The sequence below is a fragment of the Uloborus diversus genome, chromosome 7 (genome assembly GCF_026930045.1).
Source record: "Uloborus diversus isolate 005 chromosome 7, Udiv.v.3.1, whole genome shotgun sequence".
In the NCBI taxonomy this organism is placed as follows: Eukaryota; Metazoa; Arthropoda; class Arachnida; order Araneae; family Uloboridae; genus Uloborus; species Uloborus diversus.
This window is the reverse complement of record NC_072737.1, coordinates 85,452,463-85,524,551: the sequence shown is the minus strand read 5'-3', so window position 1 is coordinate 85,524,551 and position 72,089 is coordinate 85,452,463. Positions and strand designations below refer to the sequence as shown.

Below are 72,089 nucleotides of genomic sequence, written 5' to 3'. Positions count from 1 at the left end.
CCGTTTCCGGACTAATTTTTCCCATACAGCTTTGTGTACGTATATTTCGCGATTGGATAAAACATTGCTAAAATCACACTTCCCCCCAAAAAATTCACCTTATAAGGGCAACAAATTGTTCTTTTTTTGAAATTTGTTTTAATTTAAAACATGAATTCAATATGCAATACATCACTTTCTTGATATAAAATTTGCAGTATCATGCATTTTGCTATTTGATGTAAATATGTGTGTATCTTTCCAAACGAAAATAGAAATTTTATGAATTAAATAGGAATTCCTATTGTTCTTCGTTGTATTAAAAACCATTATGCTTAAAACAATTTAAGAGCAACCGAAACGGGGAAAAAAAATAAAAAGATTGTAATGAATCTCAGGCAGGACGTCAAGAGCGGATCCAAGGAAGTTCTCAAGGAGGGGGCGGTTGATTTTTTAACTGGCCTCTTGTTACGTATTGGATTTATACACGTTTGGAGAGGGGGGGGGGCTACCACATCATTTTTATCAAAAACAACAAAAATACAGAGATTTAATCAAGGAGGTTCCCGAAATCATTCCTTTCCTTTTCCGTTGAAAGAGACATTCGAAAATTGCGTTTTAGAACTTCAATTTCGTGATAATTAAGGGGAATATTTCGACCCCCCCCCCCCCACCCTCTCTCTCTAACACCATCGTCGTCTACACTTCAGTTAAAACTTCAGTTCCGAAAGATTACCAAAGCATATTTACTGTACCCCTTCTTTCCACTAACACTAACCAAGATGTACAATCTTTTTAGACTTAATGTTTTCTAAATGACCCGGGGAAGGCTTCTAAACTTCTAACATCGCCAAAGATCGTAAAAAATTACCTTTTCAAAACTTCAATTCCGAAAAGTTTCCGGAACTGAGATTAAAATTCTATTCCCTTTCTTAACATCATTGAAAAAAGGCCGATTTTAGGAATTCAATTCATAAAAATTGTCGGTACAGGGTCCCTCAAGGGAGGGGCGATCGTCCCTTCGCCCCTCCTTTGTATCCGTCTTTGCTGGACGTTATCCGCGGTCTAATATGAAAGTTATGGAGGACAATTCTTCAAACAAGCTTTTAATTAAATCTAAGAAACTTGGCTAAGAAATTTGCTAGTATCTATCTATTAAAAAAACACCCCCAAACAAATCGGACAATTTGGCAAACATTGTAATAGCAGGATAAAAACTACAAAGCTTGATCTTTCCTACTATAGATTCAATTCTAATCATTCAAAGTGAATATAAATTAATCTAACATAAATAAATCTTTCACAGGTAAAAACGACAATTCAGTTTGAACAATATTTAGCTCTAGATACTTTAAAAGAAATATTATTTACCTTTTGTGATTCCAAATAATCCGTCAGTTGTTCAGAAGCCTTGTCTTGCAGTTGGTAATTATCTTTGCTTTTTTTACTCTTCTCAGAATTATTTTTCTCCGTTCGAGAGTTCGAAAAACCTGCAAGAGTACCATTTGTTTCTCTATGTGAGGAGTCATTCGCCAACTGATGCGTGCTACCATTTGTTGACATGCTTGAGGTACACTGGACTCAAGTGAAAGAGAAATCTTCCAACTTTCAAAGAGTTCACTAATATAATCCACAAAAACAATTACTAAAATAATCCAGTCAATAGCTTTTGAAGTAATCAAATGGCTTCTTTTGATAAAAGTGCATCAAATAGGAAATCTGCAATCAGAAAAGTACACTGCAAGTACTCAGCGATAAGTTTCATTAAAATATTTTATCAATTTTACTGAAAGTATTAGAAAATATTCATGCATATAAGTGCTGGTTTACGAACTCCGAACAAATGATTCAGTTTGATATATATTTCACCGATTAAGAGTCAAACGAGTAACCTTCAGACATGCATAAAACCAGCAATCTTAACGCTTAATTAAGTATGAGGGTTAAGAAAAAAAGAAGTTCGCTAATCTTTCCGATTTCACCTTAGCTTTGGCTTTAATTGAAAGTCTCAAGCTGTCCCTTTGTAGAAAGAATGTATACTAGAACGATTCTTATCAGATTATTTTGTAATATTTCCTATGTAGGACTTTAAAAAAGCATTTTTAAGAACGTGACTCGATCGAAATTTTACATATTTCAAACGCGTAAAATCCGAAACTAGTATTTTAATGCGAAAGTGTGTTAGTTACACTTTCATACCCAGGAGCGCCCCGAACTAACATTTGGGGGGGGGGGGAGTTCTTAATTTTTTTAGTGAAATTTTAATTTTACCGAATGATAAAATACGAACATGCACACATAGCCTACATAATATGTAATGAGAAGGAACGTTAGGCATCATTAAAAAATAATTTTAAAAAGGAAAAAGAAAATCAATGTTGTGCAAAATGGGGTGGTTTCCTTCAGTCAAAAGTACTACTTTTAGTCATTGAAATGGATAGAATGAGCAAAAAAAAAAAAAAAAAAAAATTAAAAAAAATAACGTGAACCCAGAAAATATTTTCATTTTCCCAACAGTTTTTTTTAAATTAATTTTTTTAAATGTCCGATTTTTCAAACAAGGCGTGGCCTTGATGACGTCACAAATGATGCACTTTGCCGCATCTTTCTACTACATTTCCACGTTATGATAATCAAGCAACGAATTAAAATTGCGCTCTACGCTTCCTATCAATCATATCGTTGACAATACACGTGAGTAAAGTTGCGAATTAAATATTTTGCACTGTGAATGGCAGCACTGAATGACATTTCATCATTTGTGACGTCATCGGCAGAAGCCGTAAACAATGAACGCGCTCCGATTTAAGTAATTTTTTAAAAATATTAAACGTAAACAAATTGATCAAAAAATGGTCAAATCCTATGTTTTTAAGCATGCTCTTTCAGAAAAAAAATGCTTCAAAATTTTGGAAACGACCCCATTGTCCACAAATTAACAGAATCTCAACTGATCATCATGAAATTCGGCAAAGACGTTGGTCAGATATACAGAAAATGACATAAGGTACTTTTCATCTAGTAAAAAAGTAGAAGAGAGTGGTAATGTGTGGGGTTGTCTGCTGCCGTGGGCATTTAAATGGTAATATCTGCCGAAATGAGTTTTCGAGATGTTTGGAAAACCGCGTTTGGGATTCCGTACTAACAGTAGGGAAATATTGAAATTAGACCAGGGGTTCTCAAACTAGGTGCCGCGAAATGTCTGGGTTTTGTGGCAATTCCTTCCAGGGCTAGAAGACTTGTTAGAGAAACATATTTTACCAATATCAATGTAGTTAGAACGTTGACTTTACTGAAGAAAGAAACTGAAAAAGTTTTGCTTCCCAAATGTTCGAGACCTGAACCTTTCGTAAAGCGGCAGATATAAAGTCTGAAGCCTAATTCTCTGTCACTCGCTGTAACATGTCACGGTCGTTCATTTTCGAACCTGATGGGGTACCCCCCATTATCTGACAGACGTTCCCCATTTTCATAATAACAAACTTTCTAGTCGTTGAGTTTGATGAGGCTCTCATGACGACAATCGCCATTTTCTGTGGCCACCGTGCTCTCCGGACCTAATTCTAAGCTACTTTTTTATGGTGTTACATCAAAGATCACAAGTGCCCCACGAGCCACGGGATTTGCAAGGTTTACGCCAAAAGTTCACAACCGCATTTTCTAAGATTGATCGTGACACGTTACAGAGAGTGAAACAAGAAGTACTTGACTTTCGACGCAATACGAAAGGTCCATACATCGAATATTTTGGAAACAAAACTTGTACAATTTAATGCCCCAGTAAAGTCAGCGTTGTTGCTATATTGGCAATATATTTGTTTTAATAAGGCTTCCAAACACCGGGGGAATTTTGATATGTAGGGGTAAAGGGGGCACATGTGAACATGGTATGTTTTACTAGGATAACGTCAAGCAGAAAATCTTTAAAAATTCTTAAGTAATAGCGGCACCAGCCCTATATTTTAACCAAACTTTCAGAGCAAGGAGTTTGTTTATGCCCTGTGGTGACAGCTTCTTTCTTTTAGCAGATGCTGATGTACTTTTATCACTGTCTTCTTCGTGTAAAAACATATTTTAAACTAACTAACAAGCTAATTTTAATTATTGCAAACCATTATATGAACTTTCAAGTAAATTTATGGCAATATTTAAATTTTGCAATTAAATGAATAATTCTATATTTTTAAAATTAATTCTAAGGTAGATGACGGCGCACTTGTGAACACAACATGTAGGGGCACATGTGAACAGCTCCCATATCCTCTCCGCTTTATAAATATTAGTATAAGTTAACTAAAAGTGTTAAAAGAGATGTAAAGATTTATAATTATTATTTTGCTGCAATCAGTTTGTAAATTAATTGTTAATCACTATTAAATAATTATTAATTATTTATTTTATTATTATTTTATTTTTGAACTCTTTAATTACTAAATAGTTGGCCAAAAATTTAAAGGTGTATATTATTTGCAAGGAAAATAAAGACAAAATATTTTTCTAAAAACTGAAGTTTAGAATAATTTTAGAATTCATCATCATCATATTCTGTATGAAGCTTGTAAGAAATTATATGCTCCATGTGGTTACATTGCGTAACACTTGACAGGGATCCCAAGATTAATAACTGGGTTCTCCATAATTGCGCTATGGGGCTTTCCGCGATTGCCTACTGCGCAGATGCATGAGAGTGCCTGAGTTCATATGGCTATAGACAGTCGTGAAGGCATGACTGGAAAAAACCTCCTGACCGAATAGCGGGATAACTTTATGGCATTTCTTTTGACCGCGATTCGGGAAAAAGGGCAACTTGGCTGCCCATCATGTATATTGTGTCAGTGAGTAGAAAAATAAATTAGTTTGTGTGTGTTGTGAACATGGTCTCTTCAATTCTCTCCCTCTCCAAAAGTTGATTTACGGAAAATGTGAAAAAGGAGAAGAGGCGAAAGTCCTCTTCAAAGCTTAAACACACTATATAACAAGAATAAACTTTACGTAATAATTTTTTTTTTGTATTGCTTAGTCTTATAAGATTTTCTCTTGTAGATCCAGTGATAAGAACATGCTATGAAACATTAAAACTTGACAGTGAGCAGTGTTATATAATTCGAAAAAAATATTTTATTAATGATAGTTACTGTACAATTCAAACTGACACAGTATAAGCTACAAACCTTAAAATGTTTTTGAGATATACTCATATGCTTCATTATGACGTATTTTTTACTGAAATATGATGCCCGTCCTGCATTTTTCAATCGTGTTCACATGTGCCCCAAGCTTGTTCACTTGCACCCCCTATAGGGGCACATGGGAACAATTGAAGACATTTTTTTTTAATTCCGTGAAGTATAGAAATATGTTTTTAAAAAATCTGAAAAAATTCCATGGCACAAAGGAAAGACTATTCAATCATGGGGACCCTTTTTCTGTGAAAAATTGATAATATTTTCTGAGAAATTAAGAAACGAGAAAAAGTGTTCACATGTGCCCCCTTTTCCCCTATATGTATATAATAAATGGAGAGAGACTAGGGTGACATGAAAAAAAAAAAACTCTTAAGTCTTTAAAGGGTGCCGCTCAGAAAAGTTTGAGAATCCCTGAATTAGACCGTTTTTTTTTTTGAGCAATCACATTGCTTATTGTTCTCATTTGACTGTCCTTGACGTTACGCTGATTTAATTTTCCCCCCGCCTCCCTCTGCAGCACCACCGTCGCGTCGACCAGCCCTCACGATGCTGCTCCTGTAGCCAAAACCGTCTCCAGGTTGCGTCCATATCCTACGCACACACGCATGTATACACAACACCTACACACACGCACACATACAGACACCTACACACACATACACTCATGTATACACACAGACACCAACACACACATACACACTTACTCATGTCTGCACACAGACACCAACACACACATACACATACACGCTCATGCATGCACACAGACGCAAACACATACACGCAGACCCACTTACTCATGCCTGCACACAGATACCAACACACACACTCGTGATTGCGAAAAACATAATTTGAATTCAAGATGTCAAAATTCAAATTAATTGTTTATTTTATTTTATTTTATTTTATTTATTTATTTATTTATTTATTTATTTATTTTTTTTTTTTTTTTGCACTTTTTTTCTGCAGAAACCTAATAAGCAAGCTTGTATAATAAAGCTAACGTGCAATAGCTGACAAAAATGCAAATAAATGAAAAATTGCAGTTACTGCCTCACCTGCACTAATTTCTCTAAATTTACTTTGAAAATTTATTTTAGATGCCAATCGTTAGCAGTCGTTCGATTGGCACCTAAAGTTGAATCGTAGCAGTAGGGGCACGGAAGGTCACTGTGACCTCCCAAAAATGTCCATTTTCAGCAAATTTTATCTGACGATTCGGCAAAATTTAGAGTTACATTCGGCAAATTGAGAATTTTCGCTCTCCCAAGAATTTGAGTTCGGCGCACCCTTGTTATTAATTGACAAAGTTCTTGTTCTTCGGAGTTAAGCTATTTTTTTCTGTGAGTACAGTTCGCAAGAATATACTTGAAAAATAAGTTCTCACTTTCTTTCTAAACCAGGTACCAAATTAACAGTATTTATTAATCTTTAGTAACACTGAGTGTTATACATACTCGTAGTAAAACTATTTCTTTACACACTTTGAGATGCGTTTTAATACAATTTTTACACTATCCTTTGTCAATATAATAACGTTTTAAAAGCATTGTTGGAGTTAAATAGTACGTAACGCATGATAAATAAGCGGGCACGCTTCTCTTCCTTTTACACATGGAAATGTTAAAATTTCTTCTTTTTTTAGTTATGTATACTAATAATATAAAACTGAAGAGTTTGTTTGTTTGAACGTGCTAATCTCAGAAACTACTGGTTCGAATTGAAAAATTCTTTTTGTGTTGAATGGTTTATTTATTGAGGAAGGCAGTAAGCTATTTTTTGAAATAAGATTAAATGTTTGTCATAGTGAATTACGTGTTTAATTAATTGTTTAGTTCTATGAATTTTTAATAGATGGCGGGTAAGTTAACTCATCGATTGGGCTCTGGCCGACAGTGTTTGTAGCTGCGAGGAACCATGCCGCGCGGCTCAGACCCGTGGTCGGCTATGCTATTGTGGGACTGTTGTGGTCAGCGAACTGATTTTTGAATGCGTTTCTTTTTTTAGATATTCAAGTACATAATTTGATTTCGTAGGATTTTTCCATTGTTTTCCTTTTTAATTTCCTTAACGATTGTTTTTGTTATAGTTGAAGATAGTTACTTATCTAAGTAAATAATTTGATTTGTCGTATTATTCAATTGTGATTGTCCTTTATATATTGTACTCGCGTTTTTAATGTGGTTTATTTTCACATCATTGTATTATTTAGGCTATTTTAACTCGAGCAATGGATGATGACAAAAATCAGCCCCACCTGGAGCGATTGGTGCCAAAATTGAATCAGCACCTGTTTCTGTGTTAGTTCACATTTATCCAAATCGTAGCATTACTTCTTGAGATATAGTAGTTACAATGAACAAGAAAGAACGTTCGATTGCCTCACTTTCTTTGAGCTATTGGCGCCAAAATCGAATCAGATCTTGTAACTTCTAAGCTCTACCTGTGGACCAATATTCGCTTGATTCCATTCATTACTTCCTGAGATATTGAAGTCACAAATAACAAGAAAAACGTTCGATTGCACCACCCCTTTGGAGAAATTGGCGCCGAAAACTAATGGGCACCAATTCACAAGGTGATTCATGTGCATCAATTTTCTTTTCTTTTTTTTTTTAATGCAGTTGGTTTTGCTTTAGAGCGGCAAAAAAAAAAAAAAAAACTATCTCACACAGGCAGCCGTTTTCAAAAATGATCAAAATAGTCTGTGCACACCTTAAAAAACATACAAATTCGTTAAAATTCGCAAATTTTCAATAATCCAATGCTTTATTCTATCTATTAGATATAAGTTGAAAAATTTTATTTTCCCGTCCACATCTGAGCAAAATGGCAACAACGCAAATGTCAAAAAAAAAAAAAAAAAATTCAAAATTTCAAAATTATTTAAAATTATTTGAGTTCTGAAATTTTGAATTCAAATTATGTTTTCCGCAATCACGAGTTGCAACAGGACTCTACTCATTGGTTACTACCCCATTCGCTTGTTTCTAGAAACGGTTCCTGTCCCTGCTCTTGGGCGGTTACGTGTGTATAGTTTTGTATGTGTAGACTTGTGTGTGTGTGTGGATTTATGTGTATGCACGCTGGCGTGTGTGTATGTGTGTAAAGGCGCGTGTGTGCATGGTGTAAAGGGTCGTGTGTGTGTATGAGCGTGCGTGTGTGTAGGACATGGACGTCACCGATCAGGAGCAGCGGCTACCGGGAGGAGTCGCGCCTGCAGAGGACGCTGGGGTTGAAAAAGGAACCGGACATCAAAGACGGTCAAATAAAAACCATTAGCAATCGTGATTACTTTTAAAAAAAAGTTTTTTTCTTACCTAACATGTTAATAGCATTTTTCCTCGTTAATAAACCGCCTCTATTCTTTTTTACCGTAGGTAGAAAATATTCTAAAAATGTATTTTTTCCGTTCTTTCGAATAAAACCAAAATCAGAACAATACAATAGTTTTTTCAAGCATAAAATCTATTTTTGGGTCAAAAATTAAATTTCGAATTAAAAAAAAAGAACTATTCATCGATTTTATTTTTTCGAATTGGTCTGTAAACCTTCCCAATAGGTATTTAACCTAGACAAACTGAAAATTTCAACGAAATCGGACCAATAGAATCTGAGTTCATCCTGGGCGGTCATTTCAAGCTCGTCAGCTTGCGAGATCGAGATTTTCGCTCACGTGATCGGTTGTGACGTAGAAATGTTGCAAAGTAGTATTCTAATCTATTCGAAATCAGCTTGCGGCTAGGTTCGAGTAGATTAAAATGCTACTTTGCGACATTTCTACGTCACAACCGATCACGTGAGCGAAAATCTCAATCTCGCAAGCTGACGAGCTTGGAATGACCGCCCAGGACATACAAATTAGGAGTTAGTGTTTTAGTTATTTAAAGATGGAAGAAAGTAAAAATATTATCTTGATGTGTGTTTCTTACCAGTGTTTCTGACGCTTTTTAGCCTACTTTCCCAGTAAAAGTCAGAAAAAGAAGAAAAAAGCATGAAACAAGGCTTAATGCATCTTAAAAATATCGTGAAAAACAAAAAAAAGTCAAAAATAAATAAAATAATTAAATAAATATTGAAAAATTAAAAATTGGAAAGTAGGGTATTGAGATGGGGAAAAAATGTCTGTCGGTCTGTCTGTCGGTCGGTCTGTCTGTCTGTCTGTCTGTCCCCCCTAATAACTTTTGAATGAATAGTCCGATTCGAACAAACTTTTTTTTGTTCGAAAGATCTCGGCGAGGACACCTCATTCCCATATTTCACTTTTTGATTTGAACTATTTTTTGTTCAATTTTGAACAGTTCAAAAAAACTTAACATTAGCGCCTACGGGGAAATTCAAAGCAATTCCGAACTGTGAGGCGAATTTGCTTCAAACAAACTTTGTAGGAAAAAGCTTTTGATAAAAAACTTGTATATAAGATATCTTTTTGATTTGAACAATTTTCCGTTCAATTTTGAACAGTTCAAATCCCTTAACATTAGCGCATACGGGGAAACTGAAAGTCAATGTAGATTCCGTACTTGAAGGCGGATTTACTTCAAACAAACTTTGTTGGAAATAGCTCTTGACGACCTACTCCCGACTCCGACTCCGAGAATTTAGGGGGACCTGACACCGACTCTGACTCCTGTTCCCGACAATTAATCGGACTCCGACTCCCCGACTTCGACTCTGACTTCGTAGCTTTGGCAAACATTTATACACGGAGGACAAATGACTGACTCCGATTCTTGGATATTCGACTCCGACTCTTTTATCCCAAAATGAGATTGACTCCGACTCCGACTCCGCTGCTGTGGTTTTAACTGTGAAATAATTATTGTTGATATGATTTGTTTTTATTTTCACGCTAAAGTTTTAATTTAGGTATTCAGAACTCCAGCGCTCGAATACGCTACCTTGCGGTGATTTACAAAACTGCCGATGGAACTAAAACATTGCCACGTTTTAGTTCCATGTGTGTCTGTTGACGTAAACACAGGCAGTTTGTTCTGAGTATTTATTAACGCAATCGATGTGTCTTAGTTTGCTTTTAGCTACAGAAATTAATTCGTCCCCTAAGAGTATTCTCGAGCTTCTCAAAATAATGTTAGTTTTCCTTATTTCTTTCAAAAAAGTATTAAATGGTGGACGCGTAAACAAGAAAACTCTGGATTAACAAAATTGGATAACGTTATACCAGGTAAAATTTTTTATTGTATGAATTTGTAAGAATATGAGTTTTTTTTAATCTTAAATTAATTTAACTAATCATATTTTACAGCAGCATTTAGTTGGAATGGACAGTATGCAAAATATTTTCTTGGATTTATTATCGTAGAACAAAATGAAAAATGTTTAACCTAGAAAGAATTTACTTTATTCCTTTTATTCTCAGCTGAAAGGTTTCGCCAAATTTGTTTAGGGTTATAATTTTGGTATTGTGCGAGCAAAGTAGCCTTGGCGAGATTTCGCGTTTTTAGTTAAACCATTTTTAATTTTTATCATGAGTGGAATAAAATGGTAGTAAGATTACAGAATTCGATAAGTGAAAAGAAATAATGGTCAATCAACTGAAAAGAAAACTACCACCATATATCCGTGAGAATTTTGTTGATGATTTGCATAACATGACACAATTAAATCGTAACTCAGAAATTAGAAAAATCGAAACAGAAAATTTTTAAATGAACCGATTCGGGAATTCGAGAGAAATAACTCAGCTACAAATGGAAAAAAAATAAGCGCTAGCCAAGCAAGGCAAAGAAGTAACATCTTCTTTCGATAATAATTTGTAATGTCATATTGAATTTTCTAGCGTTAATTGTTGTTCTTGTCAGGCCACAATTATTATTTAGTTTTATCAAGAATTGATAAATATCGAATTCAACATCATGGAAATAGCTGCTTAGAACTACGAACTACGTAGTTTGCATTAATCTTTGACGTTTAGTAATGCTTCTTGAATTCTCATTTCTTTCTACGTGGGCCAGAATATCCACAAGACTTTGAAAATTAATTTAAAAAGAATAAAGCGAAAAAATCATACGTACGAACAAAAATCACAACACTTTTAGCATTTTCTTCGTTACCATGTGCGTTTGTTTTAGTTTTCAGTTCCGCCATTAGACAGTGACTTCAGTGCCCCCTACAGTTCGTTGGAGTTGCGAGTTTAGTTTTCGGTGAATAAACTCGAAAAATATGCGCAGACGATTTTTTTTTTTTTTTTTGACAATGAAAATTATTTCTTTAAGTTGACATTTTATTGTTTTTTTTTTTTATTTTGGTAAGCGCATTAATTCGTTTAAAAAATTATTTTCGGCAACAGGGGAAAAAGAAACGATTTTTTTTAATATGATGTATTTATTTTAATGAACTTATTATTATTTTTTCGTTTTGAAAGCTGTTAAAAAATTTTTTAATGGAAAGAAGTGTATTAGCTGCTTTGTTTAAAAGGTGCTGCTATTTTATTTGTTCGTTTTTTTGAAGAAAAGTAAGGAATATTTTATTCCTAGAAATCAGCTTAAAATATTAAAAAAAATATGTTTGAAAAAATTTGCGATTTTAACTATTTTTGAGAATATTGATCAGGTACTAGAAAGTAGTATGGGTATACGGGAAAGTAGGCTCGTCTAGTTCTAGACGGAACTTCTTGTTAGAACTATCACTCTCTTAAAAGAACTGAATTTCTTAATTCACTCTGGTTCTGATTTATATTTCGATAGTTTCTTCTTTTATCAATCGCACTTATGTTACTTATTACCTTGCTGTTTTTTATATCATTCTTCTTTTCCATTTTTAAAAATTGAACAAAAAATATATATGAAGCTGAAAAAGTAGGTATCTCACCCCAAAAAATGGTTAGACATCTCCCACATAATATATGGCCGCAAAAGTAGGTATCTCCCCGAAATAAATTTACACAAAGTCACAAAAACTTTTCCTGTTTTGCGTGAACCAGCGGTGCTAAAATTGTTTTCACCCAAGGCCGCACCTCATTGTAAGATGAATTGCGCGGGCCGAAATCCATATAAAATTAAAATACATTTCAATCTTTTTGTAGCTAACATGAGAAAACGCGAAAATGAAAGAAAATTACAAATCAAGAACTGTTGTTATCATTACTACATGTTTATTTTGTTGATACGAAGTTTCCATCTGTTTTGCAAAAACAAATTTCTAAGTATTTGGTTTCAAATTTACTACAATCATTCGTAATACCAAAAAAAAAAAGGCTACCTTTTGTTTGGAAGGTTCCAGAATACATTTTTCGATTCGTTACACTGAATGTTGCAACGGGTCACATCTGTCCCCCGATTCGTAAGTTGGGCACCACTGGTGTAAACCATTTAGGAGACCATTTTGGAACTCTCTGATTGTCTCAGGTTGTTGCTGTACCAAAGTATTTAAATGAAAAATATTGAAAAAAAATGCATTTGCGACCAAATTGAAAATGGAGATACCTACTTTTGTAGCTACACTATTCACATTTTACACAAATGAAATTTCTAGCATAACACATATCCATAAACAATTCTCTTATTACTGTCTAACTAGGAAAAATAAAAGACACAAAAATTTTCAAGAAATGATTTTATTTTTTATCCCCAATTCATTGCGATGAAGTATAATATTTGGTCAAGAACTTTCCTTTAATTGGTCTTCTTATACTTGCTGAAAAAAAAAATAAATAAAAAAAAATTTAAGCATTCTTAGTATACTGGAAAAACAATATTTAATGTTTGTAATAATTAATAAGTAGAATAACCAAAAAGAATACTATCATACAAGTCTGTTAAAATTGTATATGAAGAACATAAATAAATTCATTCTTAAAATAAAAGAAAAGAAATTCTTTGTTCATCACCAAATCTTTTCAGCTTTGGATATTTGGATGATGACATGTAAAAGCTGCTCAAAATTATACTTTTCGACTTTCAAATTAGTAAATTAGCAAAACGTTCGGCTTCAGGCTTCATATTACATCACATATTAAGAAGTGATCGCCTTGGCACGGGATGTCATATGGAATCAAGGACGGATCCAGCTTCTGATTTTGGAAAGCTCATTATCGGGGGGGGGTGTCATGATGACCCCCACGATAGCCCTCTGAATCAACGTCTGCATAAAATGAAGCAATGCAGTAAGGGACAAACTTTATGTTAGGCACAACGGCAAAGAAAAACGTTTTCGAATCTTACAGGAAGCCTGCTTCTTAGCAGTGATGTCACTACAAGGGGGGAGGCGGGGGGGACCGCTTCGGGTGTCAATCTTCTGGGGTGACCTCCAAAGTGGAGTTGCAAGTTTATGAAAATATAAAGCTGAAATGCATTTTTAAGACTACAAATTTGAAAATTTTCCGGAGGTGACCCCGGACCCCCTTACCCCATCCCACATCATAGAGCGAATATTATACTCAGGATTGTGTCCATATTGTCAAAACTATAAGCTAATAATGACTTTCTCTTAAAAAAACTGAAAACCATAATTTTCCCTATGTTTGAGATACGTTTCTAATAATTTAGAGGCCATCAATTTCATCTCGCAACGGCTCTGCACATATGCATCTAAGGCAAGTTGTATAGAAAACGTTCAATTTCTCTGGCCAGTAAGTTCCATTCAAACTCTTCGAATAATGTGCATGATCTAACTTAAAAAGGTGTTACAGACATTGAATCGGCTATTTCACTCGAATCTTTACTAATAATAAAGCTCAAAGTCTCTATGTCTGGAGGATGTCTGTAGCATGTTTGGATCTCTGTGACGCGTACAGCGCCTAGACCGGTCGGCCAATTTTCATGAAATTTGGCACAGAATTAGTTAATAGCATGGGGGTGTGCTGTGCACCTCGAAGCGATGTCTCGAAAATTCGATTTTTTTTCTTTTTCTATTCCACTTTTAAGAAATTTTTACCAAACAAATCACAACGTGAACAAATAAATTAAAAAATTATCATGACGTGGAACCGTAACATGAGCAAACAAATGAACATAGCTAATTGGTGAGAAACCCGTCATCCATTATTTGTAAATATACAGGCGAACCAAATGAAATTTTAATTTTCAACTACGGGCAAAGCCGTGCACCACTAGTTAACAAATAAAATACTTGTAATATATTTTTAATAGTACACGGCTTTTAAATATTCCCTCTTGATTCTACATTTGCGACTTAGTCGAGAATTTTTTAAATTTTTAATTTTAGTTGCTTATACTTGCGTGTCGGGGGCTAAAAATCAAGCTCTGTATGATTTCAACAAACGATTTTAATTCTCTTATTTTAAAGAGAAGGCACTCATGTATTGAATGAAACAGAATAGTTTCGAACTTGCGGATTTAGCGGATGATTAATTTCAACCTTCGTCGGATACGTTTCGTGTCAATGATTCTAAGAATGCTTTTAAACACTTAGCTGATACACTTATGTTAACAAAAGTCATTAGGCAAAAATCAATAGGTGTGTCGAAACATCAAATGTGCATTCCTTGTGATGCATATTAAAAGTTATAAATCAGAGTACGTACGTCTTCTAGAAGTCTTATTATGATATAATCCGGGGGCGGACCGAAAAAAGGAAATTTTTTAAGCAACTTCTAATACAAAAAAAAAAAAAAAGTTGTTTATTGTCATCCCATGGAAAGTAATAAAAGAAATTATATCTATGTCTTCAAATGACGCATTTGCTGCAAAATTTGAAAAAAAAAGAAAAGAAAAGAAAAGAAAAACGTAAAAAATGGTGATTTTTCAAACATTTTTATAAGAATACAAATGTTCAATGTTCAAAATTTTACTAGTTAGTTTTAATACTGTTCAACTACTTGCTTATACCACTCTTTTCTCGTATCATTAAAGATATTAACATATCTTTACTGTTTTTAGTATTTCCTTAAGCTGCAAAGTTCGTGAAATTAAGCAAAAATCGACGTTTTTATCATATTTTGTGCATTGCAGTATTTGTTTTAGATCCCAGTTATCTTTCTTTCTTTTTTACAATAAATGTGCACAAAACAACTCTTTTTTAGAAAAGCAATCATATTTTATTGTATTAACAACCCAGAACCCACCACAAGTAGGTGGTTGCGATTTGTGTTCCACCTTGTAATCTCCACGAAGAATAATTTTTTACAGGATTTATAAATAAGTTGCATTCACAACAACTATATTACTTTAAATAGGTTTCTACGTTTTGATCAAGGTCTGAAGTTAAACTTTTTCATATAAATCCATCTCTTGAGTCTAATACAATGTCTCAAATGAATTTCTGCAAATTCACTGACCTGTTCCACAATCTTTCCAACTAACCGAGTGTAATACGGGAATTTTAAGAATTCATACTTAAGCAAACGTATAGCTTCTCTTTCTAGAAATGATAAAATGTCCTTGTTTTTCACATGATTACTGAAATGGAAGAAATTCAGGACGTTGATCAATCCGTTAACTGTTACATTTCGAAGGTTCAGATCTCAATATTAGTGAAAGAAATACTCTTATAAGAGAAGACTTTCTTATAATAACTTATAAGAAGACTTAAGAAGAGAAGACTCTTATAACTATAAAAGTGTTTCTTGATGGGTAATCTTTTGAGTTGTATGCTCTACTCTGACTTGTAGATTTTGTAACTTGAAATAACTCTACAGGTTCACGGAAATTTCTTCTTTTCTTTAAATTGTAATTTTATGGACCTATATTGCAGTGGGCAGGTAAACGGCAGTATCTGCAGAAATGAGTTTTCGAGATATTTGAAGAAATGTGTGACGGATTTTATGCTAACAATAGCAAAATGCTGGAATTAGACCTTTTTTCGCGGTTTTTTTTTCCAGCGGAAACCAAATAAGCAAGCTTGTACAATAAAGCTATCGTACAACAAATGACAAAAATGAAAAAAAAAACGAAAAACTTGCAGTTACTGCTCTTTACCTGCCCACGGCAGCATAGAGGCGTAATTTTTAAAGACATAATTTACGAGTTTAGTAGCTTTGTTTACAAAATATACAGCTCCAGTACTCCGTCAGTACATATTAAGGAATTCTAATGACTGAAAGCTGTTGATTTTGAGAGGGCAAGATAAATATAGCATTTTCCTTTCTGTATTACATTGACAATATCTGAAGATTTACCCGTGGTTCAGTAAATGTTCCTCTTATACACTACGGCTGTTGAATGAGTTATTAAACTGGTTAATGAGTCAGTAGATTGGGTAGTTTGGGATGAGACAAGGTATGGATTAATGTGAAAAATTTTATGCTGTTGATCATCCATGTAAAAATTGAGTCACCAGTCCAAATTCAAACCTTGATCCAAACGTAGAAACTTGTTTAAAATAATACAGTTATTGTGAATGTAATTTTTTTAAACAAATATAGTATAAGTTCTGTAAATAACTAATCTTATGGGAACAGCAGGGTGGATCACAAAGTGCAAACACCTACGTGTGGTGGGTTCTGGGTTCCAATAAAATACAAGTGAACATTTCCAACAAAGAGTTGTATAGTGCACATTTATTGTAACAAAAATTGTAATTAGATTCTAAAAGAAGAAATACTGCAATGTGCAAAATGAGCTAAAAACGCTGATTTTTTGGTTAATTTAAATTGACTATTTTTACCCCTTTTTTTTTATAAAATTTTGCAGCCAATGCGCGATTTGAAGACATAAATATTGATTTTTCTTAATTATTTTCCCCATGTTTAGGATGGCAATACGCAATTTTTTTTTTTTTTTTTTTTTTTTTTTTTTTTTTTTGCTCTTAGAAGTTGCTTAGCAAAAAAAAAAAAATTTTTTTCGGCCCACCCTATTATGTGTGTAGAAAATTTGAAACTACGAATATGCAAAAATTTCGTTCGTTTAGTTTCTGTTAGCAAAATTAAAGTACTAGCGCAGTTTCGCATCGAATAGAGCCCAAATGCCTCCATCTGGGGAAACTGGGAGTCAAAATTCTCGTGGTAGTAATGTCATCCGCTGATGGTGATGCTACATGATAGAAATGATGCAAAATCGGGGGATCGCTCTATGTATGCAAAAGGAAGTGCCTCTAACGTAGCTCCATTAGAAAGGAAGAAAGAAAATAAGTTTCTGTTTGCCAACTTAGCGTCAACATATTTACACATTAAGCGAAATGCAAATACTATCGTCCGCACGTCACGTTCGCCACGTTAAGCGGACAGACGTACGTTTTCCGAAAGGGGAGAAGTATTCATTTATTTCGGTACGCACGTAAAGCACATGAGAGTACTCTTACCCAATAGAGAGAGCGCGCTCATCTTGTGGAAACCAATGAAACGCGCCTCCCAACTGGAGGGACGTCAAATATCTATCTTCTCGTCACGTTGACGGGTTCCGTACAATACGGCTTGCTGTCATTTCAACGACGACCGAAAACTAGTTTTAGGGAGAAAAATCATCACTAACGTGACGTGCGGACGTTTTGTGAATTACGCTTTAGACGCCAGTTGAACTTCGGAACTCCGTAGCTACGGAGCCCCACGCGACCGCTCAGTTCACTTACCGATAGATCCGGCACTAGTGGGGCCGCCAGTAATGCAACTCTAACTCTTTCTCCAAGCTCTGGATCTACTTGGTTGAAATTTCCAATCTGGCGCTCTTGGATGAATTTCTCAACATTCGCAATACTTAGGAAGATGTTTTGCACCAGGCGAAGTTTTTCGTCTTCGGGTAGCTGTAAAATAACATTTATTTGTTAGTTAACTTTTATGCGAAATGCTAAAGATTAGTTCTTGCATTATTTGAGGGTAAGTTTTTATTTATTGCGTATTTCCAAGCACTTGATTACGTTCACTGTCTAGGTATAAGCGTGATTCATTTCTATATTAATGATGCTGTTGCTGTTTTTTTACCACAAAGTATTCAATCAATACATGTATTAAAACTTAAGTACACAACATTTTAAATTAAACATACTTCTTTTATCCAAACTTCTCTAGTTAACCTTTATGAAAAGCTTATACATTTTCCTTTACTTCATTCAAATTATGGGGTGAATGTTTGAAGAGCTTTATTAGTATGAAAGAATAGAACATATTCAGAGTTATTTAAAAGTCTTTAATGAAAAAAACTAAAAACAGTGAAAAGGGTTTTTTTCCCCCTTTGCTTTAAGTATTTCTTTTTCGTGAATCCCCCTCACTTTCTTCGACTAATATTGTTCAGAAATTCTTCTAATACAAGGTTCTGCCACAAAAGACTTCCCTTACTTTATATACAGGATGATTCAAAAAGAATGGTGGTGTTTCCAACACGTACATTTCTATGGGTAAAAATGGGGTAATTTTTATCCCCACACTTAATAGTGTTGCGTCCATGCCCGTCAAAACTTCCCGGGGAATAGAGAGGCATGGGTATATTTTCAATGCATTTTATAGGAAAAAAGCACCAAAACACATGATGCATTATTAACAACAGCACCAAAACAATGCATTATTACAACATGTTTTTAAAATCTCGAGTGGCGGGGGTCAATTGACAGCCCCTCCCCTCTGATCATCCAAATGATTAGCCTACACTGTTAAAAATTCAGGACACTTTTATGGTAAAGAAAAAGGTAAAAGGGAGTATTTACAGCACAGAAAAAAATTACAGTAATTTGTACCGAAAAAAAGTAAAAGGTTGCAGCACCAACTGATGCACCACGTGACTTGCTGTGCAAAGCACATAACACCGTATTTTTCTCACTCCAATTCAGCCGACTGCTATGGTGGTCAGCAAAGCCGCCTGCCAATGCGACTGTCCCAAGTTCGAATCTGCTGCTCGCATTTTGCGTTGATTAACTCTCGTTTATTCTACCGCAAAGTTTTACAGTAAAAAAGGATTTTACGGTAAAACGTAGGCAACATGGGTGCCAGTAACTTCTACCGTAAAATTTCAAGATTTTTTTAACAGTGTAGGTGCGACATCGACGGCAAAACATCGATGTTAAGAATTTCAGCATCGATGATATTAATACATCTACTGTTAACCGTAAAATGGTACAACTTTGTGCCTAGGTGGCAACAATGGATCATTGTTGATATGGTGATAATTTCGCTCTCTAGTGGCATCTTGGGGCACGTGGGCCACGCTTGGGGCCTCGGTAGCGCAGTTGGTTGGCGTGTCATTGTAGTAATCCCGAGCTAGTGGGTTCGATTCCCACCCGTTGTCCCTGGTTGTAACTTCCCTCTCTGTGCTGTTAATCTGTCCTACACTATGTGCCTGTATTGTGCTATCTGTCATATTGGACGTGAGTTCATAAACGGGTCCTGTGTGACCAAGTACACGAACTCGAAATGTATGTTGTCAATAAATAAATAAATAAAATAAAACTTAAGTGGCATCTTTTTCAAACCTTACGAGTTCGAAAAAAATTCATCAAGTAGAATAACCATTTAGGTAATTAAAGACACCTTATTAGAGATTGCCATTGTTGTTGTACACCTTAGTCGTTCTTAGTGCGTGATTCGAATCACTCGTGCAAGTACCAGAAGTCTCCTTTGTGCAGACCGCTTACACTGTTTTTCAAGATCTGGTAAGTTCAGATTTGCTTGACTATTTTCTCAGTTATTAAACAAACCACTTTTTGATTTAAAATGTTTCATAGTTTACACAAGTTCTCAGCATTTATTGAAAATGGGAATGTTGAGGTACAACAATAGGCCACCTATTTTTCATGGTTTTTTTGTGGCTTGGAGTTTCAGTTTATTTTCTTTAGGATGATTTCGTCATGTTTTGTACTATTTGTTGTAGATAATGTCAGAAAAGACAGAAGATTAATGGTTGAGCCTTAGACATAGGTAGCCTAAGTTGGCGGCCTTGTATTATTTTATGTGCCTTAAAATGTGATTAATAAAAAAAAACTCCTTAAATGTGATAATTTTTGAGATTTTTTTTTTTTTTTGATGGAATGTGAAATGTGATTTCACATTTCATTTTTTAAAATTTTATTGATCTCGTTTAAAACTTGTCAGACCTACGTAGTTCCTCAGACCTAAGTATAGGTACCTAGTCTTTTGTGATATTTATATAGTTTTCAAATGTTTCTATGTCAAAACCTAGGCAGATAATGTAAAGAACGTGACCTACAATTAAACTGTTGAACTTTATTAATCACTCAAGACGTCAAATGATGATTAAACCTTGAAAAATTGTTTAAAAAAAGGTAAAAGATGGACTAAAAAATTTTTTTATACAGCTTCAAGCAGAAGGCAACTTGTAGCCTCAGGCAACAATAGGCCAGATCAAATTTTCAATGTGTTTTCTAGATTAAAATGTGGTGATCCAAAGATTTAACCCATAGGGGCACAACTATTGGCCACGGGGGGGGGGGGGAGAATTCCCCTTCCTCTTCTATACAACTTTTCTTTCTTTTTTTTAACATTTCATTTGAAAGACGAGATGCACAGTTACCATTGCTATGTCATCAAATTTCTAAATCCATGATGTACGTGGATTTTTCATTGAAAACTTCGAAACATGGCCCATAGTTGGCACCTTTTACAGTAGTTGTTCAGACAATATTGAGTTTTGTAATGTCTTACTAAACCACTCATGTAATTCGACTGATTCCAGTTTAGTTGGTGTAATTGATAGCAGTAAAATACTCGTTCCATTCTGCAGTGGAAGACATTAATCACAGTTTTAATAAATGCTTCAATCTTACCGCCTCATTAAACAAATCAAAATTAGTGCAAATTAGGGAAAATACCAATTTTTTATCTGGTCTGACGGTCTGAGCTTATATGATAAAACGATCTGGATAGTTTGAATTGGTTTAACTCCATTGGCGCGAAATCTTCGAGACCAGAAATCAGATTTAGAGGCTTATTCAGCTCTAACAGAATTCCATCGAATCGAATACAATGAATTGCATCTACCAATCGTGCAGTCAAAAATTTTCTTTCCCCCACCCAGAAAAGAAATTCCTCGCTACGCTACTGGTAGATCGAATTCGGTCGAATTGAACAAATCGAGTTGAATTAGCATTTAAACTGTGGTTCAAAAAGTTTTTGATTAGTTTAGTACAAAGATGCTCAAAAACTGCACTACCATTGCCTGATTCAATGACTCTTCAATGAAAAATCAATTTCTTACAAGGAGAATCACTGCAAACTTGTTATACAGTAGACCCTCGATTTACGCGGGTTTATTTTATGCGGATCACGGGGCGGTTTAAGATTTGACACCTTCATTTTATTTTACATGCACGAGTTTTGATTTTACGCCGATATCGCAATGCAAATGGACAAAATTTTCAATTTTTTCAAAATCCAAACTTCTAAAACTGCAAATAAAACGTAATAAACTGCATCTTGAAGCGCTAATAATCGAGTTTAGGCCATTAGGGCCATTTATTGCGATTGGTTCTTGAGCTCTTTCCAGAAGTAAAGTTATTAAACACACACAATTTAGAGCTCACTGGAAGAAGAGCTCTTAGAAGTGAAAAAGGAGAACGAAACCAACGAGGATACTGACATTGATGACTTAAAATCAAAGCTTTCTCTTTGAAAATTTTGAGTCATTCCTTGACAATGACAAGTGATCTTTCAGATTTGTTGGCGAAGGAAGATCCCGTCACGGAAATGACGCGAGTTATCATGAAAGCGTTAGTACCCCACAAAGGACTACAGAGAAAAATAATTATTGACTACCAAAAGAATATTATAACCAGCTTTTTTTTATATAAACACTAAGTTAATTCATGTTTTCTTTATACACGTTGGGCAAATGTATTGAAAAAAGTACGCATTAAACTTATTATATATATTTATCTATTACTAAAATGAAATTTTCCTTTTTGAGGAACCTATTCCCATTTTTTAACACTAATACATGTGAAGACTTAATTTACACGGTTTTGATTTACGCGGCGTTTCCGTGGAACGTAGCCCCCGCGTAAAATGAGGGTCTACTGTACTTAGTGTACATCGTTTCCCGCTAAGCATCTTCATATGTATAATAGCCAATGATCGAGTAACGCTGACGTCACCAACAATGAAACTCTCTCCATAGCATGCAGGACGGCATTACTTCATTGTTGAAGCACCAAAAATCCAGTAAGCTATTTATAATTTGATTAAAAAAATTTGCCAATGTTTGACATCCATGGAAATGGTTTGACAAAGCTGAACTGGATCCGGTAGTTTAACTGTTTTACTGGTAAGACTGTCATTTCAGGGGAATGCAGAAACGAAAGAGCGGTCAACTATGAACGCTTTCTGCTGGAGTTTAGGGTTAATCCACTGCAGTAAGGGTTAAAATTTCAGCTATCAAAACATCAGCAAACAAGCAACTGCTTCATTCAAAGGTAGAAACAATTTTCACCCGTCATACCTTGACAAGCGATTTACATTAATCTTTAATAATAATAAAGTTCAAAGTGTCTCTGTCTTGATGTCTGTAGGATGTCTGGATCTCTAAGACGCGCATAGCGCCTAGACCGTTCGGCCGATTTTCACGAAATTTGGCACAAAGTTAGTTTGTAGCATGAGGGTGTGCACCTCGAAGCGATTTTTGGAAAATTCGATTTTGTTCTTTTTCTATTTCAATTTTAAGAACATTTTCCAGAGCAAAATTATCATAAGATGGACGAGTAAATTACGAAATTATCATGACGTGGAATGGGAGAGCGAATGAACATAGCCAATTGGCGAGAAATTCGTCATCCATTATATGTAAATATACAGGAGAACCGAATGACCTTTTAATTTTCAACGACGGGCAAAGCCGTGCGGGTACCACTAGTTAAAAGAATAAAATCCAATTACCTGTCTGTAAAATTCACGTGCTTGAGAAAAGTTATCGTCATCAGAAAAGTCATATCGAGCAACTTCTCCGTGGACATCGAAAATGCTTTCTTCTGCTTTCGGGTCTCCCTCGGGGCCTCCAAAGCTGTTAGGATAGTAATTTGGAGCACCATCTGATAAATGAATAAAGAAATAACATAAGTAAATGAGTAAAGCCGCATAAGTAACAAAATCGTTTGAGACAAACGCGTACAAAATTCAAATCCTCGATGAGCTATAAGATAAAGTGCATCAAACGTGCAGGAGGCATTACCGTATCCAGGCAGGGCCGTATCCAGGGGGGCGGGGCGACGGGCCCGCCCCCTCTCCGAAACCCGAAATGTTTTGTAACATAGAACAGGAAGGTTTTTTTACTTTCTATTGTCAGAAAAGGAAAAAAAAAACTTTTTTTATTCTTAATTTCGTAACTATTAAACGAGTGAAAATTTGAAGAAATACAGAAAAAGCAATTCTAGTTCTCCTTTGCTGCAAAACATACTTGAAATTAGGACACTTAGTAGGACTTCCTGCTCTCTTTCCCAATTCAATTCAGGTCCATCCAGGGCCAAGGCAGGCCCCTTGTGAGCTTAGTAGACTTGCCCTCCAACCCCCAAAACTCTTATAAAACGTACACTACACCGATTTCAAGCCGGAGACTCCCCAAGGGTCGGGCCCTTAGTTTCCGATTGGACTACTACCTGGTTACCAAGATGTGCCAAATTCAGCTTCTTAAATGATACATCCTGTGTAAAAAAGGCGAAAATCATTATTCTTGCGTTTTTAACAAGTATTTCTCAAGAAAAATTTTTGTGACTCATATGTTTCATGACCAAAATTGCCAGAATATTACTCTGAAATTATTTTACTATAGGGCACTTGATGGGATGGGGAAAGGGGAATGTTGGTGAAATAATCAAGAACAAACTGCACTAAAAGCCGATTGACGCGCTGTGAGCAAGAAAAGTGAGCAAGTGACGATATGCTTTTCTTTTCTCCTCCCCCATTTTTCCTTTCCGTCGATTAAATGTCAACGATTTGTCGAACAAGCTATTTGTATTTTGATTGATCTTGACTTGCAAATTATGCATGACTTTTAAAAGGGTTTTTTTTTGCCAATTTTTCTTTATATTTTTTAGTCTCAATTACCAAAATATAAGGCCTCAAAATACAGATTTTCATATCTGTTTTTCAAACATTTTCCCGGAGGAAAAACCTCCGGACCCCCTGAAAATATAGATATTCTACATTCCACTTAAAGGACCACTCTGCTGTTATCCTTCCCACTACAAAGTGGATAAAAAAATAAAATTAAAGTAAAAATAGCGGGAGCATTAAAACACACAAGACAAAAACATGAGAACTGTATCAGTTAGAAACGACACATATGGAGGAAAATTGTCTGTTTCACCTGCGCCAAACATGTCCGGACCGCAAAAAGGAAAAATGTACCAGCAATAGCTCAGTCCCCCGTTCTAAATTCGGCTCTGTGAGTTTAAAACTTTTAATACGTGTATGTGTGCCTATATATACATTCGAGCCCGCTTAATGGAATATCGGATAATAGAATATCCCGCTTAATGTAATAAAACTCCAGTGTACTACACCGTTGATGAGTGTTATGTTTTTCCCGGATAATGGAATATCCCGTTTATTAGAATAATTTTTCCTGGCCAATTGCCTATTCCATTAAGCGGGCTCGACTGTATATATATATGTGTGTGTGTGTGTGTGCGTGTGTGTTAGGGCAATTAGCGAAACCTTGCACCTCCCGGAAAAAAATTCTGGATACGGCCTTGCCGGGGAACATTGTCCCAAGTTTGGGTATAGAGACAGAAAAAATGTCTACGAGGAATTGTATTAAAAAAATATGAATCCCGTGGCATAGTTACCGCGGATAAGCAAAAGGATAAGCAAAAACCGCGGATAATCCGAATAATAGGTAAAAAACGATAGTGTATACAATAGCTAAAAGATATTAACAACACTCTCACATGCAATTTAAAATATAACTAAAAACATTGCTACATTGCATTTAGTAATATTGAACATGAAAACTATATATGTATAATCTAAAGACGAACAATAACACAATCATAGGTTAAAAAAAATAAATAAAATTGTAAAAAGACCCGCGGATAATCCGACCGCCGATAACCGGGAGTTTACCGTGCTTACAAATCCGAATGTCGTGCTCAAGTCAAGTACTATGGCTTTTCCTTAAACTAGAATAATTTGTTCAAGTGTAAAACATGCAATGCAACTAAAGGTAAAACTTCAAAACTGTCTCAAGTATGGGCAATTGGCTGTATTTAAAATAACGTTTGAAACAGAAACATTGCGAGCTACAAAATACTAACAAAAAATAAACCAAGGACGTATTCAAAAACTGTAAAATAGCGGCAACGTATATCAAACCCGGGGCTGAAATGTTATAGGCCCTTCAGACTTGAATAATAATAAATCCCAAATGATTTAAAGGTGACTTCAGAATTAGCAGATTATACAATACTTAAGAGCTGTACAAACTAGACTAGTGAGTTGTGTACATAGTTTATTTTGCGAAGTAAAAAGTAGAAAACTAATACTATAGCCATAGAGTAACAATAAACCTAGATCACGTGCTAGGGTTCTTTTTTGGCCATTCGAACAAAAGCGGTTTCGGTCCCTAACGTTTGGTCAACGGAACGGTCAAACTTTCAGCAAATCGCGCAAACTAAACAAGTAATTTAACTTCACCATAATGTGGCGAGAAAGGTTCCAGGGGTATCCCCCCCCCCTCCCTTGCTTCCTTAATTTACCACTACTTTCTTCTCACGTTGGCAGCCACTATTTCAGCTTTGCGGATAAAGGCGCACGAACTCTAGTGTTTATATCAACTCTGTGTATCTCCACTATATATAGCCCCCTCTGTCCATAGTCAAAATGTATTTGTTTGGTTTAACTCAATTACTTCCATTTGGTGCTGATTTTTAGTTTTATATCATTTATCAAACAGCTTTATAATTGTAATCATCCTACACATTTAATCTATTGTATTGTACTTCTTATTGTATATTTTGTAACATTCAAAATTTTAAACAAAACTCTCTTCGGGGACACATAAAACCGTTTTAAGTCCAAACCGTGACAGGTAACGGGGGTCTTTGGGGTATATGTATGTATTAACTCTATGACTGTAACTTTGTCAGCAGAGTGCAACTTCGAGTTTTCTATGGTCTCTTTTGAAGTCAAACATGCTAAAAGGAAATATGAGGTGGTGCAAATTTAACCCACGTAACTCAAATTTAACATTAAATGACTGTGTATGCAACTTCTAAAGACAGAGTAAATATTGACTACGTGGAGATGGCGGATGTACTTACTCATGGGCGCCCAAATGCAAAATTGTAAGGGGGGGTTCAGATATTTTAACCATGGTTTAGCATGATATTTTCCCCGTGAAAACTTATTTCATTACAGATTAGAATCATTAAAATTTGACATTTTTAATAACTTATTCATTAATGGCTGGAGAAAGAATATTTTTACATTTTTGCGAAGCAAAAAGTACTAAAAGCAAGGAAGCTCCAATTTCTAAGGGGAGCTCAAGTCCCTCTCCCTTTGCCCCCGTATATGGGTGCCCTTGGATGCACTGGAAGCGAAAACGGGCCGCTTAATTTTGTAATAGGTAGTATGAGCGAGAACGCGGAAGTAGTAAAATCGTGCGTTCTCGCTGATTCTACCTATCACAAACTGAAGTGTTCCGTTTCCGCTGCCAGTTCTGCTATCCCTCCGTAATCAAGCTTTAGAAGCATGGTACCTTGATTATCCGTGACAGTGGCCATTCCATCTCGTTGATAGTTCCTCGGACGGGATCTGAAAGGACAGTTGACTGGAAGTTGTTCGAAGTTGGTACCGAGCCTGTACCGTTGTGTGTCCGCGTAGGCGAAAAGACGTCCCTAGAATTCGTTGGACGAAATGTTCGAGTGATTAGGGCCTATACCGGACAGTTCTTGCGAGCATCAAAATATTAACAATGTAACTGCAAAAATGTGTTTCTTTCTATTCATTCAAAAACTAAAATATTTTTTTACCTGCAGAATTTTGTCAGGGCTTGCTTCGATGCCTGGAACGAAATTTCCTGGATTGAATGCCAACTGTTCGACTTCGGCGAAATAATTAGAGGGGTTTTTGTTGAGAACCAGTTTTCCAACTTTTATCTTTGGATACTGACTTTCAGGCCAAAGCTAAAATGACAAAAAATATCTTAAATAACTCCCAAAACGGCATCTATTTCAGCAATAACGGTTGGTGATTCCGTGAGCTCTAGGCTTACCGAACCACCACTCCTTTTTTTTAATATTCAATAGACCTTTCGGGGCTCATGCAACACGCGTGCGGCACGTTGGTGTACACTGTCGAAGGCGGTGTGATTTTACAGCCTTGTTTTTTTTTTTTTTTTTGAAATTCCGAAGGAAGTGAATCTCTTTCAGGGGTATTTATCCTTGAGCTTTCGAATGAGACTGAAATCAGGACAATCGGATAATTATTTTGGGTAGAAAAGCCATTTCATGCCATTTTCGGATCCTGAAGTGAAAATTCAAACGGTTCGGTTCTTTACATCTTCTTTTAAAAGCTCTGTACAATCTCTGTGTCTTAAGAACAACTATAATAGCCCGTTTAGAAGATGGTGGTAAGAATATTTTGAGTGTTTTATTACCAGTAAGTAACATTACCAGTAAGTTGGGAAATTCTCTCTAAATTATTTGACCCTCGATGTCTATCCTAAAACCAAGAATCTTTGTTAAAAAAATTACACGTGGATGTGCGAGAGGGATATAGTTTTTTCCAACAATGCTGTGCATCATCCACATGAATTCCTTTATTGTCTTAACTCCTCAAGCCTTCCCTTATTGCTTTCAAAATTGAAATTAAAAGCAATATTCCAATAATTTTGTTGTGCCACTTTAATTTGCCTAATCTATGCAATGCAGTTGGACCCAAATTTTAATCACTGCGGAATGATATGACTTAGAGCATTGTTCTTGCAGCAGCAGTTCAGTTGGCTCGTATTCCTTGCATTCCCGTGGTGTCCCTGCATATTTCTTTTTCCAATTTAAGTGATTACAATTTCCAATGAAAATTTCTTATACCGTCATCAAATCAGAAGTTCAAACGTACAACTATAAGTAGTAAAACGTTACATAGGGGAAGATGGTATTGTTCAGTGGAATTTATATGTTGGTCTCTCTTGAAAAAAAAAAAATGTTTCAAAACCTCATAAAAATTGAACAAAAATTGTTACTGAACATTGAAGTTTAAATTAAAAAGTACCTTTAGTATCTTTATTTAAGATAGATAAGATGAAAACGTTTATCCACCCTGCCAGTTAAGGGTTAGGTCAATTTTGTTTGGAATTTCTAAGAGCAGTACGAGTATAATGTTTCATCTTTGTATTTGACCTAAGCAAGATTGCACTGCTGTTGTTCCACTCAATTTTGAATAAAACAAAGCCTATGGTAGGACTCACCTTAGTAGGATCGAATGGATTAAAGCTGTTATTTTTTGCTTCTTCAGGTGTCATCACTTGAATATAGAAAGTCCAGGAGGGAAACTTCCCGTTCTCAATTGCATTGTACAAATCTTTGCCATGGTTATCTGGCATTACGGCTCCTGTCAGAACAGCTTTCTCCGTGAACATATTCTTCTTGCCTTGGTCAGTCTGCATGTAAATTTCGAATAGAATTAATATACAAATGGATGGTCAAGTACAGTGAGAAACAAAGGTAGGTATGTAGGCTTTTTTAAAGTTTTTAGTAAAATCCGTTTAAAGTTCAGACCCTAAATAAGGTAAGGTCACCAGTAACAGACAAAGGTCCAGTAACAGACAATGATCCATTAACAGACAGTCATAAGTTTGGATTTAAACTATAAGCCTTTTAAGCGGGTAAAACGGATGTTGCTGTGGCCCATGAATACGGTGCGGACATCTAGTGTTGTCAGAATGAATTTTATGAGCCAGTTGGTATTCAAAAGGCAGTGGTGGAAAGTTATGAACAGCTACCACAAGGTCAGCTGGTGTTTTATCTTCATTTGAATTTAATGACGCTTTAGTTCTAAAAATAAAGAACTTTCGCACATTTTGAAGAGAAAAAGGGAATTTTGTCCATTACTCGTCCTTTCCTCATCCTGTCTGTTGTTGGGTATCATCAGATTTTTCGGTGTCTGTTACTGAGGGGTCGGAACTTTTTTTGTAATTGAGAAAGATTCAGAGGATCCAGAAGTAGCCAAACGTTAGATGAGATGTAGTTGCATGAGAGAAAAATAGTTTTAAAAGTCTAAATACATTAAAAGGCTCAGAAAATTTAGTTAACCTGAAAGCGATGTCGGAAGCATATCTGTGACTTGTGCTATTACCCTAGACTGCCATTGTTTTTTTTTTTCCTTTAATTATGCTGTATACCTACAAGACTGCTAGAACTAACTCTTGCCCTAAAACAGAGGAGAGGTTCTCCTAACATTTGCACTAATCATCGCGAAATTTTTAGTTTTGGCACTTACATCTCTTTGCTTCTCACTGCCTCAATTGTTGATTGAAACGGGATGGAACTTACCAAATAAGAAAATTTGCAGTAAAAAATTTTTCCTGATTCGTTGACTAACTTGAAGGTATTGACGCCAAAGCCATCCATGTTCCTATATGACTCGGGGATCCCTTGATCAGAAAAGAAATACATTAACAAATTCAAACCTTCAGGCTGCAATGAGAAAATGTCCCAAGCCATATTTAAATCCTAGGAAAAAAATAAATATAAATTACTTTTTTACAGATAAAATGATGTATTAAATGATAAAATGATAATAGTTTTCAAATGATTTACTTAGTACAGAGTCGGACCTGTGCTTTTTCCGAGCCAGGACAAAGTTTCAACTGTCACCTTTACTCATCTTCCTTCAAAGTTTAATATCAAGTTTCAAAAAAAAAAAAAAAGTTCACAGAAATAACATGAATTTGCTAACTCCAGAAGTTGCTACCCGGGGCAAGGGCCCCGAGTAAATAAAGGAAAATGGTTTTTCGTTACTTAAAATGACTTTAACTTTTCCCTCATTAATTAATCACTTACTTTTTCCGGAGGTGGAAAATGTTCTAAATCCCCCCCCCCCCCCGCCCTCTACTCTTTCGAATGAAACCAAAATCTTTCCGATATGGGGATTATTTCCCGCAGAAAGATGTTTTGGTTCAAAACGTAAATTTCAAATTTAAAAAAAAGAACTAGTCATCGATTTTTTTTTTTTTGAAATGGTCTATAAACTTTCCCAGCACTAACCTAGACAAATTAAAAATTTCAATGATATCGGTCAGATAGTTTCCGAGTTTACCCCGGAATTGGACTGGAGTTTGCTTTATATACAGGGAACGATTGAAAAGTAACCGAACTTTTGCTGGAACAACAATTTTATTGAACTTTTTGACAAATGCATTTAATAATCTTCGAAATACATCCCTTGGGCTTAGATACACCGGCGGTGGCGGTCCTTCCACTGTTCAAAGCATTTTTTAAACGCGTCTTCCTGGATGGCATTTAGATTGTTGGTTACACTTTTTGAATGTCCGATATCGACTAGACACGCCTTCCCTACAAGTTTCTTTTGATGAGTGGGAACAAAAAGAAGTCCGGGAGAGACATGTCTGGGATTCCAGCACTTTACGACCCTTTTGCACACGTGTTTCCTTTTGCTCGGAGGTCAAAACCTTGAGAACCAGTTTCGTGCACACCTTCGTATGCTCAATTTTTCAGTCACAATTTTTTGAACGCCGTAGTAAGTTCGATTTAACTCGTCACTCATATCCCGTATTCTTGCCCGACGGTCGATGTTGAAGAATTCAATAAAGCCTGTCGACTTTTTCGCCAGTTTTCGAAGTCGAAGGCTTCACTGCGCGTTGTTCGTCTTCGGCGTCCTCCCGCCGTCTTTGAACACCGTCATTCATAAATTTGTGTCCGGGACAGAACATTATTTCCGACGGCTTCCATAAACAGGTAATGGGTCTGGATCAGTGGCGTAGTTAGGGTGTGGCGGAGGGGCGGGCGGCACTTTTTGGGGGGTGAGGGCAATTTCACTTTTGATGCGAAAAAATTCAATGCATTTTCCCAAGAAGGAAACCATGCTTTTAAACAGGAGGCAAAAGAAAAAAAAAAGTCTTCGAATTGTGAGTTTTTGGTTAGATTATGATAATAAAATTACTCTAATACAAAACATGTGGGGGTTTTTTTTTTTTTTTTTTTTTTTTTTTTTTTTTTTTTTGTGGACATCACAGCACCATAGTTTTTTTTTCTCTCTTCCTTCGTCTGAAGCTACAAATTGAGAGAGGTGGTTGTGTAATGTCAAGGGAGCAAGTTTATTATTTTTTTTTTTCTGTTAAGTTTAACTATTACGGAGGAAATAATACATTTCATTCCTTTTCGTAAAATGATGAATACCACTTGATTTTAAGAAAATTCCTTGGAAACCACCTTATTTTCAAAAAAAAAATTTTTTTAAAGGAAAGTGACAACAAGAGTAGAGTAAGAAGAGAGTGGTTTGAAATGGAGGGCGATTTCTTGCTCGTTTTCAAGATAGAATTATCTGTTTCAACAACTGCTTTGATTGGTCATAACTTTAAATTAAGAGAATTTCCCCGACTTTTGCGCTCCTTCCTACTGTCACAAATATTAAAATGCATTTTCAGGACTTTAATTTTAAAAAAGTTCCAGAGGACAGCCACTTACCATCCCTTTTTCCATTAACTTGGCTTAACATAGCCTTAAAACAGCGTTTTTAGGGCCTCTATTTTCAACCCCCCCCCCCCCCTTCGCTGTCTAACGTTGCTTCAAGATGTGTTTTGAGGCCGGAAAATTCCGACCCCACCGATAACAGCTTAAAATTGCTTTGTTTAACCCTCAGTAATATCACATTTTTCGTGAAGAGCAAACGAACTTTCCTATCCCTTAACGTCACCAAACAGCCTAAAAGTGCAGTTTTAGACCTTGAGTCTCGAAACATTTCCAAGGAATAACGCCGACCCCATCCCTTCACATCTCATCTTTTAGCCCAATATTGAGTTTTTGAAACCTGAAGGCAGTCAAGTCTTGACCCTCCCTGTAACATAATTAAACATAGTCTAAAATGTGTATTTAGGACATGAACTTCGAACCTTATAAACCCCGTGTCATGCAATGTCTAAAGAAAACAGTGTATTAATCTACGCAGATGGTTCCTTTAACATTGACGGTAATAGAGGAGACGGAGGCATCTCCATCATTTATCCCTCAAGAAATAACGTCAAGCTTAAAATACCCGATGGCCAAATCGCCTTAAACTTTACTAGCGAACTAATTGCTATTAAAAAGGATGACCCTTGTCAATCAGTTGAGAAAACGAATTCATTGCTTAAAATAGCTGGAGAAGGAAGAAAGAATGCGTGCCATATTTTAAAGTTTAGCCACATTTTGGCGATATGAAAAAAAAATGTTCCCCTAATATATTTTCGCTATGTGAATATTTAGACCTGAAAGGTTTAAATTGCATCAATAACTGCAGTGATTGGGCAAAAAAGAAACTTTTCACTCTTTATTGCAACCCTACTCTTGGCAATTTTCAGTTCAAATTAATTATAAGAGGCGTTGTTGGCTCTAACCAATGGCTGCTGACAGAAGTAAAACCAAGGTCCACCCACGAACTTGGAATATGATCTGTTCAGTGAAACATCTGCCTTGATAGTACAAAATTGAAATGTTGTGCCTCTTTGGCTGATTTCTTAAATTACAAGGTGACGTTTCAAGCTCTAGAACCAATGCCATATTGCAAATTCCGTTAGTTAATTTTCCTCTGCGTATATCCCCTTCATGAAGATGGACGCTTCTGAAATTAGGCGGAGTCAAGGGCCAACTCTTGGCATCCTAGCTATATCGTTACTTAACCACAGTCTCCTCTTTCAACTTAAAAACTGGTTTCAACCTTGCATAAAATAAAGGATGCACTCTATATCTTTAGTTATTTCAGGTCAAAACACATAATTGTAGAGAGAGAAAAATTGACATGTTTTTCAAATGACACATTCAACTTTAAACTTAAAGTATTTTCGTATGTATGTTACCTGAAAATTGGTCACCGGATTTCTTTTCAGGGAATGAGCAAAGCTTGGGAAGGCAATTGGATCTCGGATGGGAAAAACTGGGACATGTATTCCGACCAAATCCCAGTTTCCTTCTTCTGTGTAGAACTTGATGGCGAAGCCACGGAGGTCTCTATCTGTATCAGGCCCTCCCCTGTCTTGAGCTATTGAAAATAAAAGCTTCGATGAGACAAAAAATAGCTCATTGTTACAGTTTGAGTCAGTATATTATGTCATGAATATTAAAAAAAAAAGAACTTTTATTATATTGATCAACTGATTGGCAATCGGCACAGCTGATTTATCGATCAACTACATCAGTACAGTCCCAATTAAATATAGACATGTTTACAAAATTTTACAAACATAATTTTGAGACTTTTCCTTAACATTCCTTTCTTCGCACACGCAAGGGTAATGGGGGGGGGGGTCGCACATGCAATGTATCTACAGTTGAACTCTCTTAATACGATCACGTTTAGTACGAAATCACTGCTAAAACAAGCATTTTGTTCGTTAAGTTTGGTTCGCTATCTAATTACATTAAAAATTTCACGTATAATACGCTCATTAAATTGAAAATCTCGGCTAAGACGAACAAAAACTTCTGATCTCTTTACTTCAAATGTTCGTGTATGATTACTGTAATTTTCTTTTTAAGAAATTATTCATTATTTTGTTAGGTAGCAGACTTTCTATTTTGTATCGAGGAGAAAATATTAAATATTTTGCATAGAAAATAAAGCCCGAACATTTGTTTACCCGTGGACATTTCAATTTACTCGGAGATGAAACTGTTCATCTTCCATTGTGGATTACAACCTGTCCCGCAATGGCGATTACCATTTTCCTTTTTCAATATTTTCCAAAAACATTCATTTATAAGAAATAAGTGATTTTTTTTTCTGAATGTGCTAATAGTTAGATTACAATGTGCGCATATATTTTTTAAATATAGGTAAGCATTCCTTCGTTTTTTCACAGTATCACTCATTCACGGTTATTACAAATAAGGTTTAATGCGAACAAATTCGTGGATTTTTGACATTTCGCATTAACAGAGTTCAACTGTACTTAGAAAGTAAATTAGTTTGAATCGTAACACAATATTTCTTATTCTTTTTCATAGACGAATTTCAAACTTCGTTTAATAAATGACCGGAAATAAAAATAATGCATGTTCTTTCAGCAAGTATAATGCGTTGACGTAGCTCATCGTACGTTGTTTTTGCTAATGAATCAACCCTAAATTGTGTTTTACGTAGTGTTTAAAATTATACACACGTGAAAAAAAATCATCCTATTCTTTTTTTACTGTGAATTGTATTTTGTGCTTTTGCCTATAGTTTTGAGATGAATGTGCAAATATGTGAAGAATTTCTGACGTATGTTCTTTCATGTTGTGGCGATACATTCATGACTGTCAAATTAACCACGGAGCCACACAAATAATGAAATATGACAACTTTTCGTTCTAACAATCAAAAAGTAATCGAAAGAGCATATTGAGACATTTTTTTGTCGAAAACACTATTTGCTCTCATGTCCCCGGTATCGAGATAAAAGGTCTTAAAGTCTGCCAAAATTTAAAAAAAAAAACGCCAAATTTTAAGACTCGGTGAGAAATTAAAGTTACCAGATTTCACCGTCAGCATGTGGCAGGACATCTATCTGCGAAGCGCAAGAAAGCTATATTCCATTACTCATCAAAACTCGTTAAACTTGGCGGCTTTTCTAAAAATTTAATTCAGACTTTTGTTTCCGAACGTTTGTGGTTATTTATAGTTCAGCGGCAGACGACACTCCAGTCAAAGACAGCGTAAAAACGCAAGCATTTACACGCTGGTTGGTGACGCAAAAGAACAGTTGTTTGAGCTACCGCTAGCGTTTACGAACGCTTGAAGTGGCACTGGTGCGACCGTTTCTGGTTTCCGAACGTACCCTACATGCATAGTTACTGAACTCCTGAAATATTTCTAAAAATGTTTTGCGCTAATATTATACATTCGAGTGAAATAGCCGATTCAATGGCTGCAACACCTTTTTAAGTTAGATCATGCACATTATTCGAAGAGTTTGAATGGAACTTACCGGCTAGAGAAAATCGAACAGCAATCGGGGTTCGCTTCCCAACTTCAGAAAATAACTTTGCTTTGGTGTACTGCGTAACATCGTCTGTGACTTCGAAGTATCCGAAGGCCCCGTTTCCTTTGACATGAACAACCCTCTCTGGGATTCTTTCTCTGAAGTAAACAATAAAGAAGACAGCATAAGTAAAAATACCGCTTATTTGTTCAGAACAAAATATTATTCATTTAAAATAACAATTATTCGTTAGAAACACTCTATTGAACGTACTCTAGGGGAATATGGGGCAAAGTGAAATGGTAAAACATTTAATCTGCTTTTAGCGCCACCTATCTGGTAATATCTTAACTATATAGTAGTATATGTGATCTATTCCAGTCAGGAAAAAAATACCACCGAAGATTAAAGCAAATGATAATCACAGGTCAAGAAAAAAAAACTTTTTTTTTCTGTGTTTCTGTTTTAACGCATGAATTCTGATACTATCCATCGAAAAACACTAAAATATTCCTCCATAACTTTTAAAGTTTGTTTTTGTCTGTTTTACGTCTGAAAATACGTTTTGGAGTTTTAACTGATTAGCATAAGAAAGAAAATTAATTGATTTTTGAATCTGCTTCTTGCAAATTTATCATCTGCTCAGGGACGTAACTAGACCATTTCCAAACAGGGGCACTACCTCGTTTTGGCGCTCCCTCCTGCTCTTCAAATAAAAGAAAATATTCTTGGAGAAATGTAATAGCGTCGACACTAGGAACCTACTCATCAGCTCGATAGAGTTCAATGATTTAGGACCTTAACCTGCCCAAGAATAAAGCAGACTCTGGGTTACCAATTAAAACAGTGGAACTTGCTTGAAAATGATGTGAAAATAACTGATCAAAGAGATTGTCATAAATTCTTTTTGTGTTTTTTCACAAAAGAAGATGAATTTTGTTACTGTAGTAACGTGACGGGTTTGTTCGAGAACATTGGAATGCCATGCATATATTCTGACTGGTGACTTTTCATCGATAGCTCTGCAAAAGCTTAAAAGCAGTCCTTCTTCAAAACGGAAACCAATTACCCAGTCTTCCCTTAACACAATCTGTGATGTGCTAGGAAATTTACGATAAGGTTAAAATGGTACTGGAGAGGTTAAAATATACAGAACACGATTGGCCATTTATAGGAGACTTCAAGATGGTTGGTTTTCTGGTGAAAATCCAAGGCGAGTATACTAAGTATCCCTTGTCACCTTTGCTTATGGGATAGCAGAGCAAATTCAGTACATTACCAACAGCGTATATGGCCTGATCGAGTCGAATTTCAGATAGAGAAACATACTGTCCAATTGGGACCAAGTGTAAACCCTAAGAATATATTGAAGCCACCATTGCATATAAAATCAGGCATAATGAAGCAATTTGTAGAAACTCTGGATCAAAATTCTAAAGCTTTTGAATATCTAAAGTAATTCTTTCCCAAATTACCTGAAGCCAAAGTTAAATTGAATATTTTCGTTGGACCACAAATAATAAAATAATAATAACCAGTGATGATTCACACAATTACTCAATCCCAATGGAAAACAAGCTTGTAGGAATCTTAAAGCAGTAGTGAATGGTTTTCTCGTTAACAACGGAGATAACAACTATCAAGAATTGATGGAAAACATGCTTTAAAATTAGGGGCTGTAGAGTGTCTCAAAAAATAAATGCTACACGCTCACCAAAACCTGCCTACTCAAAGGAGCCAGGAGAGCGTTTTCACCAAGATGTTATGGACTTTGAAAAACGTCACCAAGGGCAGAATAATGAGAATATGATGGGAGATTATATTTAGGGTTTAATACAAGACAGTTCATAAAAACATAACAAAATCACCAAAGCAATTAATTTTTGAGCTTGAATTTTATTATTTTACGTTTATGTGCTATTATTTATTATATTTATTTTTAAATTAGAAGCATTAATGTTCAGCAAAAAAAATTTCTACTGAGTCTTTAAAAAACATCCTGTATTTCACTTGAGAATCCGAAAATTTCCTCTAGTTTCTACAAAAACAAACTTTGATCAAAATAATTATTTTTCCCTTTGTTATAAACATAAAACAAACCACAATTTAATACTCAGAAGCCAGAAACAAAAATCATGTTGACCTGTGACAGGCAATTTTCAAAAATTGATATGTTCTCATATTGTAATATTTTGTTGTAAGTCAGAAATTATTTTTGTTATTTTAAAATGATACAGTTTTTGTTATTAATGTTTTAAATTTAATAAGACCTTCTAATACTGGGTGAAATATTTAGTTAATATTATAAAAAAATAGGTTAATTGCACCAGTAACAGACATAACACATCGCTCTTAGGTTTTGTCAATTTTCTGAGTCTTTTAATGTATTTAGATTTTTAAACGATTTTCTTCTCCAGCAACAACATCTCATCTAACGGTTTGTCTGCTTATGGATCCTCTGAATTGGTTAATTTAATTCTATATTTATTTGCTCAATTTCGTCCGACTCCCAGTAATAGACAACGAAAAACCTGATGATACCCAGTAATAGCTGGAATGAGGAAAGAATGAGCAATGAGCATTATTCCCTTTTTATCTTCAAAACGTGCAAAAATTCTTTATTTTTAGAACTAAAGCCTTATTAAAATCAAATGAACATGAAACACTAGCTGACCGTGGAGGCTGTTCATAACCTTCCACCACTGCCTTGTAAATACCAACTGGCTCATAAAATTCACTCTGATAACACTAGATGGTTGCACCGTATTCATGGGCCACAGCAAAATCAAATTTACCCGCCTAAAAGGCTTATTATTTAAATCCAAACTTATGACTGTCTGTTAATGGATCCTTGTCTGTTACTGGTGCTCTTATACCTTACTACATTTTTTTTTTTTCAACTACTGAACCAATTTGCAAAGCTGATTATATAGCTCAAATATGCGAGAATAGATTGCTTGAGAAAAAACGTGCTTAACCCTGCTACTAACGAATTCTCTAAATATCTAAACTGAAAAATCTTTTTTAAATCAAACTAGTTTAATAAAATACCTATGGAATGATGATCCGCCGAAGATTTTGATTACATAGCTCAAATATGCGAGAATAGATTGATTGAAAAAAAAAAAAAAAAACATGCTTAACCCTGCTACTAACGAATTCTCTAAACATCTAAACTGAACCCCGAATCATGAAAAATCTCTTTTAAATCAAACTATTTTAATAAAATACCTATCGAATGATGATCCACCGAAGATTTTACCTGTTGAAATGTGAAAGTTCTTCGATGTACACCGTGTCTTGAAGGAGCATTGGTCCACGTGGTCCGGCAGTAAGGGACCTCAGACTACCAAGAGGTCTCCCAGAAGCGGACTTCAATATTTTCCGTCCAGCCTAAAACAGGAAAATTTGAATGTTTAATTGAAACAGCAACTGACTAGAAAGCACAAAAATTCATATTTTGAGGTTTTGGTGCACATTAAAAACTAAACTTTTGCGAAATTTTCAGTAATAGGTCTCGTTTACAATGGAAGAATGCTCAAATTTGAGTGATTTTTTTTTCTTTTTATAAATTGATACTACCTCACAATGCTAAGTCTCCTGCTATATATGAGGCAGTGAGAAGCAGTGAGAGGCAGTGGCAAAATTTAAAAAAATGGAGATAACCAGCACCAGCAGCATGGAAACTTCTCCTCTGTCTTAGGGCAAGGGATGTTACTAGTAGCCCTGCTAGATGCTGCTGCACAGCATGATTTAGAAAAAAAAAACTGAATGAAAGCCTACCTAGGACGTTATTTTTATATGCGTTTTACTCAAAACTTGAAAATGTCCACTTGCATCTCTTTGCTTCTCACTACCTCATATATATTCGGGCAATTCGTGCATAAGAGTTTGTTTTCAGATTTTTAGACATAAAAAAATTCATTATTTTCATAACTAAACTTTAAACATTATGGGACTAGAAATGAGATTTATGCATTTGTTTTAATGATTCAACTATCAACAAAGTTGTTTTTAGAAAAAACTTGCAAATTTAACTTTTAACCATCTCTTATCTCTCTTTTCAAAAAATACTTTATGTCGTTTTCGAACCTCTCCTGAAAAAGGGTGATTTTTTTTTTTTTTTTTTTTTGTAACATAAGTGGTGAGGTTGGCTCTGTAATAGAGGCCTCCACTTCGTACGCCGGTGGTCGTGGTTCGGTTCCCTCTAGTCTCTTGGTTGGATGTCCTCTTTTTGTTTTGTAAATATTTCGTGTGTGTTGTCTTACCAGTAAAACGAAAATTTGGGAAAATCTGTCGTAGTTATTACAATATGTAATAGAGGTAGACGAGAACGGACAATGAATTTTTTTGTACATAAGCAGCACCCCTTCACGAAAAAAAATGTTTCACCAACGATTGCTTGTAGTAACCCATGCTTTTCGTGTCGTCAACCGGTTTTGGTTTAAACTCGTCCAACGTTGAGAACCAACAATCTTGAGTGCACTATAATAATGGTGGTCGAATGTTCGTGAACGGCATGTACAAAAAAGGAGCGGAAGAAGTGAAAAGATCGTAGCAAAAGTCTAATATTAGACCAAGAGCTGACCCCCCAAAACACGATTTATCTCTTTTATGGCTTGTGGCCGGTTAAAATAATAAAAAAATGCAATTTAAAACTTTGGCTCGAATCCCCCCCACTAATTTTGGGTCAAACGGCTGCGTGGGTGGGTGAAAGGTCAAAAAAATGAAAAATATCAAAGTGATGAGTTAAATGGCTAAAAACTATATAATAGCATTAAATTAATAAGAAAAAACCCGTAGCGAATTTCCCCCCCAGCTATGTTGGGGCGAACGTGGTGCCCCCCAGGGGTAAAGTATCGATTATTAAACTTAAAAAAAAATGATCACTTTCGTGGGGGGGAATTTTACAGGGTATTAGTTTCATTATTTTGATTGCCGAAAAAAATTCCCCCCCAGTAACTATGGGTCAATTTGTCAAAAAAAAATTTTTTTTGTTCCTCTTTATTTGGTTCAAGTCGAGTATTATTCGAACTTACGCATGACTGTTTAAGTTGCAAAAAAAAAAAAAAAACCAAAGTTTGAACGTTTTTTCATTAAAAAAAACTCGTAGCAATCCCCCCCACACCTATGGAGGGGGTTGCTACGCGGTGCGCAGTTTTACAACGTGGTGCCCCCCCCCCCAGGGGTGAATTGTCGATTGATTAAATTAAAAATAAATGATCACTTTCGTGGAGGGAATTTTAGAGTATACATTTAATTGCAAAACAAAATATCTCCTCCCCAGCAATTATGAGTCTACTAGCTGCATTGCCAGGCGTTGCACGGTCTACCTCAAAAATGTACGTGTATTCGGCGTTCCAAGCATTTTATACAATTATATAATTTTTCTCGCTTTCATTACATTACTTATTGCTGCTCCACTCCTATTAGTCAAAGCGCAATGTTATATAGCCTATAGCCTTCTCAATAAATGGACTATTCAACACAAAATGAATTTTTCAGTTCGAACCCGTCGTCCCTGTAGACCAAGAGCTGAGCCCCCAAAACACGGTTTATCTGTTTTATGGCGGGTGGCCGGTTAAAATAATAAAAAAAATGTGATTAAAAATTTTGGCTCTAATCCCCCCCCTCCGCCCACTATTTGGGCGGCTGCATGCCACGCTGCATGGGTGGATGAAAGGTCAAAATAAAAGAAAAATATTAACATAAGTGAAATGGCTAAAAAGTATATAATAACATTAAATTAATTAAAAAAAACCACGTAGCAAATCTCCCCTCCAGCTATGTTGGGGCGAATGTGGGAGCCCCCCCCCCCAGAAGTGAATATCGATTGTTAAAATTAAAAAAAAAATCACTTTCGTGGGGTTGGGGATGGGGAACTTTACAGGGTATTTGTTTCATTATTTTGATTTCCAAAAAATCTCCCCGCCCCCAGTAACTATGGGTAAATTTGTCAAAAAAAAAAGTTTTTTGTTTCTCTTTATTTGGTCCGAGTCCAGTACTATTCGAACTTTCCCATGACCTCTTAAATTGTAAAAAACAATTGCAATTATTTATTCTGTAAAAAAAACACATAGAAAATCCCCTCCCCCAGCTATGTTAGGGCGAACTTGTTGCCCCCCAGGAGTGAATTATCGATTGATTAAATAAAAAAAAAAGATTACTTTCGTAGAGAGGAGGGATTTTCTCAGAGTTTACATTTGATTGTAGCAGGAAAAAAAATCCCCCTCCCCCCCAAAAAAATTTTTTTTTTAAATTTAAATTAGAAATTTTGAAATATTTTTCAAAATGAAAGGAAGCAATTCAGCGTCCGTACATCTGCTTCTACCATTGTGTGCTCAGCATGAAAAGAATGAAGGGGAAAGTATACGCCTGTGATGATTTCTTCTTGCTGTTTCGAGGGCAGTTTCGTCAGTGATCAACTGTAGCCAACACAGTGAAGTCGTTATAGCTGTTGGTTTTTCTTTTCGGAGCACGCTGTACCGCATCCTTAAACTGAAAACGTAAAAAAATCCTTTTTTCAAAAATATATTTTGCTGTTTTTATATTATAAGTGTTTTAAAGGGTAATTTTAAGTGTAGCCAGCCACCAGATAAAAGATAATTTAGTATATTATCTCTAGAGTATACATTTAATTGTTTTAATTGCAAAAAAAAAAAAAAAATCTCCCCCTACCCCAGTAATTATGAGTTTATTTCACAAACAAAAGTGATTTTATGTTAAAATTGCAATATTGACTTTTTTACTTGTAAATGTTAATGCGTTAATCCGATGCGTTAAATGAATTTTTAAAATAATAATTTGGAAATTCATATAGATTTATTTACCTTCAGCATATTGGTTGTGATAGTGTCTATCTAGTTTGATAAAAATGTTCCTGCAATCTCGATGATATAAATCTGCTTCTGTTAAGAACTCGGAAAAATCTAAATCACGGAATTTCAGTTTTCAGTGTTTTCGAATCTTTGAAACTTTTATTCCTTCAAATAAAGTTTCTGTCAAAACATTATCTTTTATCTGGTGGCTGGCTACACTTAAAATTACCCTTTAAAACACTCATAATATAAAAACAGCAAAATATATTTTTGAAAAAAGGATTTTTTTACGTTTTCAGTTTAAGGATGCGGTACAGCGTGCTCCGAAAAGAAAAATCAACAGCTATAACGACTTCACTGTGTTGGCTACAGTTGATCACTGACGAAACTGCCCTCGAAACAGCAAGAAGAAATCATCACAGGCGTATACTTTCCCCTTCATTCTTTTCATGCTGAGCACACAATGGTAGAAGCAGATGTACGGACGCTGAATTGCTTCCTTTCATTTTGAAAAATATTTCAAAATTTCTAATTTAAATTTAAAAAAAAAAATTTTTTTGGGGGGGAGGGGGATTTTTTTTCCTGCTACAATCAAATGTAAACTCTGAGAAAATCCCTCCTCTCTACGAAAGTAATCTTTTTTTTTTTATTTAATCAATCGATAATTCACTCCTGGGGGGCAACAAGTTCGCCCTAACATAGCTGGGGGAGGGGATTTTCTATGTGTTTTTTTTACAGAATAAATAATTGCAATTGTTTTTTACAATTTAAGAGGTCATGGGAAAGTTCGAATAGTACTGAACTCGGACCAAATAAAGAGAAGCAAAAAACTTTTTTTTTGACAAATTTACCCATAGTTACTGGGGGGGGGGGAATTTTTTGGAAATCAAAATAATGAAACAAATACCCTGTAAAGTTCCCCACCCCCAGCCCCACGAAAGTGATTTTTTTTTTAATTTTAACAATCGATATTCATTTCTGGGGGGGGGGGACTCCCACATTCGCCCCAACATAGCTGGAGGGGAGATTTGCTACGTGGTTTTTTTTAATTAATTTAATGTTATTATATACTTTTTAGCCATTTCACTTATGTTAATATTTTTCTTTTATTTTGACCTTTCATCCACCCATGCAGCGTGTGACCCGAAAATAGTGGGCGGAGGGGGGGGGGATTAGAGCCAAAATTTTTAATCAAATTTTTTTATTATTTTAACCGGCCACCCGCCATAAAACAGATAAACCGTGTTTTGGGGGCTCAGCTCTTGGTCTACAGGGACGACGGGTTCGAACTGAAAAATTCATTTTGTGTTGAATAGTCCATTTATTGAGAAGGCTATAGGCTATATAACATTGCGCTTTGACTAATAGGAGTGGAGCAGCAATAAGTAATGTAATGAAAGCGAGAAAAATTATATAATTGTATAAAATGCTTGGAACGCCGAATACACGTACATTTTTGAGGTAGACCGTGCAACGCCTGGCAATGCAGCTAGTAGACTCATAATTGCTGGGGAGGAGATATTTTGTTTTGCAATTAAATGTATACTCTGTAAAATTCCCTCCACGAAAGTGATCATTTATTTTTAATTTAATCAATCGACAATTCACCCCTGGGGGGGGGCACCACGTTGTAAAACTGCGCACCGCGTAGCAACCCCCTCCATAGGTGTGGGGGGAATTGCTACGAGTTTTTTTTAATGAAAAAACGTTCAAACTTTGGTTTTTTTTTTTTTTTTTTTGCAACTTAAACAGTCATGCGTAAGTTCGAATAATACTCGACTTGAACCAAATAAAGAGGAACAAAAAAAAATTTTTTTTGACAAATTGACCCATAGTTACTGGGGGGGAATTTTTTTCGGCAATCAAAATAATGAAACTAATACCCTGTAAAATTCCCCCCCACGAAAGTGATCATTTTTTTTTAAGTTTAATAATCGATACTTTACCCCTGGGGGGCACCACGTTCGCCCCAACATAGCTGGGGGGGAAATTCGCTACGGGTTTTTTCTTATTAATTTAATGCTATTATATAGTTTTTAGCCATTTAACTCATCACTTTGATATTTTTCATTTTTTTGACCTTTCACCCACCCACGCAGCCGTTTGACCCAAAATTAGTGGGGGGGGATTCGAGCCAAAGTTTTAAATTGCATTTTTTTATTATTTTAACCGGCCACAAGCCATAAAAGAGATAAATCGTGTTTTGGGGGGTCAGCTCTTGGTCTATATGGAAGGCACGCACTTTTTTCTTTTAAGTACATACAAACAATTACTGAGAATAATTCTTGATTAATCATTTGCATGCCACGCCGGCCATGTAAAGAGGTAAAGCCTACGCAATACAGTTTTTGAAAAGTGAAAATTATGATAATGAAAAATGAAGCTTGATTTTAATGCAATACTTCATCATTATGGTTTTTTAAAATAAATTCTATGTCTTATTTTATTCGTACGCACTGAATGAAAAAATATCTTTTGTGCAAATTTATTGTCTTGGCTTAAAAAGCTTTTGCGCTCCATGCAAATCAAAAGCTCAATTTCTTTAAGGATGGATTGTATTTTACAATTGTAAACAATTTTTATCCGAAAATAACTTATCAAAAATTAAAAAGAAATGTCTCAATAGCTTGACTCTGGTAACCTCTGGTAACCTCCTATGCCTTACTTCTCCTTCCAAGCAAAACCGACCCCCTTCAAGATCAAGCGTCTTGTCATCAAAGCCACACTAGACATTTTGCCTCTCCAGCTATTTTATGAATACCAAATAAGGTAATAAACACAGATATCTGAATTAGGTAGATTTAAAACCAAAGAGCGTTAGCTCTCCTCTTCACACGAGGCAACTTTAGTTGAATCGGCTTTCGAACGGGCGGAACGGTTATTAGGAAGCGTAAACAGGTAGAAAAGTGAAGGAATCGCCTGGCATCCTTCACACGACAGTTAACTGTTCCTGGTGTGCCCGACACAGCATGCACATGTGCCGCTACCATTCTCATCAAACAGGTAGAAAAGAGTAGGAGTCGCCTGGTATCCTTCACCCGACAGTCAACTGTTCTTGGTGTGTCCCGCACAGTAAGCATAGGTGTCAGTGTCGCTACCATTCTCATCAAACAGGTAGAAAAGTGAGGGAATCGCCTGGCATCCTTCACACGACAATCAACTGTTCTTGGTGTGCCCGACGCAGCAGGCACACCCGCTAATCAACTTTTTGATGAGAATGGTAGCGGCACATGTGTCTGCTGTGCCGGTCACACCCAGCTCAGTTTAATCGGGTGAAGTTTGCCAGGCGATTCGTTCAGTTTTCCGCCTGTTTGATGAAAATGGTTGTGGCACATATGCCTGCTGCACACCAAGCACAGTTCTGCATGGGCAGGTAAATGACAGTATCTGCAAAAATGAGTTTTCGAGATAGTTGAAGAAATGTTTGTTGTATTCAATACTAACAATTGAGGTAGTGAGAAGTAAAGGGATGTAAGTGGACATTTTTACGTTTTGAGTATAACGAGTTTAAAGTTGCGTTCCTAGGTAGGCCTTCGTTGAAACATTTTTCTAAATCATGTTGTATAACAGCACCTGCTAGAGCTACTAGTACATTAACTTACCACAAGACAGAGGAGAGGTTCACCTACCATTTGTACTGGTAATCTCCTAATTTTTCATTTTGGCACTTGCATCCCTTTGCTTCTTACTGCCTCAATCGAGAAATGTTGGAATTCGATGCTGTTTTTGCGCTTTTTTCTCAGTGGGAATCAAAATTGCAAGATTGCACAATAAAGCTGACGTACAATAGATGACAAAAATGAAAATTGAAAAATTTGCAGTTACTGCCCTTTACCTGCCCACGGCAGAGTTGACTGTCGTGTGAAGGATGCCAAGCGATTCCTTCACTTTTCTACCTGTTTACACTTTCTAATAACTACCCCACCCCACAGTGGGGCGAAAGCACCTAAAAGCGCTTAAAAGTGTTTTTAATCCTCTCTCGCTATTTTGTTTACACAGGCATGTTATAATGGATTTTTCTCGATTTGCTTGGGCTCGGGGTCCAAAGTTCGCAGGGTTACGCAGCTAATTCTTTTTCAGGGTCTTTCTACAGACCATTTATGACTAATTAATATTAATTTCTAAGAGGACATTTTTTTGTAGAGTGTTTTGAAAAAAACAACTTTGGATTCCGAAGTTTTTGGTGCTGATCAAAACCAATTTTTGTTTTGAGAATTCGATTACTCATTTCTTTCGTCCTCTTACTATCATTGGGCACGATAGAAATTAAATATACCCACCTTTAATAGGAAAAAATATTATAGACTGCTTAAAAGCAATTTTTGTAAATTCCCATCACTCATGGTTTTTCAACTTTCTAAAGGCTCCCTTCAGCTTTGTAGTGGACGAAGGGCTCTAAAATTCCAGTTCTGATTGCCTAAGAGGTAGGCCTGTGCAAATTTATTAATCTTCAATTGGTTTAGTATAGGAAAAAAACATTTATAAGCGCTTTTTGGCGTTTTCGCCCCACTGTGCGCCCGTTCGAAAGTTGATTCAACTAAGCTGCCTTGTGTGAAGGAGGCGTTAATTGTAACTTCACAGTAGTGGTGTGTTTTTAACATTGACGCACTAAAACACTGTACACTGAGATTAATTTTTAAGCAAGAAAGTGTACACGTGTAACATGAATATCAATTACCTTCTTTTTTCCTTCCTGATCATCCGCTGGATGACTTTCAACATCGAAGAGACACATGTCCTCTTTGCCGCACGCCTCCATTAGCGTGCGCAAGATGGTATCTCTGCTGACGATAAGAGACTGCAGTTTCGGGTCAGATTCCGGATTCGACCAACGACCGTTGGCCCGAATCTTAGCATCCAGTGCCTTGTAAGAGGACTTAAGCTGCTCCACATTGCTCTCCTGTACATTGCAAAGGGGAAAATATTGTTCTATGATGTTTTTAAAAATATTCTCATCTACATTTGTATTCAGTTTTTGGTTATTCATTTGGTACAATCATTAAATAACTGTCAGCTGAAAATTGCGAATTAGTTTCAACCAGTGGTTGGAAGTAGCGCGCTACAAGTAGCGACGCTACTGTAGTAGCTACATTTTTTAGTAGTTTGTAGTGTAGCGCACTACTTTTTAAAAAAAAGTTGAGTAGTGAGTAGTTCGCTACAAAAAAAAAGTAGTTTGTAGCGATTTCTAGAAACTACTTTTGAATAAAGTAAAAAAAAAAACGCGTTTTCAGACGAATTTGACTAGTGCAAGTCTTACGCGAGTAAAACTTGCACCTATGAGATTCGCAAGACTGAAAAATACGAGCTGACCTCTGACATATTATTTTGACGCCATACTTTGTATCTGTTTGACGCCATTAGTTTGTTTGGCATAGAAACTTTCACATTTTCCCAATATTCGCCTTGAATAGAACATGGCTTAGAAAGAAAGAAACGATTTTTTTCCGTTTCATGCAAACTTTGCTCGTTAAGCAAAAAGCTTTCGGTATCAATACTATTTGCACATGCAGTCGAACCTCAACTTACGCGAGGGATGCGTTTCAAACTTGAGATAAACATTATGTAAAATTATATTTCATCAACTTCATATTTAGAAAAAAAAAAAAAAAATGCGGAGCGGCGATTTGTACGTTAACAATCTGATGTTTCGACTAGTACGGTGCGGGAAACTTTGGCTTTCAGTGATGCTAAAGGGGAATTCCATTCACGAAACTAATATTTAGTACCCAAGAAAGAAGGTGATATAAGCCCTGCGCTTCCGCTCCGAAAATTTTCGTGTTGCGGTTGAGGAATTCGCGTCAGCTGCAGAATGCGTTTCTCGAGTAAAACTCGCTTTATAGACATTTCGCGTTAGTCGAATTGCGTTGTAGCCAGAGTCCACTGTTGTTAAAAATTGCACATTGAAGTAAAGTAAGCATTTTTAGTTATGTTTCATGTTTCGGATAATTAGTAGCACCGTTTGGGATATTTTTCCTTTTTTTTTCTTTTTCACTGATCGAGTGTTGATATATTAACATATTAAAAGTCAATTACTAAATGTTGTGAGTTTTTGAGGTTATTTGTTAAAATTAAAAAATGCTTTTATTTCATTTTATATGGGGCGTAAGAAAAGAGATGGTGTCCATGTCCGGAACCCTAGATTGAAGCTCAAAAGCAATTAATTCCTACGAAATATAAGTTCCTTTAAAATTAACTCATATAATGAAAATTAAAGTTTTTCTCTTTTGTTTAAAAGATGCTTTTCATCATCTAAATCAATTTCATGTGTATGTATGTCTATGTAAAATTTAAACCAAATTATGACTAGATTTATCTCAATTTCAAGTAGCCGAGTTACACTTCTTGAATGAAATACTATTTACTGTCAGGAAAGGATTAAAAATTTGAAGGTTGAATTCCTTCCACTTTTAAACAGGGTTGGCCGGATTGGACCCAATTGTTTGGACCTAATGGGGTTTTTTGAAAAAACCCATTATTTAGCCCACTTTTGGGTTTTTTAAATTTTCTGAGGAATTTTTAAAAAAATAATTTAAATACATTCACAATTTAAACTTCTTTTTTTATTTGTTCTTCACCACAGACAATGGACATAAAGAATGAATTTTGAACTTTAATAGTATTTCTCAACTCTTAATGGCATTAAAAAATACTTCAAAGGTTTTATATAAATAAATAACTCAAGTTATCTTGACTAAGTCCTGTCACGTCTGATTTTTTCAATATATGTAGATTGTACAGAGGAAACTACTCTAGCTAAAAGGCTTTTATTTGAATGATTTTCTGCAAACCAACACGTCACAAATCTCGAATAAACAAGGTATATTTTTTAGAAATTAACACGAGTTACAAAAGGTCGGACAGAAAACAGAATAGGATGTACAGTATTTTTTTTTCATTATCTTACGAAAAAGTTTAATATTTCTTACTCTGTACACATAAGTAGAAAAGAGACAACATAAAATTCAAGGAAATGTCTTGATTAAGCTGGAATTCAGTTAAAAGGGTTTTAAACTACTTGAGGTTCTACAGTAGCTTGCATAACAAAATGAAATACAATTAAGTAAAATTTTTAAAAAAACGTAGTAATTAAAAGCGAACAAACGAACAATAGATTTTATCGCTCGAAAAGTAACTATGCCTTAACTGTTGATAATCATGGAAACTAAAAAATCTGAACCTTCACCATTCTTGGGTTTTGTCGTCTTTTATACTTTTCTTCAGAAAACGATGAATTTTCCAGCTTTTTTACTCCAAGACATTTTTTGTGCTTTGTCCATATACTTACGCTCCAACATGCTACAAGTACCCACATTTTCCCTTAAAAAAGACAAAAAAAAAACCCCACATTTCTTTTAAAAAACCCAGCTTTAGTTGTTTTTTTGGGGGGTTTTTATTTAAAAAAACCCTGGGTCCATGGCCTTAAAAAAAAACCCGGGTTTTTGCCAACCCTGCTTTTAAATCCTTTCTTGCAGGGAATATTAGTGTAAATGGTAAAAAAATGTTTGGATTGAAGAATCGTTTCAGTAAAGGAAAGAAAGAATGAATAATTTATAGCAATATTCCATGTTCAAGTGAGCCAATATATCAATCTGAACAATTTTTAAATTTTTTTCATTCAATCCTCAAATGGCGTGTATGTGTACGTTATTTATTTATTTATTTTTTAAATAGTAGCGAAGTAGTGACTACATTTCAAAAGTAGTTTGTAGTTGCTACATTATGAAAAAAGTAGTTGTATTTGTAGTTAATTACATTTGAGCTAAAGTAGTTGTAGTTGTAGTTCGCTACAAAAAAAATGTAGTTTTTCTAACCACTGGTTTCAACCTCACACAAGTGCTGCGTTTTTAACTATACTATAAGCAAACGGGCTGTCGCATAGCTTTATTCCAACTGTCTTGCAATATTTTAGTAAGAACCATTTGGTATTTAAAGCACATTATTACTTTTAAACAAGTGCCAGATTATACAAAATCGCTGCAAAAGTTTTTTTTCCAGAAATTAACATCAGATTCCGTATATCCTACAGACAGAAAAAAATACACTAGTACGCTTGAGAGGAAATTTTTTTCAACTGCAACATTAAGATTGGGAATTATGCATACTGAATTCTTTGGGGGTATAGAACACTCCACCGCACCAGTTCAACTTGATAACTACAAATATTTTATCTTCATAGCTTTAGCAGTTTTTATTTTACACTAGCGCTGCGATTTTAACCATAAATATTTTAGTAAAAACCATTTATTTTTTAATGAACATTATTATTTTAAACAAAGTTCCAGAAAGTAAAATGTCGTTGCAAAAATTACTACCCAAAAATTAACATTATAAGGTTAACACACCAGTAGTGGCCAGTGCTTCAGTAGTGGTCACTTCAAAGTTTAAAACGCACTAGTAGTGGCCATAGTGAAGCATATTTTTAAACTGTGGGTCTACAATATTGTTATGTGTTCCGTGAAGCTTCAAACTTTCTTTAAATGACGACACAGTTCTTGAGAAAACACAGGAAATTTATTTACAACTATGTACAAGAAATATCGTTAACAACTGCTAAATTAACCATAGCAATTAGGCAAATATCAATAACCACCGTAAACTCAACGGTAACAAGCGTATTTACATCAAAATACGCAATAACACAGCGCAAAGGCCAATTCATTTTCCAGCGCAACAGCTGAAAACAAGACTCCACAGTTAGAAAGCAAAACTGACTCTCTCCCTCATTCACAAGACGCACGGCGTTTTACACCGCTTTAGAAAGTTCGACAGAATTCTATTTATCTCTCATTCTGGATGTTTCATTTTTATTCCATTCACAAATCTTATCAGGGGACCATATGACCATATACGTCATTCGAATGTAAGGGGGTTGTATGTTCATTACAAGAAACTATTTACAGGTTAAGTTACTACGATAATTTTAGATGAAAATTAATGGAACAAACACCAAAATTAGACAGAGTACAACAAATTGATCATAAAAACAATTACTATTTACGAAATTGGTAACGATATTAAATACCTCTCTTGAAACTCAATGCGAGTATTATAGCCTGACTCTTTTTTAATCGTCCCATTTTCTAAAATGGCCAGAACTTATATTTGTTCAAATTTTATCCATTTTCCCCCAAATCTCAAATTTGATCCAGTAGTGGCCACTCCAAAATCTGAAAATTTCAGTAGCGACCATCTGACATTCGCCCGTCCGAAAAATTTACATAACTTACTTTAAATTGAAATAACTGATGAATAAAATTTATTCAATAAGATAGTTACGTTAAGTACCAATATACAAGGTGAGTTCGATCGAATCTGCCATACGAAAGGGGGTGATAGAAGAGCCCAAGCGGAGCATAGAACCACCCATTATCGTGTCCAATCCTTAACCGTAACCGAGTTTTGGTAAATTTAAGGAAAATGAGTTAAAAAAAAAAAATTTGAGAAAACGATTGATTTCTAAAATTCCTGTAGAACCTACAAAGAAAATAAGTACATATTTGGAAAGAGCAGACTAAATCCTACAAAATGATACCTTTCGCATTAAGATAGTCGCATTTTACCGAGAGCTACAAGCTTTGAAATATTGGACACACTCAGAGTTAAAATGGTGCCAACATTTTTAATCGACATTTTCAAAAACAACCGTAAGAGCTGCCATCGGGCAAATCAACCAAAAACTGGCCCATTCCATTAGCTTTCAGATGATACAACAACAAATCATATTGGGCTTCATGTTCAGCTGAAATTCAGGCTTTTGTTTGAAACAGTGTAAAAATCTGCATTCGTTAAAAAAAGGAAAACCAGCGAAGAGTCGCACTTTTCTGTTTTGAATTTTCTGTTTCACGATAGCATGTTGCTTTCTTTGTTTAAGAAAATGATATTTTTATATAAAAATAATAGTTTTAACAGTTTAATAAAAAGAAAAAACACGAGATAACGATTCGTAGAAATAAAAGAAGCATTACTTTCCCGTGCTTTTCACAAAGGGAAAATCAATAACAAAAAAATGTTACACCAACATCGATTAGTACATTTAATAAACCTGCAAAATTTACAATAGCTGCTGAAATTGGTCGCCGCCACATCTGATACACGCTCTTGCCCTTTTGCGAACGGAAACAACCGTTGCTCTTAAATAAATTTCATTCCTTAGTTTCCCTACTGCTTCAGCAAGCCGGTCGCTCAATCCTTGCAAACTTGCTACTTCTGTTTTGTAAACTTCTTGTTTTAAGAATCCCCAAACAAAGAAGTCCACTGGCGTCAGGTCTGGGGATCTAGGGGGGCAAGGGATGGGGCCCATACAACCAATCCATTGGGGATACTGTTCAGTTAGAAATTCCCGAACGGCATCTGAAGAATGTGCAAGGGCTCCATCGTGTTGGAAAATGATTTCCGCTCTCTCCTGAACAGGAATAGTATCAAGAAGGTCAGGCAAATGATGTTCAATGAACTCTAAATATGAGCTTCCTGCATTATAAGACCTTAAAACGTATACAGACCCATCAAAAGACTTCCGATTACGATTTATGATTGTGAAAAATATCGTCTGAAAATAAAAAGCATTTGTTTAACAAAAGAATTAATGATAAAAACTAAACAGAATTATTCATTTGTCATAATATTTTATGTATCGTTTGCTTCTTTCTGATATTTTGTAAATGTGTTTTGAAAATTGCTAGAATTATGATTCTTTTTACAGTAAGTCAGTAGAGAGTGTGTTTTTAGTTTTTGAAAGTTTTCGTTAAAGTTTCTAAAGATAAGTTGCTATATTCTTTTCTCGATTTTTGGGTATGTCTCGATTTTTTAACGAAGAGTATGCTGATATGCATTTCGTGTACGGATTTTGTGATGGTAATGCTCGCAGAGCCGAGAAAGAATACCGGCTCCGTTACCCAAATCGTTCTGCATCTAATAGATGTGTTTGCCTCTATACATCGAAAGCTCAGAGAGACAGGTTCATTTGGTACGTTGTTCGAGAGGGGCCAGGATCACCGTTCTGCCAATGTTGAGGAGTATGTGCTGGACCGAGTAGTGGAAAACCAAAGTGTGAGTTCACGCTCGATTGCTATAGAAGGTGGACTATCACAACGTAAAGTGATGAAAACATTGCACCAGGGGCGTAGCTAAGGGGGGGGGTTTTGGGGACAACCCCCCCCCCCGAAAAGTTAGTCTCAAAAAAAAGAGAAAAAGAAGAGAGAAGTGAAAGAAAAAAAAAGAAGAAAAGGAAAAAATTCCAAGCGATTATATATATATATATATATATATATATATATATATATATATATATATATATATATATATATATAAAGAAGTAACCCCCCCCCCCCGAAAGTCGGGTCTAGCTACGCCACTGCATTGCACCAAAACAAGTATCACCCGTATCATTTTACTCTAGTACAAGAACTGCGCAATTCAGATTTAGAAAAGCGGGTAACATTTTGCAGATGGCTACTAGCCCGAGACACTGAAGATCACCATTTTCTAAGAAAGGTATTGTGGACAGATGAGTCGTTGTTCACTAGAGGGGGCATCATATATTTGCATAACTGAAATCATTATACTGAACATAATCCTTTCTTAACCCAAAACTCATCATTCCAAACTCGATTCAGCATAAATGTTTGGATTGGCGTAATAGGAGATCATTTAATTGGTCCGTATGTGTTTCGAGGTAACCTAAAAGGAAACACATATTTAGAGTTCATTGAACATCATTTGCCTGACCTTCTTGATGCTATTCCTGTTCAGGAGAGGGCAGAAATCATTTTCCAACAGGATGGAGCCCCTGCACATTCTTCAAATGCCGTTCGAGAATTTCTAACTGAACAGTATCCCCAATGGATTGGTCGTATGGGCCCCATCCCCCTGCCCCCTAGATCCCCAGACCTGACGCCAGTGGACTTCTTTGTTTAGGGATTCTTAAAACAAGAAGTTTACAAAACAGAAGTAGCAAGTTTGAAAGAATTGAGCGACCGGCTTGTTGAAGCAGTAGGGAAACTAAGGAATGAAATTTCTCTAAGAGCAACGGTTGTTTCCGTTCGCAAAAGGGCAAGAGCGTGTATCAGATGTGGCGGCGACCAATTTCAGCAGCTATTGTAATTTTTGCAGGTTTATTAAATGTACTAATCGATGTTGGTGTAACATTTTTTTGTTATTGATTTTCCCTTTGTGAAAAGCACGGGAAAGTAATGCTTCTTTTATTTCTACGAATCGTTATCTCATGTGTTTTTTCTCTAAATTAAATGTTAAAACTATTATTTTTATATAAAAATATCATTTTCTTAAACAAAGAAAGCAACATGCTATCGTGAAACAGAAAATTCAAAACAGAAAAGTGCGACTCTTTGCTGGTTTTCCTTTTTTAACGAATGCAGATTTTTACACTGTTTCAAACAAAAGCCTGACTTTCAGCTGAACTTGAAGCCCAATATGATTTGTTGTTGTATCATCTGAAAGCCAATAAAATGGGCCAGTTTTTGGTAGATTTGCCCGATTGTAGCTCTTACGGTTGTTTTTGAAAATGTCGATTAAAAACGTTGGCACCATTTTAATTCTGAGTGTGTCCAATGTTTCAAAGCTTGTAGCTCTCAGTAAAATGCGACTATCTTAATGCAAAAGGTATTATTTTGTAGGATTTAGTCTGCTCTTTCCAAATATGTACTTATTTTCTTTGTAGGTCCTACAGGAATTTTAGAAATCAGTCGTTTTCTCAAAATTTTGTTTTTTTACTCATTTTCCTTAAATTTACCAAAACTCGGTTACGGTTAAGGATTGGACACGATAATGGGTGGTTCTATGCTCCGCTTGGGCTCTTCTATCACCCCCTTTCTTATAGCAGATTCGATCGAACTCACCCTGTATTAATCACATTATTATTGTTCATTTCTTTCTTCAAAGTATATAAGTAACCTTGAAGTGTCCACTACTGAAGCACTAGACACTACTGGTGTGTTTACACTGTTAAAACTACAGGATGCATTCGGCACCTTTCAGGGGAGAAACGCTTGTTCACCAACGGCACCCAATACGGAGCCGAAATCGCACTTCTAAATAGGGTGAAAAACAGGCACCTTTTAAAAACTAGACAGCCGGAGTGAAAAAAAGGATCCTTCGGAGAGAGAAATGGCACCCTCGCTATAGATCCTCCTCCCCCCTCCCCCGTATTGTGTGCGTTTTTGAATTCAGTTGTGTGCTTTTTTTTTTTTAGTTTTGTTTTGATTTATGATATTTTACGTTTTGGACATTTTTCACATTGAACTCGGTATTGGAAATGATTAAAACATGTAATTACAGCATTTGATCATATTTCAGAGTTTTCAACATAGTTAAAAAGTGCTCATAGCGTTAATTCATCTGATCGTGCTCTAACTCAGTGTTTCTCAACCTCTTTTGACCCACGGGCGCGGTAAAAGCAAATGAAAAACTTTGCGGACCGGTGAAATCTTTATCGTTTTCTTAAAGAATCATAAAATAAATAATATGAATAATAACTCTGGGGTCGTTAAAAAACATGTGAAAAAATTCAGAGTTCTGATGTTTTTTTTTTTTTACAAAAAGTAATGTTAAAAATTAATAAAACAATAAATATCCACCCCTTCACTTGTATCAAAGATCTGTCACAAATACGTTATAATTTAAAAACGAGTAATTATTTAAAACATGTGAGAAATTATACATTTACTATAACTTGACGTATTGCGAAAATGAAGCATAGCTGTACTTATGGATTATTTAAATGATGAGCCAAATTTATTCAGGGATATTACAATTACGGAAAAACAAAATCGTTTCATAAACGTTAATTAAGAGTAACAAAAGAAAATGCACATAAAGTTTTTCAACAGTTAAATAAAAAACCAAAAGAAAGTTCTAACGCTTTCGAGGACCGCTAACAGGAAATGATTCTAACACTTGAATGAGAAAGCAAAAAAAAAAAAAAGAGCTAGACTGAGAGAGATTTTTTTTTTCCCGCTAGCTTTATGTTATAATCTACGAAGCACAAGAAACATTTTCATTAAGGTTCTTTTGGTGACTAATAAAAGCTGCTTATCGAGTATCCAAGAAAATAATGACACATATTTTTAGTAGCGTTTTGAATGATGGAAATTTCACGATAGTAACGGTAAACGGGAACTAGAAGACTAACGGTTACTGAAAAGCAATAAATGCACTTTTAAACACTTAACTATGTTTGAAAGCCCTAAAAGCTACAAAGTGATCAAAAGCTGTACTTACTTGTAATTTCGGATAATTAATCCTAGAAAACTTGGGTTTTAATCCAATAGTGTACTTCATTCAATGTGAAAGACACACAAACGCAATCATCATTTGTCCGCCATATTGAGGTGGTTGAATGTATGTCTAAGGCAAAAAGCGCATGCGCAATGAGTCTTTCTGCGATTGCATGATGTTCTGGCTCCTCTGCTCTATTTTCTAGCCTGTGTTGCACCTCCAAGCACTCTGCTTTCACCTTAGAGGGAATATTTTCACTCGTCTGGAACTCCTGGTTTTAACAGTGTACATTACTTCTTACCTAGTATTTATATAATTTTTTTTTTTTAAAATGTTTTTTGACACAGTGCGAAATTTTTTGAACATCGAGAATCGGGCTTAACTTAATTCTTTTGGGGTTTTGGACGCACCACCACACATTTCAGAAATAACTTGAAAAATGCAAACATTTCACTTTCATATAAAGTTATTTTTAATTCGACTAAATCGCATTTTACATTTATGCGGTGGAGGGGGTGATGTTACTGGTATTTTTCTCCTTATAGGAGACTTTATTTTGGAGGTGTTCTGCAATATTTGAGGGGCTTTGCCACCGCCCTTGGAGGGAGATGAGGGTCCCTGCTTTAATGAATCTTGGAAACATATCAAAAGTGTTTGTATTTATTAGTCCACCCAGTTTCTATTTCGGAACAGCAGATGTATTATTTTATTTAAGTAAAGGGGAGTCGGGGTTTTGGTCGCTATTCGTTGTACAGCTAAAGTAAGAAAGAGCAATTCTTGAAACTATGTATTTTTTTAACCAAAACCCCATGAGAATTGGCTGAAAATATGTATTTACAAATTGGAAAAACTGGACAACCGTTTTAAAATTAAGGTAAAAACCAAAAAACGAGATTCTTCCAACTGCAGTTTTTCATTTTAATCATTTAAAAAGAAATCTACATTTTTTTTCTAGCACAAGGTACGCATTTTTCACGGTTAGAAAAGATATTTCAGTTTGAACAAAATTTTGCTCCCCAAGAAGTAAAAATAGAAATTTACCTTTTGTGATTCCGAATAATCTCTCAGTTGCTCAGAAGCCTTGTCTTGCAGTTGTTCACCACCTCCGACGGCTGAAACTAGGTTTGAAAGAGTGGTATTTGCCAACCCGCCTTCGGCGGCTGAAGCTAGGCTTGAAAGAGTGGTATTTGCCAACCCACGCGCGATGCCAGTTATGTTTAGTGACATGCTCGAATGATAGAGAAATCTTCAAACTTTCAAAAAAAAAAAAAAGTACCAAAATAATCCGGTCTAGAACTTTATAAGAAATCAAATGGTTCCTTTTGACAAAACTCTATCAAAAAACAAATCTCCAATTTAAGTACTCGGCGACAAATTGCTTGAAAAAATTCCAGCAAAAAATATTAGAAAATATTCATTCATAGAAGTATTTTTTACAAATGCTGGTTTGCCAACTCCTCATCTCCAAATATATGATTCAGTTTGATATCGTTTTCACTTATTAAAAGTCAAACGATTAACCTTCAAACATTTCTGTGATGCATACAAGCTTAACGCTTAGATAAGTATGGGGGTTAAGAACGAAAGACGTTCGCTAATCTCTCGGATTTTAACATAAAATGCATAATCACTCGATTAGGATTGACAATGAGCTGTTCGATCGAATAAAGAATGTATACTATGTAGAATAAATTATGCTTATCAGATTTTTTTTTCCTTTTGTAACTTTCTATGTCGAAGTTTAGAAAAGCATTTTAAAACAAAATTTGATTCTATCGAAACTTCACAGATTTGCGACGCGTAAAATACACTTGTGACTGGAATAATAAATGGCGAATATTGTAAGATTACTCCTGGGGGACATTTTTTTATCTGTTGCGTTCGATTTTTTTAATCAGACTTAAGAGGCCATTCATTAATTACGAATGGGTCTCGAGGGGGAGGGGGGTTACAAAAATGTCAACATACCCTCACTTTGGGGGGAGGAAGGGGTCAAAATATTCTTACTTAATATTTTATAAGACGATATTTTATATTAGAAATCGCTCGGTCAAGTGGGTAGGAAGAGATAATATTTCATTTGCGTCTGGGAAGGTAAAAAACGTATTAGGATGAGCTGTTTTTTACTTGTTTTTCAAAGAATGAATGGTGTAAAAATAAATTAAAAAAATCGCACTATTCTTGGCACGTTTTATTTTTAATTAATATCGCATCATATAATATATCTGAAAAATAATAATCTTTGATTTACGTCAAACTGGGAGTTTTAGTGAAACTGATCAATTTTTTATCAACCTTTTATTATTTTGAAAAACTAAATGGAATCTTACTTAAGAATAGGGGGGGGGGGTGAAAAATCTTACGTACCCTTACATGGGGGGGAGGGGTCAAAAATTGCCAAAATCATCCTTACGTGATTAATGAATGGCCCAAAGAAACTTTTGCATTGCTGATTTTAAATATGTAATTGGTTTCTCCCTATAAGGTTCAAGTTTTTCAGCATCATCATCATCAAGGATTAGACTACAAACCTTGTTCCAGCTTCTTGGTCTAACCTCCTTTTTCTAGTTCTCGCTTGTTTTTTGAATTGTAGTAGACAGGATCACCACGAAATTAAATATTTAGGAGGGCGAAAATTCTCAATTTTCTGAATGGAACTCCCAAATTTCACTGAATGATGACAATTTTACCAAATGAAACTCCAATTTTGCCGAATCGTCAGACAAAATGTGCCGAATAAGGAAATTTTTGGAAGACCATAGTAACCCCCCATCGGGGTGCCCCTGGTCGTAGATGACGGCACTAGGAAGGGTTTTATTTATTTATTTATTTGTTTATTTATTTATTTTATTGCAAAAGCACTTGATTTTATATCATGAACCTTCGGCGCTAGGAAGTAGGGTGGCTCGAAAAAATCGATTTCCTTTTTCGGAATCGCGTTATCCCTCAAAAGTTGTAGTTTGTTATCCTCAATTGGGGAAAAATAATAAAAAAAAAATCTAAGTTGACATCTTTAGTTCGCGCATTAGGCTGAAAGTTTGAAAAAATATGCTAAAAATTGATTTTTTTTTTAAGTAATAAATTAGTTTTTTTTTTTAATTTTTATAACGCAACAGCCATAAATTGCCAGTATATAGCGTAGTTTGAACCTAAAAAAAATTTTATAGCTTTTACATAAAATCTGTTTGCACATACGCCTTAGATTGCGCAAGAGATTTTAGCCCAATTTAAGGCGAATGCGCAAGCGAAAGATCTTATGTAAAAGCTATGAAATATTTTTTTAGGTTCAAACTACGCTATATACTGACAATTTATGGCTGTTGGTTATAAAAATATAAAAAAACTAATTTATTATTTTTTGAAAAATTCAATTTTTTCAAACTTTCAGCCTCATGCGCGAACTGAAGATGTCAACTTAGAATTTTTTTTAGTTATTTTTCCCCTATTGAGGATAACAAACTACAACTTTTGAGAGGTAACGCGATTCCGAAAGAAAGAAATCAATTTTTTCGAACCACCCTACTAGGAAGTCCTTCGTTTCATTCGTTGGACATGATCTTTTCGATGAATGCGATATTCGTTAAATTTTTCGCAGAGGTTAAAAACTTTCAATTATTTATAACCAGGGTCTGATTACTGAATAGCCGTTTGGGGACCCCAAAATGGCAAAAATTGTTTAGCCAGTGGCTACAATTGTTTTATACAATAGTGACAATTGCAAAGTTTGAATACAGGGGTCGAAAAAATTATTTAGCCTTGGGCCCCTTGATATCTTAATCGGGCCCTGTTTGAAATGTCTTCATTTCTTATTTTGTCCACAAGTGTGCAGCTTTTAATGGATTTGCACCGAAGGGGACAGCATTAACAGTTTTATTTTTTAAATAAACTTTAGAAATGGTAGCTTAATCACATTTACATCATATCTTCAAGTCGGGGGCGGACTGGGTCCCCAAAAGGGCATCAATTTTGACTCCCAGGTGCGAGGGCGCAAAAAAGAAGACCCCATACTTTGAGGACGTAGTAAAAAAGGTCACATGAGTGCGAGGGCGTAAAAAAAAAGAAACACACACACACACACACGTCTGAAGGCACATTGGGGAGGACGTAGAAAAAACCCCTAAGATGCACAAGTTCAAAGCCGCAAAAAAAAAAAAAAAAAAAAAAAACCGCACTGGTGCAATTCCAAAAAAAAAAAACCGAGGCGCACCGGTTTGAGGGCGCATCGGGGCCGGTGACCAGTCCACCCTCGCTTCAAGTCCTCCAAAATTATTTAAAAAAAAAAAAACATTAATTTGTTGAGCTTTCCTGGCAGCAATATGCAAAAAAAAAAAATGAATTGTATTTCTCTACTTGTAGCATTCACCCGACGATATGATCTTAGTATGAAGGTTAATTCAAGCGAGAAAGAAATCAAAACTTGAATTAGTTTCATGGAAAAGAATTTACTATGGAAACAGGTTTGCACTATTGGTGAAAATATGGATTTCTATGCTAAGCATTTTATGAGATTAAAGAAAACAACGCAAATGCTCAGTTAAATTTGTTAATTTTGGTAACATGAAATTTTATACGCCAAAAAAGTGATAAATGCTTTAAAACTCTATTTTTTGCAATAAAACCAAAAATTTGAAAATAACTGAAAAAATATTAAAGTATATATTTTCTGATGGAACGTTTTTGGGCCTCGCTTGACCGATTTCTTCTTACACCCAAATGCAGAGCAAAAGAAAGAATTTTATCTTAAAACATCAGTTCTCTCTCGTAGAAATACATGTTATGTTGTGTTTGCTTGTCACGTAGAAAAAACCAGTTTCGTACTGGCGTGAGAATGGTTCCACAAACTCTCTCTACCCATTTTACTTCTGTGACTATTAGAACTACTATAGGGGCCTTAATGACTATAACCTCGGAACAGTAGCGTAACTATGGGGTTTGGTGCCCCTGGCGAACTTAAGAAATTGCACCCCCCCCCCCCAGGGTCGCCCACATGGGAAGTCACCGGAGGTCATTATGACCTCAAAAAAAAAATTTTTTTTTTTTTGGAACATTTTGATTGATTTGTCAAATAGGAGGCAGCATCGTAATTTATTTCCTTTTTTCTTTTTTTAGAATTATTTTTAATGATGCCCAATATTCCGTCTCAATAGATGTTATGTACGAGGAGGGACCCAAAAGTAACCGGATTTTTGTTCTAAAATATTTATATATTAGTTTATTCACAAAATTTCTTTTGTCTCTTTCAAAGTGTTCACCCTTAGATGAGATACACTTGTTACTTCTTTTTTTTCTATTGTTAGAAGCTCCCCTGGAACTCTTTAGCTTTGACCATGTTCAGTGCCCGTTGCGAAGCAGTTTTTACAGCCTCTACATTATCAAAAAGCTTCGATTTCAAAATTTCTTTCATCTTCGGGAATAGAAAAAGACCACAGGGGGCTAGGTCGGGTGAATACGGGGGTCGAGGAATGACTGGCCAACCCTGAGAGGCTAAGGCTAAGTGTACGAGAGCGTTATCATGGTGAAGGAACCATTCTTCTGATCGCCCGCGCGAGCACCAACTCACTCTTGTTTCTTCCAACGTTTCGTCAATCGTAAAACGACGACACTCGTTGATGTTTTGGCTGATTTTTTCAACGTTTTCATCATTTCGAGACGTTGAAGGGCGTTCAGAGCGAGCATGATCTTCAACATTCATGCTTAGTTGTTTAAAGCGCCCAAACCACCCGAAAACTTCTGTACGGCTCATAGCATCGTTCTTGAAAGCTTGTAGAAGCATTTGGTAAGCTATTCTGTTGCCGATTTTTCAAGCAGAAAGCAAAATTTCAAGCTTACAGTTTGTTCTTTTAAATCTGCAATAATGAGTTCGCAGGCGGAAGCAACAGTACCTGAGAATACTAACACTATCATCGGACGTTATCAACTAAACTGACGCCACTTGCATAGCTGGTTTGTGAAGGTCTCTACTTGAGCCATCTAGCTGGAGAACACTCTACTACATATAGGATTGGCATCGCACAATTAGTTCGGTTTCTTCTGGGTCCCCCTCGTATGTTTATTATATATACACTACTGGCCATTAAAATAGCTACACCAAGAAGACGACATGGTACAGACATGAAATTTAAACGACAAGAAGAAGATGATGTGATATGAAAATGATTAGCTTTTCAGCGCATTCAGACAGCGCAGGCGCCCGCAGCGACACCTACAATGTGTTTAAATGAGGAAATTGTACAGCCAATTTCCCACTTTGAAATTCAATTTGAACGTTGTTGCGTGGTGGAAAATTGTTGTGATGCCTCGTGTAAGAAGGAAAAATGCATACCAGCACGTTTCTGACTTTGATAGAGGTCGAATTACAGCCTAACGGGATTGCGGTTTATCCTATTGCAGTACTGTTGCTCGCCGTCGGTCGATATCCAATGACAGTTAGCAGAATATAGATTCGATGGGTTCAGGATGGTAATACAGATCGTCGTGCTGGTTCTCAACGGCCAATACTCACTAGCAGCCGAGAGGACAGGTATGTTATCCGCATGACCTTTATCCATCGTACAGCCACGTCACGAGCCTTGAGTCAAGAAATGGGGTCATTTGCAAGACAACAAGTGTCTGCACGAACAATTCGGCGATGTTTACAGCAGCATGGACTGTCAGCTTGGAGACCATGGCTGCGGCTACCATTGATGCTGCATCACAGACAGGAACGCCTTCGATGGTGTGATCAGTGACAAACCTGGGTGAACCAATGGCGGGACGTCATTTTTTCTGATGAATCTAGGTTTTGTTTACAACATCATGATGATCGCATCCGTGTTTGGCGACATCGTGGTGAATGCACACAGGCAGCGTGCATTCGCCATCGTCATTCTTGCCCATCCGCTGGTGTGATGGTATGGGGTGCCATTGAATACACATCTCGGTCACCTCCTGTTCGCATTGACAGCACTATGAACAGTAGGCGTTACATTTCTGTTGTGTTACGAACCGTGGCACTAATCTTTATTCGAGCCCTGCGAAACTTTACGTTTCAGCAGGATAATGCACGACCGCATCTGACTGGTATTATTCAGACTTCCCTTGATACGGAAAATGTTCGACTGATACCCTGGCCAATACGTTCTGCAGATCTCTCACCAATGGAAAACGTCTGATCAATGGTTGCTCAACAACTGGCTCGTCAGCTAACGCCAGCCACTACGGTCGATGAACTGTGGCATCGTTTTGAAGCTGCATGGGTATCTGTACCTGTACATGCCATCCAATCTCTGTATGACTCAATGCCCAGGCGTATAAGCGCTGTTATTGCTGCCAGAAGTGGTAGTTCTAGGTACTAATTTCTCGGGATCTATTCACCCAAATTTCTTGAAAATTTAATCATTTGTTATTTCTGACATAATATATGTGTCCAATAAATATCATTTTGTTATCTGCATTTCTTCTTGGTGTAGCAATTTTAATGGTCAGTAGTATATATATATATATATATATATATATATATATATATATATATATATATATATATATATATATATATATATATATATATGTATACGCCCTCTCTAGCTCTTTTTTTTTCGAGTTTTTTTTTTTTTTTTTAATTTTAAGGCATTTTACAAATTCTATGATAAAAAAAAACTTTTTTTTAAAAAATAAATCAGTTGAAATGCCGCCCCCCCCCCCCCCCCCGGCTGCTGCGACCCTGGCGAGAGCCACTCCTGCCAACCTCTAGTTACGCTACTGCCTCGGAAATTATAACGTTGCCAGCAACTAATCAACAAATACTTTGAAATGCTCCCTTACTCCACAAATTAAAGAAAATTCTTACCACAATGGGGTCGTTTCCAAAATTTTAAAAGTATTTTTTTCTGAAAGAGTATGCTTAAAAAATAGGATCTGACCATTTTTTAAATAATTTGACAAAGTTTTATATTTTTAAAAAATTACTTAAATCGGTGCGCTTTCATTGTTTACGCTTCTGCCGATGACATCACAAATGATGAAATGCTATTCGCAGAACGTAATATTTAATTTGCTTCTTTACTCGCATGTACTCGCAACGGTATGGATGATAGCAAGCGTAGAGCGCAATATTTAATTCGCTTCTTGATAACCATAACGTGGAATCGCGGCAGACAGATGTAAGGCCCCTATATATACGAGCCGACGCATCAGCTTAAGATTACCCATTTAGGATCGGAGAGCGTGTTTGAGTGGTTGTCTTTTCTGGCGAGTTATTGCGTTTGCTGATTGTTCACTGTGAGCAATTATTAGCAGCACGTGAATTTTCGGCAAATTTGGCGAAATCCGAAACTTTGCTGTGGTAACCCTAGCAGTGCAACTATGAAAAATCCGATCCAAAATGGTTAAACTTAAGCTGATGCGTCGGCCTGTCTATATAGCGGCTCTAGACAGATGCGCCAAAAGTCCATCATTTGTGACGTCATAAAGATCACGCCTTGTTTGAAAAATTGGACATTTAAAAAAATTAATTAAAAATCAACTGTTGGGAAAATTCAAGTATTTTCTGGGTCCATGTTATTATTATTATTATTTTTTTTTTTTTGCTAATTCTATCAATTTCAGTGACTAAAAGTGGTACTTTAGCTGAAGGAAACAACCCCATTGTATGGAAAAAATTATTTCCACAAAATTAAAGAAAAGGGCAGTCATCACTTGTTCGCCGGATTTAAATTAGTGGTGTTTCCGGATATCCGTATCCGTATCCGCGGATATCCGAGGGAAAAATAAAGATCTGCGTCCGTATCCGTATCCGTTACTTTTTTGACGGATCTAAAACCGATCATTTCTATTCTAAAAATTTTTAAATATTTGAATAAGACTCTTAAATTCCGTTTAAATTAAGTTTTATTCCCTATTTAAATTATAAGTTATCATTTCAGAAGCCAATTTGTACCCCCTCCCCCCCCCCCCCCCCCCGTAGCAAAAAGAAATGGGAAATAAGTTTTAAAAGTGTGTATCAGTGTGTCTTTTTGTGGCCCCGTAGCTCATAAACAGATGAAACGATTTTGATAGTTCATTTTTCGTTCAAAAGGTGACTTGATCGAAAGTGTTCTTAGCTTTGCCTCGTTTTTGTAGAACTTTAATTACTGGATACATTAATTAAAAACCGATTTAACGTTTTACACAATTATGGTAGTAAAAATTTACCCGCACGTTAAAAATGTTGGCCCTAATTGAAAGAACGAAGTTTTCTGCGGTTGATATTTATTTGAAACTTCCAACTTATATACAGTAGGAGCTATAATCTTGTTAAGTAAATTTTAAATGCAATTCTAAGCTTTTATACGCGTGATTGGTAGCGATTTCATAGTCGGAAGATAAGGAGAAAAAGCTCTATGATTTAAAATTTTTACCTGCTGTCAGTTCATATTTAGCTCATATTTTGTTGTGTTTTTATGTGTGTGTGTTCTGACCCGCGAAATTCATCTTAATATGAGGTCGGCTCTCTGGGACATGTTTTGTTTTTTTTAATTTTTAATTTAATGTTAGTTTTTGTTATTGATTTGGGGTTTCTGTTATTCTTCATTTTTGTTTTTCTCGGCATCCTTTAAAAAAAGTGAGACTAAAATCTCTATTGACTGCTTGTAAAGGTGTTCTCGGCTGTGTATTTCGTCGGTCGGAGAAGTTCGGTGGAATGGGTCAGCGCTGCATTTATGCTGAAATAAAATGGGAAAAATTATTTCTAGCCTGTCCATTAGCAGCTTTACTCTTGCTCCTGCATCCTACATCTACCGAGTAAGCTAGAAATAATTTTTCACACTCCATCTAAGCATTAATGCAGCGCTGACCCATTCCTTCCAACCCTCCCTCAGTTGTAACGTAGATTTCTTTAAAGCGTCAATCAGTCTTGATTATATTTTTGCTGCAGTTGACATTTTTTTGAAGAAACTGCCATTATTCTGACGGGAATACCTTCCGTAACACATTTTACACTTGGATAGTTGAATTGGGGGGGGGGGGGGGAATTGAGATCCGTATCCGTATCCGCGGATCTTTACACTAATGATCCGGATCCGTATCCGCGGATCTACTTTTTTAACGATCCGGCCCATTACTAATTTAAATCTCATCACGAACTTTCGTTTGACTTCGGAAAGTTGAAGGATTTTTTCCAAAAAAAAAAAAAAAAAGATGAACTGAACTGAAAGTTAATAGAAATTTTATCAATCACACAAAATGTTGCTCTTTTAGTGGATTTTGCTCGTTAAAGCGAGTTGTTCTCTCGTAGACTCAACATTGTACCAACCAAGTAATTCTGATTTCCTCGTTAAATCCAGGTTCTCGTTAATCAGGGATCGCTATAAGCGAGTTCGATTGTAACATCACTTTAAAATCAATGACACAAACATTTTTTTTTAAATATTTTATTTTTCATCTCAAATACAGTTATGAAATATTACAACTGCCGTGGGAAGGTAACGGTCAGTATCTGCAGAAATGAGTTGTTGAGATGTTCGAAGAAACGCGTTTTGGATTCCATACTGACGATAGGGATGTCTTAGATGTTTTTTTTTCGTGCTTTATTTTCAGCGGAAAACAAATTAGCAAACTCGTGCAGTAAAGCTAATGAATAATGGATGTCAAAAATGCAAAAAAATCGACAGTTGAAAAATTTGCAGATACTGCTTTTCACCTTCCCATGACGGAATACTTAGAGTCGGTAACTTTCCTTTCCATTATTGTTCCGAAAAAAAATCGTTCAAACACGATTAACATTATTACAGGTGTGCCCCCCCCCTATGATCAAGGACGCACCCCCCTAAATATTGCGAGACCATCCAAGAGCAAGAGCCGCCCCCCCTAAAAAAATACCCCTCAAAACAGCCCCCCACCCCCGCTAAAATTTTCAAAGGCGCAGTCTGTGTTATGACCCTCTCTTCCTAGGTGGGCACTCCTGATTATTATTACTCTGGAAATTCAACCTTGCATGTTACTTATTAGTCGAATTACCAAAATCAGATGCAATTAAGTTCATACTATTTTTTAGAATAGAGTATGAAAAGATATAAATAAATGCAAATTCAAAAAGCAAATTGGTGACCGATAAAAAAAATAATTTAATTTATCGTTCATCAAATGTTTCCAGCATTGAATATTTGAATGGGTGTTATTTTTAATGCCACTCAAAATTGTACGCTTCAACTTTTGATGATTTATGCGGTAAATTATTTTTTTGTCAAAATTAGTAAAATATTTGGATTTAATGTTCATTTTCTCCATATATTTTACTAATTTGTTAGAGACGTATCAAATATAGTAAAGTGGTCGCCCTCCCATGCGATATGATGTGGGACGAGGCAGTGTAGTAAGGGACAAATAGTGCATACATTGTTTTCGAAATTTCAAGTAAACCCGTTCTTTAGTGTTTAGAAAAAAAAAAGCTAATAGCAAAACCTCAATATACAAAACAATTTCAAAGAATAAGCCTAATTTGTGAATATTTTAGCTTGAATTATAAATTTCCTTAAATAGCTTAAATTTTCCTTCATTTTAATCTAGAGCAGGGGTATTCAACCTTTTAACAGTTGGGGAACCCTTCTAGCTAACTATTTCCTTGAAAGATCGTCCTGATCAAAGATAAGAAGAAATATTGCATATAGCAAAGCTTTATCCTTCTCAAATTGATAAAACAACTATTGCGTCTTTTTTTTAACGCAATGCAAACATCTGATTAACATAATAAATGGTAAGTAAGCTTAATATATTTTTTCCTAAAATGTATGTTCTGAATGAGCAAAAGCAAAAACTTTTTTATCATAACAAGAGGAAGGAGGGGGGGGGGGGGGGGGAATGACTTTGCTGTCATTGTTTTTTTATTGGGAAGTATTTTTACATCTAGAAGTAATTAATTTTATTCGTTAAATATTTCGTTTTTCAAGAAAAGAACATTTATGTATTCCTTCTTTTCTAAGATGAAAAAATTACTATCACTTATGCTCTTTGATTAGGCAAATAGTAATCACTTGTGTAACTCTTGTCAAAGTTCTAGGGAGCCCTCGAGTAAACAAGGAATTTTTCAAAAGTGCGTTTTCATAGCAATTTATACAGGGGGGTCTGGTTGGGAGGCCACGAAACGATGGGAGGTCTCTGTAACTTTCCAAATAATTCCTCATACGGCGAATGTTGACAGACGATCCGGTAAATTTAGAGACATACTTGCAATATTTAAATGCCCAAATGGTTTTTCATTAGAAGTTAAGGAATGTGGGGCGAAGGGAAATGGTTAAGATGACTAAGCTTTTCCAAAAAGAACAAATTAAAAATTTGTTTTGAAAATTGCAGTACACAAAGAAAGAACATTGTATTTTATAATAAAAACTTGCATTCAGGGGCGTAGCTAAGGGGGGGGGGTTTGGGGACAAACCCCCCCCCCCCCCCCGAAAAGTTAGTCTCAAAAAAAAAAAATTATATATATATATATATATATATATATATATATAAAAGAAGTAACCCCCCCCGAAAGTCGGGTCTAGCTACGCCACTGCTTGCATTGAAACATTATTTTTCATTTTTGGCAGTAAAATTGTGTTTTCAAAAACATTTTTTTTTTCATGAGGCAAAGTGAAAAATGAAATATTTTTCGAATGAAATATTTTCTATTTGAGTGTGAAAAATGTATTTGAAAAAAATTAAAGAGCAAATAAAAGGATAATTGAATAAATGAAAAGATAATGAAACAATAAACTAGTAAATAAATAAGCTAATTAATTAATACACGAGGAAAAGTTAATGAATGAATAAAATAGTGAATGAATAAGAAAATAAGCGAATGAATGAATTAATACATGAATTTTTGAATAAAGGAATGTGAATAAATTACTTAATAAATGAATACGTAAGTAATTTAGTAAATGATTGAATAAGTAAACGAAATGATTTATTTCACTTTGCCCCGTATGCACTTGACTAATTGTGAAAAATATTAAGCTAAATATTAGCTAAATAAATTTTGTACTGAAGATTAGAGGGTCCCAATTAATGTTTAAAATGTTAATAAGAAGAACTTAATCATTTGATAATATCAAAATAATTTTTGACTTACAACAAAATATTACAATTTCAGTATCCACTTTTGAAAATTGCTTATATTATCATATGCTTTGATGTTCAGTGGTAATTTTTTCTTGACTGGAATAGCTTGCATATGTTACTACATAGTTAACATACTACTAGGTAAGTGGCGCTAAAAGCGGAATAAATATTCCACCATTTCACTTTGCCCCACATTCCCCTACTTAGGTGTGCATGTCAGTAGTTTATAAGTCGGCAGAATTTGGAGCTCTTTTCAGCAAATTGAGAACTTCTACCCTCCCAGAAATTTGAGCTTATTAAATTTAAGCCCTGCTTATAGCATTCCTACAAACTCTTTGGCCAATAGTGGGGCCTCCGAGAGACGTTTGGGCTCCCAAGGCAAACGCTTCTTTTAGAGGCTCTTCATTGCTTTTGTAAAACAAGGTCTCTGGCCGCCCGCCTTGTCTAGTGGTCAGAGGATAGACTGCGATGGGGAGGTCCCGGGTTCGAATCCTGGCTCGGGTATGGATGTACTTTCTCTCTCCTGTCCTTGTCTTTTCTTAGTGTGAACGTGTTATTATGCTGTAAATGATTTCCAACCCTATAAACGGGTCCTTATGGCATGTATGTACTGTAGAAGTAGGACTTCACACCAAATTGCGGTGCAGTTGGAAAAGTGAAACAGTGAACCCCAAATTGCCAGCCTAACTCGCACACGACAACAACAACAAGGATTCTGAAAATGCAGTTTAGAATAAAAGTGTATTTATTGCATTCTAAGAAGATTTTTATACTTGACAAACATTGTATTTATAATTTCAAAATATTGGATAATTTTGATAAACGATTTTATATTTCTCTTACTCATTTGCATTCAATTGTTCATTGAAGAGAAAATTGTTTCGATTTCTGGTTTTAGCGGATGATTAACTTCTACTTTCATCGGATACGTTACGCCTCGTGGATCCCCAGCATCCATTTAAAAATTTCAGACTGAACTACTTGTGAACGAGCCTTTCGGAAAAGTCATGAGGTACGAATCTATCAACCAACCAACTTGCTGAGAATCGCATCACTCGTTTCTTCGATTGTATTCACATCGACATTCGTAGATGGCGCAGATGCTCTTTTACACAGTTGTAAACACAGAGAAAAGTTGAAATTTTAAGATGATGCCTCTTAAGTTTTAATTAAAAAGAGTGAAAAAAGTGGGCTGAAAATCCAAATGCACTGTTGCAGAGATGCACGACCATTTTTTCTCCCCGAGAGCCGCACCTCATAGTAAAAGGATTCTCGCGGGCCAGAGTACATAAAATTTCAAATATTCAATTTTTCTTAAACAGCATGAGCAAATAGGAGAAAAAGAAAGAAATTTGAAAACCAATAATTGTTGCTATCAATTACTATGCTTCTAAAATGCATATGTTTTTCAGAAACGAATTTCTGAATATTTAGCTCCAAATTTATAACGTTGTGATTAATCATGCTTTTCGATTTGTAACGTTAAGCAAACAGTGGGTCACACTGATCTTCTTCGCGGCTCGGATGTGGTCCGTGGACCGTAGGTAGGGTACCACTGCTCTAAAAAATAGAATACCTTTTAAAATCCTTGAAAAAAAAATTCTTACATTTTTCTCAGGTCTACTTTGTTTTTGAGTTGCCTTCACTGTGTGATGAAATGCGACCTTTTGACCAAGTGGTTCCATGGCCTGAAGCAAGGAGAGCGTTGCTTTCTCAACACGTTTCTTGTTCTGGTCATACATAGCGGATTGCATTGCTTGTTACGCGTCATCTCTCATAAGTAACCAACACCATTTCCCTCTAAAGATAAATGCTTTACGCGTTAACGTACACCTTCGCCCTTAAACTTTAGTGGTGGAAGTTAGCATTTTGAATTTCATGGTGGCAGTTAAATTGCGACTGCACATTTATTTTGTTGAAACGAATCGTTCATTATATTGGTATTCGTTGCAACGGGATTTCACTGCATATATATATTACTAGTGGTACCCGCACGGCTTTACCCGTAATAGAAAATTAAAAGGTCTTTCGGTTCGCCTGTATATTTACAAATAATGTATGGTGAATTTTCTCTCCAATTGGCTTGTGCCCATGTTACGGTTCCACGTTATGATAATTTCGTAATTTACTCGTCCATCTTATGATATTTTTGTTCTTAAAATTGGATTGGAAAAAGAACCACATCGAATTTTCGAAAAATCGCTTAGAGGTGCACGGTACAAACTATCTTTGTGCCAAATTTCATGAAAATCGGCCGAACGGTCAGACAGAGGGACATTCAGCTTTATTATTAGTAAAGAAAAGATAAAGATGATATCTAATATATAAAAATCTCCTGGTCACGGTGTTAGGGTTTGAACTCCTCCGAAACGGCTCGACCGATTTTTATGCGTGTTTGGTAGGTGTGAGAATAGGTCGTAAAGCATATTTCATACCGCTGGGCAATCGAGGTGCCCCTATCCAGAACTTTTTTTTTGAAAATCATTGTAAAAACCATTGTTGAAATTGATTGTAAAAACCATTGTTGAAAATCGTAGTAAAAACAATTGTTGAAAATCATTCAAAAAGCCTTGCTTAAATTTCTTACAAACATTTTATTTGTAGACAAACAGAAGATGGCAACAAAATTTTTCAAAATCATTGGGAATTTTCCGACGTTTTGCCGGAGCGTCGCGTCATTTTGACATTTTATTGTGCATTTGTTTTGTATCACAAAAGAGTGCGTGCCAAATTTTGAACGATGCAAAAAAATTGTCTATTTGTGTGTGTGTATTATTGTATTGAGAAAATTAATGGTTTGTGTTTCTTTGTTTTTATCGGTTATCATCATCTACAGCACTTCATTCCTCTTTTTGTCA

General features: G+C 35.6%; 1 protein-coding gene across 1 annotated transcript; it reads right to left on the bottom strand.

Annotated features, from left to right (window-relative positions):
* Window positions 1–12,749: 12,749 nt before the first annotated feature.
* LOC129226772 (catalase-like) lies at window positions 12,750–57,405 on the bottom strand. Its single transcript, XM_054861401.1, has 11 exons — window positions 57,220–57,405; window positions 38,391–38,521; window positions 35,135–35,286; window positions 33,026–33,207; window positions 29,505–29,684; window positions 28,421–28,612; window positions 26,985–27,137; window positions 26,711–26,849; window positions 22,894–23,045; window positions 17,649–17,819; window positions 12,750–12,818 (listed from the first exon to the last, which is right to left on the bottom strand). The coding sequence occupies exons 1-11, from the start codon at window positions 57,403–57,405 to the stop codon at window positions 12,810–12,812; spliced, it is 1,647 nt and encodes a 548-aa protein (XP_054717376.1). The 3' UTR covers window positions 12,750–12,809.
* Between the last annotated feature and the right edge of the window lie 14,684 nt (window positions 57,406–72,089).

Bases quoted from the DNA above. Each gene is read 5' to 3' on its own strand.
- LOC129226772 (XM_054861401.1), bottom strand. From the start codon at position 57,405: ATGTCACTAAACATAACTGGCATCGCGCGTGGGTTGGCAAATACCACT. The intron at 38,522-57,219 runs GTAAATTTCTAT...TTCCTGTTTTAG, and splicing joins ATTATTCGGAATCACAAAAG to GCTGGACGGAAAATATTGAA. The intron at 26,850-26,984 runs GTAAAAAAATAT...AACGAATTCTAG, and splicing joins GCCCTGACAAAATTCTGCAG to GGACGTCTTTTCGCCTACGC.